The sequence below is a fragment of the Aegilops tauschii genome, chromosome 1 (genome assembly GCF_002575655.3).
Source record: "Aegilops tauschii subsp. strangulata cultivar AL8/78 chromosome 1, Aet v6.0, whole genome shotgun sequence".
NCBI lineage: Eukaryota > Viridiplantae > Streptophyta > Magnoliopsida > Poales > Poaceae > Aegilops > Aegilops tauschii.
The window spans coordinates 473,040,369-473,101,316 of record NC_053035.3 but is presented as its reverse complement, the minus strand read 5'-3'; the positions used below and the strand labels follow the sequence as shown (position 1 = coordinate 473,101,316).

The following is a 60,948-nucleotide window of genomic DNA, read 5'->3' as shown; positions in this document are numbered from 1 at the left end:
CCGGTGCGCTTCCTCTGGACGCATTGGCCATGATCCCTCGATCTCCTCTATTGATTCCCCAACGCTGCCAATGCTCTTTGCTTGAGCTGTTCTCTGTGACTAATTCCGGAATGGAATTTTGGTTGCAGGCGACCACCTCCGCTGCTGCCTCTGCTGGTACTCCTGTGAAATTACTTTCAATTCAGCAAGAAACAGTAGTGTGGATCAGCGAGAAAGACAGAAACAGTGGTGTGGATCAGTGAGAAAGGCAGAAAAAATAGTGCGGATCAGCAGTGGAAGGCAAAACAGAGAAAGCAATAGTGTGGATCAGTGAGATCATTCATTTTTCAGAATATCCTAGCTCTCTTCATGATATGCCAATATGATCTGAATTCTGAAATGGCATGTTGTTATATGCCAATAGGAGCACCGTCAAAATTCAGTGATCTTCACATTCACTAGGAGTACTTAATTTAAATGACAGGAGTAATTGAAAAAAAATACTGAACTTTGGAGTACCATGCATATGGTTAAAGGACCAGTGCACAACTTAATTTAATTATTACTCCTCCTACTACAGATGCTATATATACCAGCAGTTAAAATAGGTTCAGAGCAGACTTCACATGGAGTGGCAGAGAAGTGGCTGGAAACAGCTCTTTGTTTAACTTATTTGGCCTTCCTAAATGAGTGAATAAAAGTAAACCCAATCAAGAATTTGAGATCAGGATGCCATGATCCCTTGCAGTGGCAACTATAGATCTATCTGATTGATTTGCAACTAAATTCTAACCCCTCTGAATTATGAGCCTGAATGCACAGCAAAAAGTACAGCAGGAAGTAGCATCCATATGTTTAAAAAGCAATTCTGCTCTATTTCTGTGTGTATCCATATCCTCAAATCAGCTCTACTCCCGTCTCTAGATAAATAACAAAGGAGTAATTTGTGAGTACTGTTATTTCACAATACACTGCAAATTTTCAGCACCATATCGGAAAAATTATGTCAAACGATTATGGCAGGAATTGTGACAGTAAAACATGCAAACATGCCTAAAGGTTCAGTGTTTCACTACTGAACTGGGATTAAAGGTTCAGTTTTTTTTCCAGTGTATTGACATTCTCATTGCGGTTTCAGAAGAATAAAGGTTCAGTGTTCATGGCCTAAAGGTTCAGTAGATTGAAGTAGGTTCAGTGTTCAGCAAACAAATAAAGGTTCAGTGGTTCACTACAATTGTCATTTTGCAGTTAAAAAAAAACTCATGAAGTGGGCAATAGTTGAAACCCCCAGGCAACAATTCAAACAGAACATCAAACATTTTTTGCCCAAGAGGTTCATATCAAGCATAGGAGTACTTCAGTACAGTTGTGTTATAAATTCAGGTGTCAATTCAGTTAAGTGTTGTATAAATTCAGTTAAGTGTTACAAATTCAGTTAGTAGCATCAATTCAGTTAAGTGTTGTATAAATTCAGTTAATCGACTCTGCTTGTCACATCTTTTTCAGCAGGGAGATGATGCTACTGTCTGAACAGAGGCCACTGAACTTTGCCTAAAAGAGTTCCTGATTTAAAAGTCCTCTGGTTAATCGACTGCGAACCCAAAATTCGTACTCTGGTGGTTGAGACGCTGAATCTCACGGGAGAGGAAAGTCACCATGCCCCATTCTGTCCGGTTCTGCTTCTGAAAGCTAGTTGCTGTTTTTTTATGCATAATCTCTCAGTGTTTACCGACCACGCACACACATCGAATTGTCCAAAGACATTTCCAGCTGAACTCTTGGAGGTTCTCTGCCTTTCACATCTTTTGCAACAGCGACAAAGTAAGAAGAAAGAGGGGATGATGATCTAGCTCACCAGCTCTCCATGAGGACTTGGTCCTGGTTCATGACTCATGAGCGCCAGCGCTGACATGGAGAAGCCGTCCTCGTTGGGGGTGAGGAACTTGTACACGGGCGCAGCGTCGTACCGCCGGGAGAGGCGGCCGTCCTTGCCCTCCTCCACCGTGCACGACACCACGTCGTACGAGGCCAGCAGCCGGAGCATGCAGTCCACCATGTCCGCCGCTTCCAGATTCGCCGTGGACGGGAGCATGGCGGCTACCTCGGCAGGGGTCAACAACTTGCAGCCGGCAGCCATCAGGGTCTCATCAGGGTGTGCTACATGTCATTAAAATAAGAACAAATCAATAGAGCTATAACACCAAACTGATTATATGAACCATCCATGATACTATGACAGAGGTTTTTAAAAGCAAGCCAATAGCATGATGTCACCATGATGTAAGTTTTAAAAAGGCAAACCAAACTGATTACATGCTTCGTGATGTAAGTTTTCAGTTCTTTCCATTCCTCACCACGATTTGCGAAATAATACTTAATTGTGATGCATGAATCTGTGATATGGTCAAGCAGGTGGGGAAATCCAACTTCTACCAGCGGCAGGAGCAGTATCGCAAGCACGCTCGACGCCGGCAGCTCTGTCTGATACCAAATCCATGCTCCCAAGAATATAGATTATAGAAATCGTAGGCCTCGCCAGGTGAGTCAAATGTCAAACCCTATGCAGGTTCAACAACATGATCTCCTCGCTTTTCTGGATAACCCCTGATTGTTTTCTCAAGAGCTCCAATTCTATTAGGGCATGGTGTTCTATCAAGCGGTTGCTTACCTATCCGTACCCTGCAAGCCAGGAAATGACATTTCATTTATTGGCATTGGCAGGCACACAGGTAACATGCCAACAACAAAATGATTTTCACCACTTTAACTAAAATACGAGTAACACAGGTAACATGCCAACAACAAAAAGATTTTCACCATCTTAACCAAAATACAAGTAAGGACCACACATGCTTCAGCTCAGTACCACAGGACCTAATAAATTCAGGCATCCACATGGCATTATTAAAATTCTGTATGTCACAATTATTTAGCAGTACAGAACTCCCAACCAGAGGTAAATTATGCCTCATGGTGTGCTGCAGTACAGTACCCCAGGTCCTAACCAATTCAGTCATCTGCATGGCATCATCTAATTTCAGCATGTCACACTTATTTAGTTAATCTATGACAGTGAACTACTAATAAGAACCATTCATGGTATTGAGCCAGGACCATACAACAGACCAGCATCCTATTTATAATCACAGGATTATGAAGAAACCGTGAGCAAGCCAATAGCATGATCTCCAATTATACTAGTTATGATGGTCTAAACAAATTTCAGCAAAAATGATATGTCCAGCTGGTTTACGCCCATTTGCACCACTGGGAGGCATGTGCTTTACGGGTCATTACCTTTTAGTCCAGCCTGGAGCTTGAGGGTCGACCTTGCCTGTTGTCTGAACCGAAACTGCAAGCATCACTATCTTCATGGTCTTGAATCACTGCGCCCTGCTCGTCGGTTGCCCTCTTGAATCCTAGTCACAGTACTCCCAGTTCCTCATTGTCTGCTCGATCACCGAGATCCAGGGCCGCCGCCAACATTACTCTTGGCTGTGATGGCTGCCCCGACGAGGCTGAATCCAACCCAATCCTGGACCGCAAGCTGTCAGCAGTAAAATTTGAGCAGATCCTTGCAGGTAGCAGGCCTTTGCCCAACCTAGGCGCTTCATCTTGCAAATTCCAGCATTCATCAAAGCTTGGTCTCCTTCACCCATCTTAAGCCAGCAAAGGCTCCTAGTTGAGTACAGTGTTGCATCATCTAGGCAGCGGTCTGCTGCCTACATTAACAAACAAACAAAAAGTCACCACATTGGCTTATTAACTGCTATGACCCACATATACTACTGCACTGTTCTCAGGTACGTACACAAGAAAATTGCCAGGGCAGCTTACCACTAGACTAGAGTTAAGGTGGTAAACTGGGCACTGATTACCTGAGAAATCAAATAATTGATACACGTTAGGATGCTGAAATTAAGACCCATTCATCCAAACAAGAGCTTAATTTGCTCCTCTGTCCTCTCTATCCAACAATTAGTATAATAAGATAAACTATTGACAATTTTCTATAACAGATATACTATTTGATGGCTTTATGCCAGAGTTACAATTGAAATTTTGAAGCAAATCTACAGTGATGTCCTACTGGGTTTTCTGTTACTAATGCAGAAAACCTTAGTACCGTTGGTACTTAGTCACAGCAGAAATTGCTTTCTGTAATAGCCATGCAGGGGATTTGCATCAATAGACTTTCTAAACATAAATGCAATCCCTATAGAAAGAAAATTAAAACAGCAAAAGAAAAAATAAAGGACGCACATACACTTTGATGTTACTAAATTCTTACTAGAGATTCAAAATAATAGAAAGCACGTCAAATCTCAATTTAAAGCTTTGGTTATCACACAACAGCAAATTAAGTGTAGGCTAACTGGCTAAGATATGGTGCAAGTGCAATAATATACCATAGAGTAAAGTTTGACTGCAGTAGCATAATTGTTTCTCTTATTTGCCTTGCTTTCTTCTAACTTGAGATCAGCTGGATTCATGTTGTTCATGGAGTCATCCTGAAACAGCACACAAATCATTTGGCACAAGTAATGAGGGCGTGTGGTAAGGAGATAAGGCTTACATACTTACATGAGCTACATCAGAAGGGCATGAGAAAAAATTTAAAAGACAAAATATTTATGATCTGAACATTCTGTTGATCCAGTTCACTCATTTATATGACTGCACAATAAACTACTTATTTCACATACCACAGTAAACTTCACATCACATCCTCAGACAAGGATTGAGTACCTATTATTAAGTTAAGGGCATGCTGAAGAACCTATAGAAAGCAACTTATATTGGCAGTGATGTCTCAAGTTATACCTCCACCGATGGCTTTGATTTCACCAAACGAATTATCCATCAACACTCCAGTCCTGCGCATATGGAGTATGTGAAGTTACTCGAAGAAGGATCTCAACATCTTTCCGTCTATTGTTATATCCAGCAATTTCTATTGGAAGATGGCCAAACTGTTACAGTGAGCACTTGTAGAAGTCAGTTAAGCCATTGTGGCAGCAATTGTTAAGGGGGTTACAGTGCCAACACCCTTCACCTCAGCGCCAGCCTAACACAAAAAATGTTGCAAAGACACTTCTAAATAAGCATGACATCATTTATACTCCTTCCTTTTTCATGTGATACTTATCAAGAGTTCAAAAGATGTCAATGGAATGAGATGAATGCACCATGCCTTAATCAGAAGCTTCACACATTTCAGCGAGCCAACATTGAGAGCCACAATAAGAGGTGAATAGGCAGTGTTGAATACCTTGTTACACTGAGAAGAAATATTAAGAAAATCAATACCCTTACATGATGAAAGTTCGGGAACATGTTTGATCATCTTTTTATCATTGAAATAGAGATATCTTTGTTAATATGGGCAGTTGACAAAGAGAAAGTAGTACCAGACAAAACAATCATGAATTTACTAATGTGGATCCTGTTAACCTAAGAAGGAAGGGTACATAAACGAGTGACGTACATCTGCATGGTGGTCCAACAAAATCTTCATAGCACCAACCTGCTTACAGAAAGCAGCCATGTGCAGTGGTGTCCCAGTATCACACAATGAATCAACATTGGCCCCTTCTGAGAGCAAGGCTTTTACTATTTCACAATTTCCTGAATGAGAAATACAAAGCAGGTTATTAATTCATAACAATGTGGAAATCCAATGGGTTATTTGCATAATGCATAATATCCAACAGGTTATTTGGCATTGCTGCTGCTGCTGTTATTGTGACAGTACTTTTGTTAGTGAAAGCTTGTTAATATCATTTTATCATGGGCATATGCTGGAGACAGTTACCTTAGGGATCAAAGTTTCCAAAGCAATATGTACACTTAGCTAGTTGTATTGGAATACTACCTCCGTTCTCAAAGAAATGACATGCTAGAATGTGTGCAGTGAACTTAAAAAAAACACTTCATTTATACCACCAGCCTACATCAATGACATGTAGAACCAGACCCTACCTGTCATTGACACAACCTGGTTTTGTAGATGAAAGTTGCACCAGAAGTAATGGTATGGATGAATATAGTTACTCCACCTGCAGATTTATTAGGATTTTGCACATGAAAATGACCATGGATTTGTCATGAAAAATACTTTCATGTAACAAAACTTTTACTAACAAATTATTATTATGAAACCTAATGACCAAACATGTTTGACGGAGACCATGTCAATGTCCTCTAAATGGCAAGTAAAAATGAACAGAGACAATAATTAATGAGTATAAATTCTAAAATGTGTTTAAACAATATAGGAACCCACGTGGTACCGAATTGTCCAGAAAATAGGAGTGTATAGCCTCACAGTTCTTTGCTAGATATCTTTGCTATATGTAAACATTGAAATCTGCGGAAGACAATCTAGTGCGAACTACACCTCCAATGTTAAGAGGTTCATTTTATTATGTTTTTCATGCAACATAAGATCTGGATATGTATTCATTTACCTTAGGAAGTAACTGTGAAATAACTAGGTTGCAAACATCAGGAAAATTATTGCAATGAGAACCAAATAATCAAAGAAGGTACTATACGAATGTGACATCACTCACTTATAAATGTATAACCAGCAACAGTAACTGTAAATAGTGGCTATAAACAAGTTCATATTTGCTATCTTACAGCTGATAGAGACATAAACAAGGTAACTTCTGGATTTACATAATTGAATAGATGTCAGTGAAATACCCACAACAAGTATGAATAGTGGCTTGAGAGAAATTCATATTTTACTATTTTTTTCTGACACGCAATAAATTATATCACTTATGAATTTATCTATACTGAATTTATGTCAATGCAGCTCATCTTGAGACAAGGAATACATGATTCATGATACATACATACACGCACATTGATAAATGGCGTTTTTTAGACTTAAAAGATAGCAATTAATAAACAACTCATTTGCCACAGAAATATCTCTAAATGCTCAGATGCCACTGTCATATCTATGCACATGCACAACCAATTACGACATGGACATTTTCTACCTTCTTACTTATAATGCATACATGATCCATTTCAAGTTTCATTACATCACCCCAGAACACACAAACAAAGAATTTGAAGACACAGAGGAACAAGATAAGTACACATAGGGAGAGACCTCCTGAAGCAGACAAATGGAGAGGCGTAGACCCTTTTTCATCGGGCTTATCTGGATTAGCACCGTGATCAAGAAGATACTGGAAAGTGTCCACAGTGCCAGCAATAATGGCATGAGCCAGAGGTGTATCGCCTATCAGGAACATCAAAGAGAAGAAACTGAATAAGAGACTCGTCGACGAAACAACAAAAAATTACCCAAGAAATAGAAGAAAATCATGTAAAGGTTTTGCGATATAAACATGCATCTGTTTCCAGAATACACATACAAACTTTTTACATACAACAGTACATTCAGAAGTCAGAACTAGGAGGACAGAAATTTTAGGTTCCCTTTAAAAGTAATCATACATGGAAATATCTTGGCGCAAGGCACTGACACTTTTCATTTTTAATGATCCACAATAGAATGAATCACCAAAAGATTAAAAAAGGTTAGGCTATAAGCGCCCAAGTCATGTGTACATAATCAAACAAGTGTCATATGATTCCAGTTCAACATGTACATATTATGCAAGTGCCGTGATGCCAAGATACTTTGTTACACAATACAAAGATCAGATACTACAAGTCGTTTAAAAGCCAGAGTGTATTCATAAACAGCATTAAACAAAAAACAATGGAGGAGTTTGGAGTTCGTTGTTGATTCATCAAAATAAAAAAGTTCCTGTCCAAACTAAAGCCAGCTATTTTGTGGGGGTACAAGTGCAGAAAAAAAAGTGAAGCTAGAATCATTTTTCCTAGAAAGCAAACTGATGCATGGAGAAAAAAACAAGTTGATAGAATTTTCAGGGGTAAAACTGTAAAAGTGGATGGAAGCTAGCATCGATACTCTTTCTACTGAAACAACTCTGTCAAAACAGTATAAGCTGCGTCTGGAATAAATGAACTTCATGAGATTAATGCAAACAAAGGAGTTAGATGTATGTTTCAAAAACAGGGCCAATTGACGAGTTATAAGCCTTAGATTTCTCAACAAAACAAGCTAAATCCAGTCCCATTTTTGGCATAAATTAGTTCAATTCCCGTCCCACTTCAAGGCAAATGCCAGGTAAAAGGGGCATATACAAGCTGACTTTACATAAAAATTTCCCTCCAATTAAGGTAATCTACAAACCATTTTCTATGATAGTAGTTTGTAGACTGGCAAAACTAGAAAAATGAAACATGGAAACGACAGAAATAGAGGCATGGTTACACATGATTGATTACGCATCGTGCAGACCGCATGAAATTCAACCCAATCTGATAGCCATCCTCATGGTAAGTGATCAGTCCCTCCCATTGCTTGGTGTCAAGGAAGCAGGCAACCAAACAGCCAATCCATCACATCTGTCAAGAGGAGCTCAACGAAACCAACCTCCAGTCGTCTACTCTAGTCTAGGGGGGAAGAAAACAAGGGTCTTGCTTTCGTAAGAGGAGGGAGGGAGACCAAGTGCCCACCTGTCTCGTCGGTGGAGCTCCTCGACCAGACCAGGTACACGCACACCGGCATCCTCCCACGGCGCGTGGCCAAGTGCAGTGCCCCGGCGCCGCGGAGCTTCACGGCCTCCGCCGCATCCCTGAGGAGTCCCTTCCCGCCGTCCAGCGCGCTCGCGGCCCCTGCGTGGTGACACGGACCCATCAAAATTGGAAAAAATCTCCCAAAATCGGCGCTCGATCGAGCACCCAGAAACCAAAATAGCGGTATGCGAGCACGTACTCTTGAAGAGCCGGAGGCTGCCCTTCGGCCGCCGCTGCAGTGCACCGGGACTTGCGGGGGGGGGGGGGGGGGGGGGGGGGGGGGGGGGGGGGGGGTCGGGTGTTAGCGCTGGGGTTCATCCGCAGTTTATCAGGGGCCGGGCGTGGGTTTGGGGGAGGAGGTCGCTTACCGGAGGCGAGAGGCGGCGCCATGGCCGCTGCCGGAGAGTGTGTCGGCGGTGGATTGGTGGGAGTTGGTAAGATTTTGGAGCGGGCTGCCTAAGGCCGGGCCGGGCCGGGCTCGCAAAAAACCCACATTCAAACTCTAAGCCCGAGCCCAGCCCGAAGCCTGATACTTTCCAAGTCCGAGCCCAGCCCAAACACAGGCACGAAACCCAACCCCCGGCCTGAATGACACTTTTCATGCCTCCCGGGCATGCCCGGCCCAAAGCCGGATACTTTTTCAAGCCCAGCCCAAACATACTCCCGAAGCCCGAAAACCCAACCCGACTGACACTTTCCATGCCTTCGCGTGCACGCCCGGCCCAAACTATATTACGTGCTTGAAAATGAGGCCTGATCTCGTCCCAAATGTCAAGCCCAACTCAGCCCAGGTTTTTTGACCGGGCTCAGATCGGGTTGTCGAGCTATATTGTCTGTCCATCAGACACCTGGAAAAAAATTGACATCTGTAAAAAAAAAAAATCGTTACGTCCTAAATGATCTGCCATATCTCCTTCCTCTAGCTGTTTTCTATTGCACTGGCTGCCCTCCTCCCATCACCATCTTGGTCGTCGCCCCACCCATCCCTGTTGAAAGGATCGAAATGTACCTAGAGGGGGGTTAATAGGTACAATTACAAATTTTAATTATTACTTAGCAATTTTAGGCAATAGTGCAGAATATGAAAGTGAGCCTAACAATTGCAAGTGTGATGCTAAGAGCTAAGCAAGATAAACAAGTAACACAAGTATGTAAGTAAGCAAGCACAATATGATATAAGTAAGTGCTAAGAGACAAGTAACCACAAGTAGAGAGTTAGGGTTAGGAATAACCGCAACTCTGGGAGACGATGATGTATGCCGATGTTCACTTTCTTGGAGGGAAGCTACGTCACCGTTAGAGAGGTGGATGTTACCACGAAGGCACACCAATGCCACGAAGGCTCACCCTATTCTCCCTTTGAGACAACACCACGGAGGCGTTTCTCAACCACTAGTGGTAGACCTTGGTGTGGTCTCCAAACCCTCACAAACGTTTCCGGGGGTAATCACAATGGTCGATTCCTCTCCGAAAGACTCCTACCGCCTAGGAGTCTCCAACCTCCAAGAGTAATAAGAACGTTGGGAAATGCTCAAGAACTTGCTCAAATCACGAATTCCTTTGGTGAGAAGAAGGGGAAGGAGTGGATCTATCACTTGATTGGAGAACTTCTCTCAAATGTTCCCAAATCCTTTGGGGACCTAGAATTTGGTGGAGGGAATCAAGAGAGGGAGTGAGATGTGTTCTTAGAAAGCTCAAAGTGAATGGTCAACGATCTCCCGTGAGGGAGAAGGGCTATATATAGTGTGAGTGCAAAACAGACCGTTGAGCCACTTAGTGCATAGGGGCTGACGGACGTCCGGTGGGTAACGGACAACCGGTGACTCAGATTGGACCAGACGTCCGGTCGGACTCGCTGGAACACCTACCAGGCCACAGACAAGGCATGAGACACACAGCCAACGGACGTCCGGTGTGGACGGAAATCCGCCAGTTAACGTTCTGTTGAGGCAAACCCGGATATCCGGAGAGGAGCGGGCGTCCGGTGATCGGTCATCTGGTGAGACCGATTTCCGCTAATATAGCTTCTGTGAAGAGGCATCGGACATCCGGGAAGAGCCGGATGCCCGGTCGGCTGTGAGGGGTCGGACGTCCGGTGATAGCTGAACCTATTAGCTTAGAACCATACCAGAATTTGTGCAAACGTTAGAGGAAGAACTTGAGATGGCACAGAGATGATGTGAGGATATTTTTGTGGTTTTGAGCAAGTTCTTTCACGAAATCCGACGATCCCCTCTTAATAGTGCGGGATCCCTATACTCAAGAACGAATCGAAAAAGAGCCGAAGCTTTTTGTCTTTGTCTTGTATCTCTGCTCTTGAGTGATATATATATAGTCATGATCCACACACGACCCTTGAGACATAATCCTGAGATTTACTTGATAAACATGATTAGTCCCAAAATGCATGTTGTCATCAACATCAAAATACGATTAAGGGCATGATTGCACTTTCAATCTCCCCCTTTTTGGTAGTTGATGACAACATACACGCACTTCTTAATAAATAAATAAAACTTTGAATATCGAAAGGATTTGTTGTGGAGCTCCCCCAAAACATGTGCATACATAAAATAAGCATGAGGAGAGCTCCCCCTCAATTTATACCATCACAAACAAATCTCATAAACAAGATGACATAAAAACTGAATAGGCTCCATATAGGTTCATCACTCATGGCATAGAACATAAGTCGATAACAGACATAACATGAGTTCGATACAAGCTAATATCATAGCATCACATAGATAAGTGCCTACTCCCCCTTGGCATCAAATACTCAAAAGGGGTCATAACATCATCAAAGAGCATCATCATCATCATGAGCACCGCTGCCACCAGCCTCGTCAAAGAAGTCAGCCCACTCAGGACCCGAGGGAAAACCAAAGTCAGAAGGTGGTTCGTCAGGGAGACGTTCATCGTCACTCACATCGTAAACTCCGGAGTCTCTCAGACGAGCCTTCAGAGCATTCTTGGAAGTGACCATGCGAGTGACAATGTCGTGATTTTGGGAGCAATGAAAGGTAAACACCTTCATCATGGCAGAGTGAGCCTTCCCAAGAAAGCGAGCAATGCGCCCAAAGGATGCAGAACCGGAAGGAGTAGAACGAGTAGTAGGAGGAGGAACACTAGCTGCAGTGCGACGAGCAGGAGCAGAAGAGTCCTTGGGGACCCAATCATCCGCCATGTGAGGTGGAATGACCCACCACTCATGCAAGTGAGTGCGGGCAATGGCAAATGGAGCAACACTCTCGATAAAAGCCTGAAGAAAGGGGGCATGAGGAAAGGCCTGCTTGTGTTGAAAACAAGCGAGACGGGTCTCATGCCACAGAAAGTGAGGTACATTAATCTTCCCCTTTGGAGATGCATAGAGCCGATGCATGAGATCAATGCAGTAGCTGTTGCAAGACCCCTTGTCACCCATCTTGGGATAAATGGTGCGAATGACACACTGATAGATGATGTAGAAAGGTGAGCGCCAAATGAAGACTTGGTTCAGACCCTTTTGTTTCTCCTCATTAGTCATTTCTTCTATCGGTTTGAGAAGATCCGCACAGACATCAATGCCCTTGGGCCTATGGTTGGGGTCATCCATATGGATTTTGGAACCGGTGTCAGGAAACCCAAGGGCAGCAACAAATTGAGAATAAGACGTTGTGAGCACGGTGTCGGAGGTCATCCAAGTGACAGTGTTATTTGGACCAAAGTAACCTGCGGCATAGAATTGATGAATGGCAGCTTGGTTAAAATCATGTTGAAATGCAAATGGAGCAGCAAGATTAGATGACTCAATGAGCTCAATAGCCCCCGGATATTTTGCCGGATGAGCACGAATATGCTCCAAGTCAATGCATACATGGAGAGATAGACCCTTAGGAATGATGATGGTGGTAAAAATGTCTGCCTGGACATTAGTGCGAAAGCGAGCATCTTGTGAGTCGCTAACAACAGAGAATTGATCAATGTCGCGATGAAGCTTAAGATAAGAAGCTATGGGAACCTCATTGAACCTTTTAATTTTGCGGTCGAGAGGAAGTGGAGGTTCAAGAGAGATGAGACGGGCATCACCTTGAGGTTGCACCGGAGGAGGGGGAGGCTTGAAGGTGGGCCGACGAGTTCCCGGCTTGGGTGCGGAGGTGCGAACAACAACAAACTCGGGCTGCTCCAAATCTTCCAGTTCATCCTCATAGTCGGATTCCTCCGAAGAGGAGTTGCTAGTAGAGCTGTGAGGGTGGGCGGTATGCTTCCGAGGACAGGCCCGCTCCTGTGAACCATCGGAGCCACCACGACGAGACAGACGAGATGGCCCACCGGTGACCTGCTTGCGCGCGGAGTGCTAGGTCTTTGGCATCTCGACCTAGAGGAGGAGGAAGACCCAAATCACCTATCCACCGTCATAGATCGAGGGAGTTCGAGGGATGAGGGTGTTGGGAATCGTAGCATAATTTTAAAATTTTCCTACGCTCACCAAGATGCATCTATGGAGTATACTAGCAACGAGGGGAAAGGAGTGCATCTACATACCCTTGTAGATCGCGAGCGGAAGCGTTCCAATGAACGTGGATGACGAAGTCGTACTCGCCGTGATCCAAATCACCGATGACCGAGTGCCGAACGGACGGCACCTCCGCGTTCAACACACGTACGGTGCAGCGACGTCTCCTCCTTCTTGATCCAGCAAGGGGGAAGGAGAGGTTGATGGAGATCCAGCAGCACGATGGCGTGGTGGTGGATGCAGCGGGATGCCGGCAGGGCTTCGCCGAGCTTATACGAGAGAGAGAGGTGTTGCAGGGGAGGAGGGAGGCGCCCAAGGCAGTAGTCTTGCTGCCCTCCATCCCCCCCCCTTTATATAGGCCCCCTTGGGAGGGGGGGCGCCGGCCAAACCCATCTAGGGTGGGGGGCGGCGGCCAGGGGGGTGCCTTGCCCCCCAAGGCAAGTGGGAAGCCCCCCACCCTAGGGTTCCCAACCCTAGGCGCATGGGGGAGGCCCATGGGGGGGCGCCCAGCCCACTAGGGGCTGGTTCCCTTCCCACTTCAGCCCACGGGGCCCTCCGCGATAGGTGGCCCCACCCGGTGGACCCCCGGGACCCTTCCGGTGGTCCCGGTACAATACCGGTAACCCCCGAAACTTTCCCGGTGGCCGAAACTTGACTTCCTATATATAATTCTTTACCTCCGGACCATTCCGGAACTCCTCATGACGTCCGGGATCTCATCCGGGACTCTGAACAACTTTCGGGTTTCCGCATACATAAATCTCTACAACCCTAGCGTCACCGAACCTTAAGTGTGTAGACCCTACGGGTTCGGGAGACATGCAGACATGACCGAGACGCCTCTCCGGCCAATAACCAACAGCGGGATCTGGATACCCATGTTGGCTCCCACATGTTCCACGATGATCTCATCGGATGAACCACGGTGTCGAGGATTCAATCAATCCCATATGCAATTCCCTTTGTCAATCGGTATGTTACTTGAACCGAGATTCGATCGCCGGTATCCCAATACCTTGTTCAATCTCGTTACCGGCAAGTCTCTTTACTCGTACCGCAATGCATGATCCCGTGACTAACGCCTTAGTCACATAGAGCTCATTATGATGATGCATTACCGAGTGGGCCCAGAGATACCTCTCCGTCACACGGAGTGACAAATCCCAGTCTCGATCCGTGCCAACCCAACAGACACTTTCGGAGATACCCGTAGTGCACCTTTATAGTCACCCAGTTACGTTGTGACGTTTGGCACACCCAAAGAACTCCTACGGTATCCGGGAGTTGCACGATCTCATGGTCTAAGGAAAAGATACTTGACATTGGAAAAGCTCTAGCAAACGAAACTACACGATCTTTTAAGCTATGCTTAGGATTGGGTCTTGTCCATCACATCATTCTCCTAATGATGTGATCCCGTTATCAATGACATCCAATGTCCATAGTCAGGAAACCATGACTATCTGTTGATCAACGAGCTAGTCAACTAGAGGCTTACTAGGGACACGTTGTGGTCTATGTATTCACACATGTATTACGATTTCTGGACAATACAATTATAGCATGAATAATAGACAATTACCATGAACAAAGAAATATAATAATAACCATTTATTATTGCCTCTAGGGCATATTTCCAACAGTCTCCCACTTGCACTAGAGTCAATAATCTAGTTACATTGTGATGAATCGAACACCCATTGCGTCCTGATGTTGATCATGTTTTGCTCTAGGGAGAGGTTTAGTCAACGGATCTGCTACATTCAGGTCCGTATGTACTTTACAAATATCTATATCTCCATTTTGAACACTTTCACGAATGGAGTTGAAGCGACGCTTGATATGACTGGTCTTCCTGTGAAACCCGGGCTCCTTCGCAAGGGCAATAGCTCCAGTGTTGTCACAGAAGAGAGTCATCGGGCCCGACGCATTGGGAATCACCCCTAGGTCGGTAATGAACTCCTTCATCCAGACTGCTTCCTGTGCTGCCTCCGAGGCTGCCATGTACTCCGCTTCACATGTAGATCCCGCCACGACGCTTTGCTTGCAACTGCACCAGCTTACTGCTCCTCCATTCAAAATATACACGTATCCGGTTTGTGACTTCGAGTCATCCAGATCTGTGTCGAAGCTAGCGTCGACGTAACCCTTTACGACGAGCTCTTCGTCACCTCCATAAACGAGAAACATGTCCTTAGTCCTCTTCAGGTACTTCAGGATATTCTTGACCGCTGTCCAGTGTTCCATGCCGGGATTACTTTGGTACCTTCCTACCAAACTCACGGCAAGGTTTACATCAGGTCTGGTACACAGCATGGCATACATAATAGACCCTATGGCCGAGGCATAGGGGATGACACTCATCTTTTCTATATCTTCTGCCGTGGTCGGGCATTGAGCTGTGCTCAATTGCACACCTTGCAATACAGGCAAGAACCCCTTCTTGGACTGATCCATATTGAACTTCTTCAATATCTTGTCAAGGTATGTACTCTGTGAAAGACCAATGAGGCGTCTTGATCTATCTCTATAGATCTTGATGCCTAATATATAAGCAGCTTCTCCAAGGTCCTTCATTGAAAAACACTTATTCAAATAGGCCTTTATACTTTCCAAGAATTCTATATCATTTCCCATCAATAGTATGTCATCCACATATAATATGAGAAATGCTACAGAGCTCCCACTCACTTTCTTGTAAACACAGGCTTCTCCATAAGTCTGTGTAAACCCAAACGCTTTGATCATCTCATCAAAGCGAATGTTCCAACTCCGAGATGCTTGCACCAGCCCATAGATTGAGCGCTGGAGCTTGCATACTTTGTTAGCATTCTTAGGATCGACAAAACCTTCCGGCTGCATCATATACAACTCTTCCTTAAGGAAGCCATTAAGGAATGCCGTTTTGACGTCCATCTGCCATATCTCATAATCATAGTATGCGGCAATTGCTAACATGATTCGGACGGACTTCAGCTTCGCTACGGGTGAGAAAGTCTCATCGTAGTCAACCCCTTGAACTTGTCGATAACCCTTAGCGACAAGTCGAGCCTTATAGATGGTCACATTACCATCCGCGTCAGTCTTCTTCTTAAAGATCCATTTGTTTTCTATGGCTCGCCGATCATTGGGCAAGTCAGTCAAAGTCCATACTTTGTTTTCATACATGGATTCTATCTCGGATTTCATGGCTTCTAGCCATTTGTCGGAATCCGGGCCCGCCATCGCTTCTTCATAGCTCGAAGGTTCACCGTTGTCTAACAACATGATTTCTAGGACAGGGTTGCCGTACCACTCTGGTGCGGAACGTGTCCTTGTGGACCTACGAGGTTCAGTAGTAACTTGATCCGAAGCTTCATGATCATCATCATTAACTTCCTCTCCTGTCGGTGTAGGCACCACAGGAACATCTTCCCGCGCTGCGCTACTTTCCGGTTCGGAAGGGGTGACTATCACCTCATCAAGTTCCACTTTCCTCCCACTCAATTCTTTCGAGAGAAACTCCTTCTCTAGAAAGGACCCGTTCTTGGCAACGAAGATCTTGCCTTCGGATCTGAGGTAGAAGGTATACCCAATAGTTTCCTTGGGGTATCCTATGAAGACGCATTTTTCCGACTTGGGTTCGAGCTTTTCAGGTTGAAGTTTCTTGACATAAGCATCGCATCCCCAAACTTTTAGAAACGACAGCTTAGGTTTCTTTCCAAACCATAATTCATACGGTGTCGTCTCAACGGATTTTGACGGTGCCCTATTTAAAGTGAATGCGGCAGTCTCTAAAGCATAGCCCCAAAATGAGAGCGGTAAATCGGTAAGAGACATCATAGATCGCACCATATCCAATAGAGTGCGATTACGACGTTCGGACACACCGTTTCTCTGAGGTGTTCCAGGCGGCGTGAGTTGTGAAATTATTCCACATTTCCTTAAGTGTGTACCAAATTCGTGACTTAAATATTCTCCACCATGATCTGATCGTAAGAATTTTATTTTTCTGTCACGTTGATTCTCAACCTCACTCTGAAATTCCTTGAACTTTTCAAAGGTTTCAGACTTGTGTTTCATTAGGTAGACATACCCATATCTACTTAAGTCATCAGTGAGAGTGAGAACATAACGATATCCTCCGCGAGCCTCAACACTCATTGGACCGCACACATCGGTATGTATGATTTCCAATAAGTTGGTCGCTCGCTCCATTGCTCCGGAGAACGGAGTCTTGGTCATCTTACCCATGAGGCATGGTTCGCACGTGTCAAATGATTCGTAATCAAGAGACTCCAAAAGTCCATCTGCATGGAGCTTCTTCATGCGCTTGACACCAATGTGACCAAGGCGGCAGTGCCACAAGTATGTGGGACTATCATTATCAACTTTACATCTTTTGGTATTCACACTATGAATATGTGTAACATCACGTTCGAGATTCATCAAAAATAAACCATTGACCAGCGGGGCATGACCATAAAACATATCTCTCAAATAAATAGAACAATCATTATTCTCGGATTTAAATGAGTAGCCATCTCGAATTAAACGAGATCCAGATACAATGTTCATGCTCAAAGCTGGCACTAAATAACAATTATTGAGGTTTAAAACTAATCCCGTGGGTAGATGCAGAGGTAGCGTGCCGACGGCGATCACATCGACCTTGGAACCATTCCCGACGCGCATCGTCACCTCGTCCTTCGCCAGTCTCCGTTTATTCCGTAGTTCCTGTTTTGAGTTACAAATATGAGCAACCGCACCGGTATCAAATACCCAGGAGCTACTACGAGTACTGGTAAGGTACACATCAATTACATGTATATCACATATACCTTTGGTGTTGCCGGCCTTCTTCTTGTCCGCTAAGTATTTGGGGCAGTTCCGCTTCCAGTGACCACTTCCCTTGCAATAAAAGCACTCAGTCTCGGGCTTGGGTCCATTCTTCGACTTCTTCCCAGTAACTGGCTTACCGGGCGCGGCAACTCCCTAGCCGTCCTTCTTGAAGTTCTTCTTACCCTTGCCCTTCTTGAACTTAGTGGTTTTATTCACCATCAACACTTGATGTTCTTTTCTGATCTCCCCTCCCGCTGATTTCAGCATTGAATATACCTCAGGAATGGTCTTTTCCACCCCCTGCATATTGTAGTTCATCACAAAGCTCTTGTAGCTTGGTGGAAGCGACTGGAGGATTCTGTCAATGACCGCGTCATCCGGGAGATTAACTCCCAGCTGGGATAAGCGGTTGTGTAACCCAGACATTCTGAGTATATGCTCACTAACAGAACTATTCTCCTCCATTTTACATCTGAAGAACTTGTCGGAGACATCATATCTCTCGACCCGGGCATGAGCTTGAAAAACCAGTTTCAGCTCCTCGAACATCTCATATGCTCCATGTTTCTCAAAACGCTTTTGGAGACCCGGTTCTAAGCTGTAAAGCATGCCGCACTGAACGAGGGAGTAATCATCAGCACGTGATTGCCAAGCGTTCATAATGTCTTGGTTCTCAGGGATTGGTGCTTCACCTAGCGGTGCTTCTAAGACATAATCTTTCTTGGCTACTATGAGGATGATCCTCAGGTTCCGGACCCACTCCGTATAGTTGCTGCCATCATTCAGCTTGGTTTTCTCTAGGAACGCGTTGAAATTGAGGACAACGTTGGCCATTTGATCTACAGGACATAGTGTAAAGATTTTAGACTAAGTTCATGATAATTAAGTTCATCTAATCAAATTATTTAATGAACTCCCACTTAGATAGACATCCCTCTAGTCATCTAAGTGAAACATGATCCGAGTTAACTAGGCCGTGTCCGATCATCACGTGGGACGGACTAGTCAAGATCGGTGAACATCTTCATGTTGATCGTATCTTCTATACGACTCATGCTCGACCTTTCGGTCCTCCGTGTTCCGAGGCCATGTCTGTACATGCTAGGCTCGTCAAGTCAACCTAAGTGTATTGCGTGTGTTCCGAGGCCATGTCTGTACATGCTAGGCTCGTCAACACCCGTTGTATTCGAACGTTAGAATCTATCACACCCGATCATCACGTGGTGCTTCGAAACAAAGATCCTTCGCAACGGTGCACAGTTAGGGTGAACACTTTCTTGAAATTAATATAAGGGATCATCTTACTTACTACCGTCGTTCTAAGCAAATAAGATGCAAAAACATGATAAACATCACATGCAATCAAATAGTGACATGATATGGCCAATATCATTATGCTCCTTTGATCTCCATCTTCGGGGCACCATGATCATCTTCGTCACCGGCATGACACCATGATCTCCATCATCATGATCTCCATCATTGTGTCTTCATGAAGTCGTCACGCCAACGATTACTTCTACTTCTATGGCTAACGCGTTTAGCAACAAAGTAAAGTAAATTACATGGCGTTATTCAATGACACGCAGGTCATACAAAATAATAAAGACAACTCCTATGGCTCCTGCCGGTTGTCATACTCATCGACATGCAAGTCGTGATTCCTATTACAAGAATATGATCAATCTCATACATCACATATATCATTCATCACATCTTCTGGCCATATCACATTACATAGCACTTGCTGCAAAAACAAGTTAGACGTCCTCTAATTGTTGTTGCATGTTTTTACGTGGTTTGTAGGTTTCTAGCAAGAACGTTTTCTTACCTACGTATGACCACAACGTGATTTGCCAATTTCTATTTACCCTTCATAAGGACCCTTTTCATCGAATCCGTTCCGACTAAAGTAGGAGAGACAGACACCCGCTAGCCACCTTATGCAACTAGTGCATGTCAGTCGGTGGAACCTGTCTCACGTAAGCGTACGTGTAAGGTCGGTCCGGGCCGCTTCATCCTACAATGCCGCCGAAACAAGAAACGACTAGTAGCGGCAAGAAGAATTGGCAAACTCAACGCCCACAACTGCTTTGTGTTCTACTCGTGCATAGTAACTACGCATAGGCCTGGCTCATGATGCCACTGTTGGGAATCGTAGCATAATTTTAAAATTTTCCTACGCTCACCAAGATGCATCTATGGAGTATACTAGCAACGAGGGGAAAGGAGTGCATCTACATACCCTTGTAGATCGCGAGCGGAAGCGTTCCAATGAACGTGGATGACGGAGTCGTACTCGCCGTGATCCAAATCACCGATGACCGAGTGCCGAACGGACGGAACCTCCGCGTTCAACACACGTACGGTGCAGCGACGTCTCCTCCTTCTTGATCCAGCAAGGGGGAGGAGAGGTTGATGGAGATCCAGCAGCACGACGGCGTGGTGGTGGATGCAGCGGGATGCCGGCAGGGCTTCGCCGAGCTTATACGAGAGAGAGAGGTGTTGCAGGGGAGGAGGGAGGCGCCCAAGGCAGTAGTCTTGCTGCCCTCCCTCCCCCCCTTTATATAGGCCCCCTTGGGAGGGGGGGGGGCGCCGGCCAAACCCATCTAGGGTGGGGGGGCGGCGGCCAGGGGGGGTGACTTGCCCCCCAAGGCAAGTGGGAAGCCCCCCACCCTAGGGTTCCCAACCCTAGGCGCATGGGGGGGCGCCCAGCCCACTAGGGGCTGGTTCCCTTCCCACTTCAGCCCACGGGGCCCTCCGGGATAGGTGGCCCCACCCGGTGGATCCCCGGGACCCTTCCGGTGGTCCCGGTACAATACCGGTAACCCCCGAAACTTTCCCGGTGGCCGAAACTTGACTTCCTATATATAATTCTTTACCTCCGGACCATTCCGGAACTCCTCGTGACGTCCGGGATCTCATCCGGGACTCCGAACAACTTTTGGGTTTCCGCATACATAAATCTCTACAACCCTAGCGTCACCGAACCTTAAGTGTGTAGACCCTACGGGTTCGGGAGACATGCAGACATGACCGAGACGCCTCTCCGGCCAATAACCAACAGCGGGATCTGGATACCCATGTTGGCTCCCACATGTTCCACGATGATCTCATCGGATGAACCACGGTGTCGAGGATTCAATCAATCCCGTATGCAATTCCCTTTGTCAATCGGTATGTTACTTGAACCGATATTCGATCGCCGGTATCCCAATACCTTGTTCAATCTCGTTACCGGCAAGTCTCTTTACTCGTACCGCAATGCATGATCCCGTGACTAACGCCTTAGTCACATAGAGCTCATTATGATACCTCTCCGTCACACGGAGTGACAAATCCCAGTCTCAATCCGTGCCAACCCAACAGACACTTTCGGAGATACCCGTAGTGCACCTTTATAGTCACCCAGTTACGTTGTGACGTTTGGCACACCCAAAGAACTCCTACGGTATCCGGGAGTTGCACGATCTCATGGTCTAAGGAAAAGATACTTGACATTGGAAAAGCTCTAGCAAACGAAACTACACGATCTTTTAAGCTATGCTTAGGATTGGGTCTTGTCCATCACATCATTCTCCTAATGATGTGATCCCGTTATCAATGACATCCAATGTCCATAGTCAGGAAACCATGACTATCTGTTGATCAACGAGCTAGTCAACTAGAGGCTTACTAGGGACACGTTGTGGTCTATGTATTCACACATGTATTACGATTTCCGGACAATACAATTATAGCATGAATAATAGACAATTACCATGAACAAAGAAATATAATAATAACCATTTATTATTGCCTCTAGGGCATATTTCCAATAGAGGGGAGAATAATAGGAGGTTCTACCTCGGGAGGACGAACGAGACGGGGAGGAGGTGCGACGGGGACGAACGGGGCCCCGACGACGGCCGGGACGAGACGAGGGCGAACGGAGCCCCAACGGCGGTCGGGACGACCCCAGCCGCGCAAAGACGACGAGGAGCACGGCCGACGTGCACCCCCAACGAGGAGAGTGAGCGGCGGCGGCGGCGGTGAAGGGATGAGGAACGGGCGGATTTAGGGTTAGGAACTGCTCAATACGCACTCCGCTATATATACGCGGGCCAGGAATTGACCGGACGACCGGTGCGAAACAGACATCCGGGACCTGAGAAAACCTACCAGAGCGCCAGTTAGTGGACGACCGGAAACACCGGACATCCGACGGGACGGGACAGGGCAGAAATTAATGGAAGTCCGGTCTCACCGGACGTCCGGTATGAGGGCAACAGAAAGGATTTTACGGACGTCCGGTACATAGCGGACGTCCGGAAGTATATAGGAATTTTTTAGAAGAGTAGGGTGCAATAATTGGTGCTAATAACAATGATGGGGAGATGATGATTACAGTATGTAGTAAGATGAAAAGGCATAATATGTTAAGCAATGAGTATCTTATGCCAACAATAATAAAACACATACCGCTCAGCTATTGTTCTAATGACAAGAGCGGTGGCCAAAGCCACCATGTATGAGTATAAGTGGCATGGCTCCACAAAGATTGGAACTTTGGGTGCATAATCACTACTCCATCATTGAAAGCACCATAGTTAGAATAACATGGTAGCTTTGAGAGTGTTTGTTCTTTTTATGCATTTCATAGGGTGAGAGTACTCATGAGTTGAGTGTCTCCCCCTAAATATATGCCTACATCGAGACAAGACATTATGACAATGCATGCATGGGTACTAGTTTTCACATAATGTTGTCAAGCTCCAAGATACCAAGTTCACGCCTAAGTTGACAAAACCTTGCTTCATCCAATGGCTTCGTGAAAATATCTGCAAGTTGCATATCTGTGCCAACATGATCAATGTCAATATCACCCTTCTCCACATGATCTCACAAGATGTGATACCTAATATCAATGTGCTTGGTGCGGGTATGATCTTTGGGGTTCTCAGCAATATTGATGGCACTTTCATTATCACATAGAAGAGGCACATGTCTATAGGTGATACCGTAATCCTTCAAAGTTTGCCTCTCCATAGTAATTGAGTTGCACAACTGGCGGTTGCAATGTATTCATCTTCTACGGTGGAGAGGGCAACACAATTTTGTTTCTTCCAGGACCAACTTACCAAGGAGCGTCCAAGAAATTGACATGCACCGGAGGTGGACTTACGATCCAGTTTGTCTCCAGCCCAATCCGCATCCGTGTACCCAATGAGATCAAACTTAGCATCCTTGGGGTACCATAGACCTAACTTTGGGGTGTGAACAAGGTATCTAAGAATATGCTTAACCGCCTTATGATGACTATCCCTAGGGAAAGCTTGAAATCTAGCACACATGCATACGCTAAACATGATGTCTAGTCTAGATGCACAAAGATAAAGCAATGAACCAATCATAGAGCGGTAATATAGATGGGTCGAAACGAATACCATTTGTGTCTTCAGTGAGTACAATTTTGGTTGGCATGGGTGTCTTACATGGACTAGCATCAGACATGCCAAACTTCTCTAGGATATCCTTGAGGTATTTGCTTGAGACAAGAAAATTCCTTCTTGAAATTGTTGAACTTGAAATCCGAGGAAGAACTTCAAATCCGTATAGAGTGACATTCAAAATTCTTGGTCATGGAAGCCGCAAACTTCTTGCACAAATGAATGTTAGGAGAACCAAAAATGATATCATCTACATAGATTTGGCATAAGATCAAATCACCCTTGTCCCTCTTAGTAAAAAGAGTGGGATCGATCACCCCTCTCACAAAACCATCATTGAGTAAAAACTTCTTAAGATGATCATACCAAGCACGAGGTGCTTGTTTGAGGCCATACAAAGCCTTATGAATTTTATACACATAGTCTTTGTGATTGGGATCAACGAACCCAGGTGGTTGTGATACATATACTTCTTCTTGTAGAGGACCGTTAAGGAAATCACTCTTCACATCCATTTGATGTAATGTAAAACCATTGAAAGCAGCATAAGCAAGTAAGATGCGAATGGATTCAAGACGGGCAACGGGGGCAAAGGTCTCACCAAAGTCCAAACCTTCAACTTGTGAGTACCCTTGTGCCACTAACCTTGCCTTGTTACGGATGATTACACCATTCTCATCTTGCTTGTTCTTGAATATCCACTTTGTTCCAATGACGTTGTGCTTGGTAGTTGGCCTCTCGACTAATGACCACACTTGATTGCATTCAAAACTGTTCAACTCTTCTTGCATAAAAATGAGCCAATCATTGTCCATCAATGCATCTTGTACCTTGAGAGGCTCAAAACTAGACACAAACGAGAAGTGAGCACAAAAGTTTGTCAAATGTTTACGACTGACTCTACCTTCCGATATGCCGTTGAGAATTTTGTCAACACCAACACGGCCGGCCACTCGAGGCATGATGGAGGTAAGGGTTTCGCGGGGTTCAACTTCATGTCCATCATCCACGTCCTCAACATATGGATCATTAATGTGTGGTGGAAGATCTTCTTCTTCATGTTGCATTTGTTGAGGTTCATCATCAATGATTGCACTTTCTTGTTCTTGCCCTTGAGGATGATCTTGTTCTTGATGATTATCATGAAGAGGAACTTAATCATCATCTTGTACTTGGTCTACGGGCATTGGTTGAGCAATAGGAGCTTGTGGTGGTAAGGGTGTTGGAGTAGTTTGATGATGCGTGAAGCTTCCATCTTCTTCTTCTTCATCATGAGGTTCTTGTTCCATTGGAAGAAGTGCACCAACACCCATGGTCAAGATATCTTGAGAAGAATCTTCTTCACCTACATCACTTAGATCAACTTGCTCCCCATGGGAGTAATTAAATTCATCAAACACCACGTCACAAGTTTCTACAACACATCCATTGGATTTGTTGTAGACTCTATAGGCGTGAGAGTTTGATCCATAGCCAACAAATATGCCCTCAATGGTTTTGGATTGAAATTTTCCTAACCGTTCTCTTTTGTTGAGGATGAAACATTTGCACCCAAATACACGAAAGTACTTTCCATTCGTCTTGTTCCCAGTTAGGAGCTCATATGGAGTGTTTTCCAATATAGTGCAGAGGAAGAGCCGGTTTGATGCATGGCATGCGGTGTTGACAGCCTCGGCCAAAAAACTATGTGGTGAATTGTATTCATCCAACATGGACCTTGTAGGAGATATGCCCTAGAGGCAATAATAAATGTTATTGATTATCTCCCTGTTCATAATTATGTTTATGTTCCATGCTATAACTGTTGTGGTTCCCGAGCCCGTATATCCATAAAGGCTCTGGGGAGAACCCATATGCACGTGTGGAATAATAAACGATAAAATGTATTCCTAGTCATGCCTCTAAGACTAGCTCAAGTGTTGCATGATGATTATGTTTTCCCAATCATGGGCATGTCTATGCCAAGCAACTTTGAGGGCACAATGTCAGGAAGGACATTTGTGTTGAATCGACCCGAATTGATGTTATGCTATGAGATACATTCGTCACAAGTTAATGGTTTATAACACAGAGATAGTTAATGTTTGCATAATTCCTTAGACCATGAGAGTATCGAGTTTCTTCATGCTTGCTTCATGAACTTTGGGGTTTGTTAAACGTCATCCGTAACTGGATGGCTATTACGGCGGCTTACGGGTTCATGGGAAAGTATGTTAAGTAACTTGATAGCTCGAGATTGGGATTTGCTCCTCCGACGATGGAGAGATATACTCGGGCCCACTCGGTGTTACGGTGTCCATCATCGTCTGGCCAGACACTTTGTGATTTGATCACAGGGATGCCGGAACACGAAACGAGAAAAGAGAACAAAACCGGTAACGAGGTAACTTGCATAGTGGACAAAGTGTTGGCCCACGGGGATGCAATAAATCTCACCTCAGGTGTTTGTGATATATCGTGAAGCAACAGGAATAGCACACGGCAACTGGAGGTTCACTCGAATATTTATTCGTGTGGGTATAGGGGTCAATATGGGTGTCCACGGCTCCGATGTTGATCATTGATCGGAAGGGGTTCCGGGTCATGTCTATACTTCACCGAACCTATAGGGTCACACGCTTAAGGGTCATCTATCTGCTGAATACTAGACAGGGAGTCTGAGAGAAAATCACCGAAAAAGTTTCGGACACCGAAAAGTTTCGGACAGCGGAATCGTACCGCAGAGAGAGGTCATCGGATAAGTTTCGATGATACCGAAAAGTTGTTTCGGGATACACCATTAAGTCAAATTGGTTTCGGCACATGCCTGATAATTCTTGGAGGATGCCAGAATCATTCTGGAAGCTTTTTGGAATTTTCCGAGATAAAAACCGGAAATGTTCCGGAGCTGCCGGAGCCACTTCAGATGCGTTTCGCAGATGAAAATCACTAAAACCGGAATTGTTTCGGAATGCGTTGAAAATCATTTTAGTGGGTACTGGAAATGTTCTTAGCCCACATAAATATTTTCAGTTCGATCAGACGCTGAAAAATGTCGTCATGAATAGTGAAAATCAGCTTTATGGTTACTTTATGGAAAGCCACCTTTTGGGGCTTTGCTCCAAAAGATCTTGGGGATGACATGGATGGATAGGAGCCATTTTTGGGCCCCTCATGGGGGTGTGGCCGGCCACATGGGGTATCCCCCCTTGGGGACCCTCTTGTTCCTTGGTTTCACTCCTAGGTCCTTGTGGAAGGACTTCATTCATGTGCATTTTGGGTTTTTAGTGAAACTACCCTACCCCCTTGGGATTTCCTATAAATAGAGGTGGAGGGGCAACCCTCCACACTCATCCCTTGCTCTCATACACATGCCATGCATTATCTGGCTTCTTCTCTCCCTCCCACGAAAAGAGTTTCGTAGAGCCATAAGGCTGTCTGGGTTCCGGCAGGAACTAGTTCTGGACGGCGAAGCCCTGCCGGATAGATGACACCGTATGTGTGCAACTCTGTAGAGAGATCGTAGTTTCGGTCTTAGTTCGTGAGTGCCTCCCGAAGGGCTGTCCGTGTGACCGTCCGAGTTTCGAAGGTCCTCCCGAAGGGCTGTCCGAGTGACCGTTCGAGTTTCGAAGGTCCTCCCGAAGGGCTGTCCGCGACACCGTCCGGGGGACTGTTCGACCGCCTCCCGGAGGGCTGTCCGAGGAGCAGATGAGGGTATACATCCTCGCGGTTGGGAGGTTGTAAATCCTAGCTGCGGGGATCTGCACCGCCGATCATCATCGACTCTACTTCCCGCTGTGCTACGAGTCGGTAACGAAAAAGATCAAACCATGTATGCAGTCTCCATAGTGGTCCTGGGCTGGTGCGTAGGTCAGAAAATTTTTGTTTTCTGCTGCGTTCCCCTATAGTGGCATCAAGAGCCGTGCTATGCGTAGATGCAGGTTTCGATCTAGAATACATGGAGATGTATGGGTATTGCATAATATAATTAGGTAGTAGATGAGATCTATTGCTGAAAATTATTTATGCGGGTTACAGATGAAATCTGTTACCCGACGTTCTTGTTGCTTCCCTAGAATTTGCGTTTGCTCAATCTCGAGACAGCATGGTGGAATTTGACAAAGTTCTGGCAATCCGTGATCCTGATTGATCATGGAAGTGCTATCAGTTCTTTGGGTTCTGCCGTAGTCAAAAGAAAGATGAAATTCACAGATGAAAGGGCATTGCAGATATTATCTGCACGGGGGTCATGCGTATGACGAAGTTTAGTATGGGGCTCGAGATTTAATTATCTCGTGTTTCATACGCCCCGAGATGTTAATCTAGCAACTTGAATAATCATACTTGATGATAAAACGTTGGTAGCTGCGGTTTAAGTCAAAACCTTAGAAGCCACGTAAAATAAAATTTTGCATAAACCGATTAGAGGTGTCTAACTTGGTTTTGCAGGATGTGCATGTGATGTGGTATAGCAGTGCTCATACTAATTCGATTATGTATGAGATGACTATATGATGTAATTTGATTAACATGACCTGCGTGTCATGGTTCGGCATGATGGCTGGAGCCATATGATTGCACTTTAATGACCTGCGTGTCAACCTTAAGTAATGCATTAATTTTATACGCTATGGAGATAGCAATATTATCTGGTGCATCGACAAGGTGGTGGCAATCTTCGCGAAGGTGAACACCAACACGAATGCCGAAGACGAAGAAATGAAATACTTCTCCGTCAGAAAGGGCTATACCATATCATGCTATTATGAATTGCCTGAGATGTTTATCCCTTATGTTGCACCCTTCTTGATTGCGCGGTAGTCGCTTTTTATTAGGGTGATCTCTCACAAAAATACCAAGTAGTTAGTGTTCTCCCAAGTGTAGCACCGTCACGGCACCTATCTTTTCGGGGTGCGCCGTGTCACACGGGTACGAACGATTAGAGAAGTGTGAGGCGGGTGAGTTGAGACCTCGCAGCAAGATCACTTGGTTGTCTTGACGTTCAGGCATGACCGTCATGAGCTCGGAACACACGCATCGAAAGATGAACAAGAGTCACATAGAGATGTGATTGGCAAGATGGCCTACCGGTTGAGATTTTTCATCATCAGTGGTGTTACACCAATGGCGAACAATTGAAATGTGGGTCTTGTATCACTCACAATCAATTTTGAGAGATATTGATTTGAGTGGGAGCGCACTGTTGAATTAACATGTTTAATTCTCAGTGCAATTAATTATGAACACTGTCTAAGTGTTTCTTGCAAAATAGTTGTAGAATAATGGCTCGCGTTTCCACCTTCCCTATTAAAATTGAATAGCTGTTAAATATCTGGTTAAAACTTTACGATTGGTAACGTAATATGAGGACTGTCCTCAAAAGTGCCGAGAAGGACTTTGTCCTATCGCATGCTTTCCGTATCCTCCCGCTAATGCTATGGATCATGTGACTCTCGTCCTTCGATCCAAAAGCTATAATTCCGTTTCAGTCAAGTGCAATATGTTTGCTTCCATGAAACCCAAACTTCGAAAGTTGGGATAGTTATATGATATTCATGGAACTGGAAATTATTTTCAGATACAAACAAAGCAATGTTTGTTTGCAAGTATTAGTAAAAGTGTTTACTATGCATTTGACTGTTGGGAAAGGGATCCAGAAGAACGCCTGTCATATAATGAAAGGTGAATAAAACAACAACTTAAAGAGAAAGGAAGTGTCCAAAGGGTGTTAGTATGACTTACACGGCTAGGAAGTCCGGGGCTAACGCCACTCTTAAGTTGGGTGCTTCTTTTGCGAGTAGGAGAAATACTAAAAGTTAAACTGTTAGAAGAATAAAGGCAGAAAGAAAGATGACTGGAATATCCAGCTCATGTATGAATGTCATACAAGTTTTTGATGTATAGTAGGCTGGTCAAAAATATAGTTCTTGGGAATTATGTTTAAACATGTTAATCACTAATTCTTGGGTATTGTGAGTTAATCACAAAGATACCCGCTCGATTGCATTCAATTGCGAATCACTGTAAGAGCTACTATGGCCTAAAAAGACTAGCCAGAAATGAGGTTAAGGTATACACAGGGAACATAGTAAATACTACTATACCTTCCATCGGTGTATTGCCGTCTGTATTTATTTTCATAATTCATTTAGAGTTTTAAAAACTCTAGCCCATTGCATAAGGTATCTTGCAAGAAGGTTGTTCATAAGAGAACCTTTTATGTTCGATGTTATGAATAACACAAGGGCCATACTTTCATTATGAATGAGATGTATGTTATGAATATTGATAATAATACAATACCTCTGGGTTTACTTTCATAATTCATTTTAGAGTTTCATACACTCTAGCCCATTGCACAATGTTTGTTGCAAAAGAGTTGTTCATAAAAACAACAATTGTTGTTAAGTATTATGAATAACATGAAGGGCCATGCTTCCATCCAAGATGGGACGTATGTTATGAATATTGAGGGTAATATGATACATCCATAACACTGACGCTAAATGTCGCAAGACTAAAAGAATACCACACAAGTGTGGCACTACATTTGGTCACATTGGAGAAACCCGCATGGAAAATTCCATTATGATGGATTTTGAAGTCTTTTTGATTTTGAATCATCTGACACTTGCAACTTTCCTCCGAAAAGTGAAGTGACTAAAATACCGTTCACAGGCCATAAGGAACGAACAACAAACTTATTAGTGATCACACATTTGATGTGTGTAGTCCGATAAGTGTTGTTAGTGGTGGATTTATTTATCTTCAGAAATGACTCAAGTAGATATATGGATATTTACTTGATGAGACTTAAGTCTGGATCTTTTGAAATCATTCAAAAGGTTTTCAAAAATGAAGTAGAAGTTATTGTAACAAGAAAATTATGTTTCTGCAATTTGATTGCACAAAGGAATATTTGAGTTACATGTTTAGCGAATGTCTGATGAGTTGTGAAAGGGGTTTCATAACTTGCACCTCCCGGAACACCACTGCAAGTGAAAAGTCCGTGGAGATGTAAACTAACCATTTATGACATGGTAAGGTCAAAGATGACATAAATAAATTTGCCATTATCCTTTTTAAAGTGATGCTTTAGAGACTGCGGCTTTTACACTGAAAAGAGCTACATCGGGTCTGTTGAAATGAAGCCATGGTATGGTACGCCCAACCATGTTGTATCTTTTCTTAACATTTGGAATATGGGGCTTGTGTAAAAGGTTACAAACCTATTCCAAATCAGACAAGTGCTACTTTGTAGGTTATCCCAAGTCATTGGGTATTCCTCCCTCACTATACCGAGGCAAATAGGTTTGCCACAAAGAACGGTATGCTTTTAAAGAGAATGGTTCTTTCTAAAAGGTGAGTGGGAGAATAGTGCAACTCGACGAGATAAATAGTATCTTCATCAGATCAAAGGAAAGAGACCTTGGAAGTAATTCTAGAGTTTCCTACTGCGACTGATACGGAAGTCTCTACAATAAAATGTATGAACTTCGGTCGAACTTGCAGCTGAACCACGTAGGCAAGGCTCGTGCAAACCTCTCAGGTGCGCAAACGAGATATTGTTGTTAGACAACATTATACCTACGATACACAAGGAAGCGTTGATGGGCCCTGACTCCAGAATTGGCTAAATGCCAATACAACCCGAGTTAGTTTCCATATAAGTGATTCAAGATTAAAACCTTGATACACCTTTCGGAAGACTTAGAGTCTAACGAACATTTATGGAACTTAAAACTGATACGGATAAAAATGTTTTATCCATAAAGCTCGACTTGTTGAAATAACAAGTTCAAGAGTTGACTACGATGAGGTTGTTTTCATCGTAGCGATGCTTAAAGTCGGTTCGGGTTGAACTAGCAATTAATACATATTTCAATCATGAGATATGAAACATGGATGATAAAAGGATTTCCATCTGATGGAAATGAAAGCTAGGACTTGTATATGATACAGTCCAAAGTAATTTGTCGATCCAGAGGATGCTAGTAGGTATGCAAACTTCAGAGTTCCAGCAATGGACAGAAGAGAGCAAAATGGAGTTGGAATCTTCATGTTTTGATGAAATGGTCAAAGGGGTTTTGACTTCATCAATGGGTAACGAAGATGCTTGTAATTCAAGAAAGTAAGTGGGAGCGTAATAATATTTCTAAAAACCTTATGTGCTTGGCACATTGGTAATTGGAAATAAATTTCTTGACACAAATTAGGACTTCATTTGAAAATAGTTTTTCGATGAAGTGCTTAGGCTAAATAGCCTCAATATTAGGCATGATGATCTATGGAGATAGATTAACCTAATGGGGCTAAGCAATGAATACATATTGACAAGATGCTAAAACCTTTTAGCATTTAAAACGCCAAGGAGTGATTCTTGCCGAAGTCACATGGAAAGAGTTTTTGCAAGACTCGGTGTCCCAAAACACTGATGAGAATACATGATGCAGATTCCACACACTTTTGTGTTTGGATTAATCATGTATTCCATGGTATGTAAAACAACCAGATATGTCCGATACTCCCAAGGTGTTGCGAGTATGGATACCAAAGTGATCAAATTACTGATCATGGGACAACAGTGAAAGATGTCACAGAGTACTAGAGTAAGTACTGATGACATGGTTTTCTCGCAAGCAGAGATCATGAAGAGTTCGTTGTAAAATGTTACATCGATACAGTCTTCATCTTTTCTCCATGCGATTTTCGATTTAAATTAAGGGTTTTGTGTAACACACAATGTGGTGGCACAGTTAGTTGGAATTTGTTCAAACTAGTTACTGTGGCGAATTCTATAACAAGGGCTAAGTATGTTGACGCTTTAGAAGCGACAAAGAAGATGTTGAATCATATAGTTCATTCATGAACTTAGTATAGTTCCAAGATGGCTTTTGACAATGGGACACTACTGCAGGTAGTTGCTCCATAACTCAGTCTGAGGAATCCAGGTTCGACCTGTGATTCACATACATACAAAGCCAAGTCCACACAAAATATGAATTTTGTGAAGACGCGAGGACATGCAAAGATACACACGGAACTGAAGTCGTCAGATCCATTGGACATCAGGCTATACCACAAGCGAAGCATATTTACACCGGTGTGCCACAGGTGTGAAGTGCATTAGCATAAGCTAGATTATTGTCTCTAGTGCAAGTGGGAGTCTGTAGGAGATATGCCCTAGAGGCAATAATAAATGTTATTGATTATCTCCCTGTTCATAATTATGTTTATGTTCCATGCTATAACTGTTGTGGTTCCCGAGCCCGTATATCCATAAAGGCTCTGGGGAGAACCCATATGCATGTGTGGAATAATAAACGATAAAATGTATTCCTAGTCATGCCTCTAAGACTAGCTCAAGTGTTGCATGATGATTATGTTTTCCCAATCATGGGCATGTCTATGCCAAGCAACTTTGAGGGCACAATGTCAGGAAGGACATTTGTGTTGAATCGACCCGAATTGATGTTATGCTATGAGATACATTCGTCACAAGTTAATGGTTTATAACACAGAGATAGTTAATGTTTGCATAATTCCTTAGACCATGAGAGTATCGAGTTTCTTCATGCTTGCTTCATGAACTTTGGGGTTTGTTAAACGTCATCCGTAACTGGATGGCTATTACGGCGGCTTACGGGTTCATGGGAAAGTATGTTAAGTAACTTGATAGCTCGAGATTGGGATTTGCTCCTCCGACGATGGAGAGATATACTCGGGCCCACTCGGTGTTACGGTGTCCATCATCGTCTGGCCAGACACTTTGTGATTTGATCACGGGGATGCCGGAACACGAAACGAGAAAAGAGAACAAAACCGGTAACGAGGTAACTTGCATAGTGGACAAAGTGTTGGCCCACAGGGATGCAATAAATCTCACCTCAGGTGTTTGTGATATATCGTGAAGCAACAGGAATAGCACACGGCAACTGGAGGTTCACTCGAATATTTATTCGTGTGGGTATAGGGGTCAATATGGGTGTCCACGGCTCCGATGTTGATCATTGATCGGAAGGGGTTCCGGGTCATGTCTATACTTCACCGAACCTATAGGGTCACACGCTTAAGGGTCATCTATCTGCTGAATACTAGACAGGGAGTCTGAGAGAAAATCACCGAAAAAGTTTCGGACACCGAAAAGTTTCGGACAGCGGAATCGTACCGCAGAGAGAGGTCATCGGATAAGTTTCGATGATACCGAAAAGTTGTTTCGGGATACACCATTAAGTCAAATTGGTTTCAGCACATGCCTGATAATTCTTGGAGGATGCCAGAATCATTCTGGAAGCTTTTTGGAATTTTCCGATATAAAAACCGGAAATGTTCCGGAGCTGCCGGAGCCACTTCAGATGCGTTTCGCAGATGAAAATCACTAAAACCGGAATTGTTTTGGAATGCGTTGAAAATCATTTTAGTGGGTACTGGAAATGTTCTTAGCCCACATAAATATTTTCAGTTCGATCAGACGCTGAAAAATGTCGTCGTGAATAGTGAAAATCAGCTTTATGGTTACTTTATGGAAAGCCACCTTTTGGGGCTTTGCTCCAAAAGATCTTGGGGATGACATGGATGGATAGGAGTCATTTTTGGGCCCCTCATGGGGGTGTGGCCGGCCACATGGGGTATCCCCCCTTGGGGACCCTCTTGTTCCTTGGTTTCACTCCTAGGTCCTTGTGGAAGGACTTCATTCATGTGCATTTTGGGTTTTTTTGTGAAACTACCCTACCCCCTTGGGATTTCCTATAAATAGAGGTGGAGGGGCAGCCCTCCACACTCATCCCTTGCTCTCATACACATGCCATGCATTATCTGGATTCTTCTCTCCCTCCCACAAAAAGAGTTTCGTAGAGCCATAAGGCTGTCTGGGTTCCGGCAGGAACTAGTTCTGGACGGCGAAGCCCTGCCGGATAGATGACACCGTATGTGTGCAACTCTGTAGAGAGATCGTAGTTTCGGTCTTAGTTCGTGAGTGCCTCCCGAAGGGCTGTCCGTGTGACCGTCCGAGTTTCGAAGGTCCTCCCGAAGGGCTGTCCGAGTGACCGTTCGAGTTTCGAAGGTCCTCCCGAAGGGCTGTCTGCGACACCGTCCGGGGGACTGTTCGACCGCCTCCCGGAGGGCTATCCGAGGAGCAGATGAGGGTATACATCCTCGCGGTTGGGAGGTTGTAAATCCTAGCTGCGGGGATCTGCACCGCCGATCATCATCGACTCTACTTCCCGCTGTGCTACGAGTCGGTAACGAAAAAGATCAAACCATGTATGCAGTCTCCATAGTGGTCCTGGGCTGGTGCGTAGGTCAGAAATTTTTTGTTTTCTGCTGCGTTCCCCTACAGACCTTGCCATCTCCACAAGTGTGCGGTTCTTCCTTTTTGCTACACCATTTTGTTGGGGAGTGTATGGAGCTGAATATTGATGCTCAATCCCTTCATCACTAAGAAACTCTTCCAAGGTGTAGTTCTTAAACTCAGAGCCATTATCACTTCTTATTGCCAAGATTTCTTTGTCAAACTTGCGTTGTGCTTGCTTGGCAAAATCAATGAAGGTGATCTTCGTCTCGTCCTTGGATTTGAGGAAGAAGACCCATGTATATCTTGAGTAATCATCAACAATGACAGGCCCATACTTTTTCCCACCAAGACTATCCCATGAAGGAGGCACAAAAAGATCCACATGAAGGAGCTCCAAAGGCCTTGAAGTAGATACAATATTCTTGGGTGGGTGCTTTGATTGATGTTGCTTCCCGGCTATGCATGCACTACACACACGATCTTTCTCAAAAGAGACATTGGTTAGTCCAAGGATGTGATTACCCTTTAAGAGATTTTGAAGATTTCTCATGCCGACATGGGCTAGCCGGCGATGCCATAGCCACCCCTTGTCGGCCTTGGCCATTAGACAAGTTGCATGGAATGTGCTCTCTTTCGAGAAATCAACCGTGTAAAGGTTGCCATCCAACTCTCCAACAAAGGCCACTTCGAGAGTATCTCTCTTAAAGACTTTCACATCCGTTAGTCCAAAGAGTGTATCATAACCAACAGAAGCCAATTGGCGAACAGAAAGCAAATGGTATTTAAGGGATTGACAAGCATGACATTTGCAAGAGACATGTCATTTGTTATAGCCACCTTGCCCAACCCGAGTACCTATCCTTTTGATCCTCCACCAAACATAATGCTCATAAATGGTTAAATAGCTTCCATCAAATCGTAGAGCAATTTTCTATCTCCGGTCATATGATTGGTACATCCACTATCAATCACCCATTTTACTCCACCGGAACACACAATTATGACTTGGTTAGAGGCACCCATTTTGCAACGGGACCTCTCAAGTTAGTCACAAGGGTCTTAGGGACCCAAATAGCATAAAAACGGAATGCATTTTGAGGACCAACAAACTTTGCATAAACTTCTCCATCCTTAGTCTTACGAAGTACATAGGATGGAGGCATGAACTCTTTTGGATTGTTGAGAGTGGGCATGCCCCTTGTGGCCTTCCCACTAACAACCTTACCTTTCTCCTTGTGCCCTTCTCGTACAAAAGTTTCTTTTAGAGGGGTGGTGCACTTTTGAGAGGACGTCTTCTTCTTGCTTGTGCTTGGGTCAAACCCGAGTCCCTCTTTGGCAAACACCTCATTGTGTTGGCCCAATACCTCATTAAGGTTCTTTTGCCCTTCAGCACATGTCATGAGACCTTTCTCGATTTGAGCTTTGAGAAAGCGATTCTCCTCAACAATAGATGCTAGATAACTACTAGAGTTAGTAGTACAAGCATCAACATTGATAATAGGAGAAGAATAAGCCTTGGCTAGTCTTAAAACTCTTTGTAAGAAGGGTGAACTCTTCTTCCTTAGTCTCGAGGGACACAGATAGGAGCTCACAATCCTTAGAGAGAGAAGCATTATACTTCACAAGCTTACTTTTATCATTCATCAACTCTTCGCAAGAGTCAATAGCCTTTTTCAAGGAGGCAAGATCTTTAGTATGAACATCAATGTTTGCACCAATTTTCAAGCATAGTTCATCATTTCGTGCTTCCTCATATTGAACTTTCCGCTCAAGGATTTCATATTTTTCCTTTTCCTCGGTGCCGAGGGTTTCGAGTTCCTTAATGGTGATGGTGTGCTTACTCACCATCTCCATAAGCATACGAAACATAGTGAGCTTCTTTCCTTTGAGCGAGCACATGAACTTATTTAGTTTAACAAGCATAGGATCATCTATATCATCATCCTCATAACTATCCTCCTCATCAAGATACTTATTACTAGGAGTAGGAGGAGTGAAAAGAGGAGGGTTTGATCGTGCGGTTACCTTGACCTTGTCAGGAGAGCTTTGGTCCTCTCCATTTTCAACCACGGCCTTTGCCATTAGGAAATTGTGAGCGTTTCCCTTGTAGTCCTTCATATAGTTGTAAGTGACAACATCACCACTCTTGTTGACTAGCCTCAATGTGTTTTGAGAATCTTGAGCAACTCTGGCAACACCACTAACATCATCCGGATCGGATTCTTCATGTGCAACCATTGCTTTCCCATCCCTCTTTTTGAGCTTGGAGTTCAAAGGATTTGGCAACTTCTTCTTGGGAAAGGTCTTGGGGAACCTTGCTTTATCTTCTCTCTTCTCATAAGGGCACTCGTTGGAGAAGTGGTTGGTTTCTTCACAGTTGTAGCATTTTCTCACTTTCTTCTTCTGGAATCTGTTGGGGAACGTAGCAGAAATTCAAAATTTTCTACGCATAACCAAGATCAATCTATGGAGTAATCTAGCACCGAGGGGAAGGGGAGTGCATCTACATACCATTGTAGATCGCTATGCGGAAGCGTTGCAAGAACGCGGATGAAGGAGTCGTACTCGTAGCGATTCAGATCACGGTTGATTCCGATCTAAGCGCCGAACCACGGCGCCTCCGCGTTCAACACACGTGCAGCCCAGTGACGTCTCCCACGCCTTGATCCAGCAAGGAGAGAGGGAGAGGTTGGGGATGACTCCGTCCAGCAGCAGCACAATGGCGTGGTGGTGGTGGATGAGCGTGGCACTCCAGCAGGGCTTCGCCAAGCACCGCAAGAGACGAGGAGGGAGAGGGGTAGGGCTGCGCCATGAGGGAGATGTTCTCGTGTCTATGGCAGCCCCAAACCCCCACTATATATAGGGGAAAGGGAGGGGTGCGCCCCCACCTAGGTTTCCACCTCTAGGGGTGGCGGCCAGCCCTAGATGGGACTTGGAGGGGCGGCCAAGGGGGGAGAGAGGGGGGGGCGCACCACTAGGTGGGCCTTAGGCCCATCTGAGCCTAGGGTTTCCCCTTTTCCCTTCTCTCTTCGCCTTGGGCCTTGGTGGGGGGGCGCACCAGCTCACCTGGGGCTGGTCCCCTCCCACACTTGGCCCACGCAGCCCTCTGCGGCCGGTGGCCCCACCTGGTGGACCCCCGGGACCCTCCCGGTGGTCCCGGTATGTTACCGATAGCACCCGAAACTTTTCCGGTGACCAAAACAGGACTTCCCATATATAAATCTTTACCTCCGGACCATTCCGGAACTCCTCGTGACGTCCGGGATCTCATCCGGGACTCCGAACAACATTCGGTAACCACGTATATCTATTCCCTTTAACCCTAGCGTCATCGAACCTTAAGTGTGTAGACCCTACGGGTTCGGGAACCAGGCAGACATGACCGAGACGTTCTCCGGCCAATAACCAACAGCGGGATCTGGATACCCATGTTGGCTCCCACTGTTGGGGAACGTAGTAATTTCAAAAATTTCCTACGCACACGCAAGATCATGGTGATGCATAGCAACGAGAGGGGAGAGTGTTGTCCACGTACCCTCGTAGACCGAAAGCGGAAGCGTTAACACAACGCGGTTGATGTAGTCGTACGTCTTCACGATCCGACCGATCAAGTACCGAACGTACGGCACCTCCGAGTTCAGCACACGTTCAGCTTGATGACGTCCCTCGAACTCCGATCCAGCCGAGTGTTGAGGGAGAGTTTCGTCAGCACGACGGCGTGGTGACGATGATGATGTTCTACCGACGCAGGGCTTCGCCTAAGCTCCGCTATGATATTATCGAGGTGTAATATGGTGGAGAGGGGCACCGCACATGGCTAAAAGATCGTTGATCAATTGTGTGTCTAGAGGTGCCCCCTGCCCCTGTATATAAAGGTGCAAGGGGGAGGCTGCCGGCCTAGGAGGTAGAGGCGCGCCAGGAGGAGTCCTACTCCTACCGGGAGTAGGACTCCCCCCTTTCCATGTTGGACTAGGAGTGGAAGGGGGAAGAGGTGGAGGGGAGGAAGGAAGGGGGGGCGCCGCCCCCCTCTCCTTGTCCTATTCGGACTGGGGGGGAAGGGGGGCGCGGCCCTACCCTAGCCTCCTCTCCTCTCTTCCACCTAGGCCCAATAAGGCCCATTAAGTTACCGGGGGGTTCCGGTAACCTCCCGGTACTCCGGAAAAATCCCGATTTCATCCGGAACACTTCAGTTGTCCAAACATAGGCTTCCAATATATCAATCTTTATGTCTCGACCATTTCGAGACTCCTCGTCATGTCCGTGATCACATCCGGGACTCTGAACAACCTTCGGTACATCAAAACATATAAACTCATAATATAACTGTCATCGTAACGTTAAGCGTGCGGACCCTACGGGTTCGAGAACTATGTAGACATGACCGAGACACCTCTCCGGTCAATAACCAATAGCGGAACCTAGATGCTCATATTGGTTACCACATATTCTACGAAGATCTTTTATCGGTCAGACCGCATAACAACATACGTTGTTCCCTTTGTCATCGGTATGTTACTTGCCCGAGATTCGATCGTCGGTATCTCGATACCTAGTTCAATCTCGTTACCGGCAAGTCTCTTTACTCGTTCCGTAATACATCATCCCGCAACTAACTCATTAGTTACAATGCTTGCAAGGCTTATAGTGATGTGCATTAACGAGTGGGCCCAGAGATACCTCTCCGACAATCGGAGTGACAAATCCTAATCTCGAAATACGCCAACCCAACAAGTACCTTCGGAGACACCTGTAGAGCACCTTTATAATCACCCAGTTACATTGTGACGTTTGGTAGCACACAAAGTGTTCCTCCGGTAAATGGGAGTTGCATAATCTCATAGTCATAGGAACATGTATAAGTCATGAAGAAAGCAATAGCAACATACTAAACGATCGAGTGCTAAGCTAACGGAATGGGTCAAGTCAATCACATCATTCTCCTAATGAGGTGATTCCGTTAATCAAATGACAACTCATGTCTATGGCTAGGAAACATAACCATCTTTGATCAACGAGCTAATCAAGTAGAGGCATACTAGTGACACTCTGTTTGTCTATGTATTCACACATGTATTATGTTTCCGGTTAATACAATTCTAGCATGGATAATAAACATTTATCATGATATAAGGAAATAAATAATACTTTATTATTGCCTCTAGGGCATATTTCCTTCAGTCTCCCACTTGCACTAGAGTCAATAATCTAGTTCACATCGCCATGTGATTTAACATCAATAGTTCACATCACCATGTGATTAACACCCATAGTTCACATCGTCATGTGACCAACACCCGAAGGGTTTACTAGAGTCAGTAATCTAGTTCACATCGCTATGTGATTAACACCCAAAGCGTACTAAGGTGTGATCATGTTTTGCTTGTGAGATAATTTTAGTCAACGGGTCTGTCACATTCAGATCCGTAAGTATTTTGCAAATTTCTATGTCTACAATGCTCTGCACGGAGGTACTCTAGCTAATTGCTCCCACTTTCAATATGTATCTAGACCGAGACTTAGAGTCATCTAGATTAGTGTCAAAACTTGCATCGACGTAACCCTTTACGACGAACCTTTTGTCACTTCCATAATCGAGAAACATATCCTTATTCCAGTAAGGATAATTTTGACCGCTGTCCAGTGATCTACTCCTAGATCACTATTGTACCCCCTTGCCAAAATCAGTGTAGGGTATACAATAGATCTGGTACACAGCACGGCATACTTTATAGAACCTATGGCCAAGGCATAGGGAATGACTTTCATTCTCTTTCTATCTTCTGCCGTGGTCGGGCTTTGAGTCTTACTCAATTTCACACCTTGTAACACAGACAAGAACTCTTTCTTTGACTGTTCCATTTTGAACTACTTCAAAATTTTGTCAAGGTATGTACTCATTGAAAAAACTTATCAAGCATCTTGATCTATCTCTATAGATCTTGATGCTCAATATGTAAGCAGCTTCACCGAGGTCTTTCTTTGGAAAACTTCTTTCAAACACTCCTTTATGCTTTGCAGAATAATTCTACATTATTTCCGATCAACAATATGTCATTCACATATACTTATTGGAAATGCTGTAGTGCTCCCACTCACTTTCTTGTAAATACAGGCTTCACCGCAAGTCTGTATAAAACTATATCCTTTGATCAACTTATCAAAGCGTATATTCCAACTCCAAGATGCTTGCACCAGTCCATAGATGGATCGCTGGAGCTTGCATATTTTGTTAGCACCTTTAGGATTGACAAAACCTTCTGGTTGCATCATATACAACTCTTCTTTAATTAATCCATTACGGAATGCAGTTTTGTTTATCCATTTGCCAGATTTCATAAAATGCGGCAATTGTTAACATGATTCGGACAGACTTAAGCATAGATACGAGTGAGAAACTCTCATCGTAGTCAACACCTTAAACTTGTCGAAAACCTTTTGCGAAAATTCTAGCTTTGTAGATAGTAACACTACTATCAGCATCCGTCTTCCTCTTGAAGATCCATTTAATCTCAATGGCTCGCAGATCATTGGGCAAGTCAATCAAAGTCCATACTTTGTTCTCATACATGGATCTCATCTCAGATTTCATGGCCTCAAGCCATTTTGCGGAATCGGGGCTCACCATCGCTTCTTCATAGTTCGTAGGTTCGTCATGGTCTAGTAACATAACCTCCAGAACAGGATTACCGTACCACTCTGGTGCGGATCTTACTCTGGTTGACCTACGAGGTTCAGTAATAACTTGATCTGAAGTTCCATGATCATCATCATTAACTTCCTCACTAATTGGTATAGGCGTCACAGAAACTGGTTTCTGCGATGAACTACTTTCCAATAAGGGAGCAGGTACAATTACCTCATCAAGTTCTACTTTCCTCCCACTCACTTCTTTCGAGAGAAACTCCTTCTCTAGAAAGGATCCATACTTAGCAACGAATGTCTTGCCTTCGGATCTGTGACAGAAGTTGTACCCAACTGTCTCCTTTGGGTATCCTATGAAGACACATTTCTCTGATTTGGGTTTGAGCTTATCAGGATGAAACTTTTTCACATAAGCATCGCAACCCCAAACTTTAAGAAACGACAACTTTGGTTTCTTGCCAAACCACAGTTCATAAGATGTCGTCTCAACGGATTTAGATGGTACCCTATTTAACGTGAATGCAGCTGTCTCTAATGCATAACCCCAAAACGATAGTGGTAGATCGGTAAGAGACATCATATATCGCACCATATCTAATAAAGTACGGTTACGATGTTCGGACACACCATTACACCGTGGTGTTCCAGGTGGCGTGAGTAGTGAAACTATTTCACATTGTTTTAACTGAAGGCCAAACTCGTAACTCAAATACTCTTCTCCACGATCAGATCGTAGAAACTTTATTTTCTTGTTACAATGATTTTCCGCTTCACACTGAAATTATATGAACTTTTCAAATGTTTCAGACTTCTGTTTCATTAAGTAGATATACCCATATCTACTCAAATCATCTGTGAAGGTCAGAAAATAATGATACCTGCTACGAGCCTCAATATTCATCGGACCACATACATCTGTATGTATGATTTCCAACAAATCTGTTGCTCTCTCCATAGTTCCGGAGAACGGCGTTTTAGTCATCTTGCCCATGAGGCACGGTTCGCAAGCATCAAGTGATTCATAATCAAGTGATTCCAAAATCCCATCAGTATGGAGTTTCTTCATGCGCTCTACACCAATATGACCTAAACGGCAGTGCCACAAATAAGTTGCACTATCATTATTAACTTTGCATCTTTTGGCTTCATTATTATGAATATGTGTATCACTACGATCGAGATCCAACAAACCATTTTATTGGGTGTATGACCATAGAAGGTTTTATTCATGTAAACAGAACAACAATTATTCTCTAATTTAAATGAATAACCGTATTGCAAAAAACATGATCAAATCATATTCATGCTTAATGCAAACACCAAATAACACTTATTTAGTTTCAACACTAATCCCGAAAGTATAGGGAGTGTGCGATGATGATCATATCAATCTTGGAACTACTTCCAACACACATCGTCACCTCGCCTTTTACTAGTCTCTGTTTATTCTGCAACTCCCGTTTCGAGTTACTACTCTTAGCAACTGAACCAGTATCAAATACCGAGGGGTTGCTATAAACACTAGTAAAGTACACATCAATAACATGTATATCCAATATACCTTTGTTCACTTTTCCATCCTTCTTATCCACCAAATAGTTGGGGTAGTTCCGCTTCCATTGACCAGTCCCTTTGCTGTAGAAGCACTTAGTCTCAGGCTTAGGACCAGACTTAGGCTTCTTCACTTGAGCAGCAACTTGCTTGCCGTTCTTCTTGAAGTTCCCCTTCTTCCCTTTGCCCTTTTCTTGAAACTAGTGGTCTCGTCAACCATCAACACTTGATGTTTTTCTTGATTTCTACCTTCGTCGATTTCAGCATCACGAAGAGCTCGGGAATTACTTTCGTCATCCCTTGCATACTATAGTTCATCACGAAGTTCTACTAACTTGGTGATGGTGACTAGAGAATTCTATCAATCACTATTTTATCTGGAAGATTAACTCCCACTTGATTAAAGCGATTGTAGTACCCAGACAATCTGAGCACAAGCTCACTGCTTGAGCTATTCTCCTCCATCTTTTAGCTATAGAACTTGTTGGAGACTTCATATCTCTCAACTCGGGTATTTGCTTGAGATATTAACTTCAACTCCTGGAACATCTCATATGGTCCATGACGTTCAAAACGTCTTTGAAGTCCCGATTCTAAGCTGTTAAGCATAGTGCGCTAAACTATCAAGTAGGCATCATATTGAGCTAGACAAACGTTCATAACGTCTGCATCTGCTCCTGCAATAGGTCTGTCACCTAGCGGTGCATCAAGGACATAATTTTTTTGTGTAGTAATGAGGATAATCCTCAGATCACAGATCCAATCCGCATCTTTGCTACTAACATCTTTCAACATAATTTTTCTCTAGGAACATATCAAAAATAAACACAGGGAAGCAACAACGCGAGCTATTGATCTACAACATAATTTGCAAAAAACTATCAGGACTAAGTTCATGATAAATTCAAGTTCTATTAATCATATTACTTAAGAACTCCCACTTAGATAGACATCCCTCTAATCATCTAAGTGATTACGTGATCCAAATCAACTAAACCATAACCGATCATTACGTGAAATGGAGTAGTTTTCAATGGTGAACATCACTATGTTGATCATATCTACTATATGATTCACGCTCGACCTTTCGGTCTCCGTGTTCCGAGGCCAAATCTGCATATGCTAGGCTCGTCAAGTTTAACCTGAGTATTCTGCGTGTGCAAAACTGGCTTGCACCCGTTGTAGATGGACGTAGAGCTTATCACACCCGATCACGTGGTGTCTGGGCACGACGAACTTTGGCAACGGTGCATACTCAGGGAGAACACTTTTATCTTGAAATTTTAGTGAGAGATCATCTTATAATGCTACCGTCAAACAAAGCAAGATAAGATGCATAAGAGATAAACATCACATGCAATCAATATAGTGATATGATATGGCCATCATCATCTTGTGCTTGTGATCTCCATCTCCGAAGCACCGTCATGATCACCATCGTCACCGGCTCGACACCTTGATCTCCATCGTAGCATCGTTGTCGTCTCGCCAACTATTGCTTTTACGACTATCGCTACCGCTTAGTGATAAAGTAAAACAATTACATGGCGATTGCATTGCATACAATAAAGCGACAACCATATGGCTCCTGCCAGTTGCCGATAACTTGGTTACAAAACATGATCATCTCATACAATAAAATATAGCATCATGTCTTGACCATATCACATCACAACATTCCCTGCAAAAACAAGTTAGACGTCCTCTACTTTGTTGTTGCAAGTTTTACGTGGCTGCTACGGGCTTAGCAAGAACCGTTCTTACCTACGCATCAAAACCACAACGATAGTTTGTCAAGTTGGTGCTGTTTTAACCTTCGCAAGGACCGGGCATAGCCACACTCGGTTCAACTAAAGTGAGAGAGACAGACACCCGCGAGTCACCTTTAAGCAACGAGTGCTCGCAACGGTGAAACCAGTCTCGCGTAAGCGTACGCGTAATGTCGGTCCGGGCCGCTTCATCTCACAATGCCGCTGAACCAAAGTATGACATGCTGGTAAGCAGTATGACTTATATCGCCCACAACTCACTTGTGTTCTACTCGTGCATAACATCAACGCATAAAACCAGGCTCGGATACCACTGTTGGGGAACGTAGTAATTTCAAAAATTTCCTACGCACACGCAAGATCATGGTGATGCATAGCAACGAGAGGGGAGAGTGTTGTCCACGTACCCTCGTAGACCGAAAGCGGAAGCATTAACACAACGCGGTTGATGTAGTCGTACGTCTTCACGATCCGACCGATCAAGTACCAAACATACGGCACCTCCGAGTTCAGCACACGTTCAGCTCGATGACGTCCCTCGAACTCCGATCCAGCCGAGTGTTGAGGGAGAGTTTCGTCAGCACGACGGCGTGGTGACGATGATGATGTTCTACCGACGCAGGGCTTCGCCTAAGCTCCGCTACGATATTATCGAGGTGTAATATGGTGGGGGGGCACCGCACACGGCTAAAAGATCGTTGATCAATTGTGTGTCTAGAGGTGCCCCCTGCCCCCGTATATAAAGGTGCAAGGGGGAGGCCGCCGGCCTAGGAGGTAGAGGCGCGCCAGGAGGAGTCCTACTCCTACCGGGAGTAGGACTCCCCCCCTTTCCATGTTGGACTAGGAGTGGAAGGGGGAAGAGGTGGAGGGGAGGAAGGAAGGGGGGGCGCCGCCCCCCTCTCCTTGTCCTATTCGGACTGGGGGGGAAGGGGGGCGCGACCATGCCCTAGCCTCCTCTCCTCTCTTCCACCTAGGCCCAATAAGGCCCATTAAGTTACCGGGGGGTTCCGGTAACCTCCCGGTACTTCGGAAAAATCCCGATTTCATCTGGAACACTTCCGATGTCCAAACATAGGCTTCCAATATATCAATCTTTATGTCTCGACCATTTCGAGACTCCTCGTCATGTCCGTGATCACATCCGGGACTCCGAACAACCTTCGGTACATCAAAACATATAAACTCATAATATAACTGTCATCGTAACGTTAAGCGTGCGGACCCTACGGGTTCGAGAACTATGTAGACATGACCGAGACACCTCTCCGGTCAATAACCAATAGCGGAACCTGGATTCTCATATTGGTTCCCACATATTCTACGAAGATCTTTTATCGGTCAGACCGCATAACAACATACGTTGTTCCCTTTGTCATCGGTATGTTACTTGCCCGAGATTCGATCATCGGTATCTCGATACCTAGTTCAATCTCGTTACCGGCAAGTCTCTTTACTCGTTACGTAATACATCATCCCGCAACTAACTCATTAGTTACAATGCTTGCAAGGCTTATAGTGATGTGCATTAACGAGTGGGCCCAGAGATACCTCTCCGACAATCGGAGTGACAAATCCTAATCTCGAAATACACCAACCCAACAAGTACCTTCGGAGACACCTGTAGAGCACCTTTATAATCACCCAGTTACGTTGTGACGTTTGGTAGCACACAAAGTGTTCCTCCGGTAAACGGGAGTTGCATAATCTCATAGTCATAGGAACATGTATAAGTCATGAAGAAAGCAATAGCAACATACTAAATGATCGAGTGCTAAGCTAACGGAATGGGTCAAGTCAATCACGTCATTCTCCTAATGAAGTGATCCCGTTAATCAAATGACAACTCATGTCTATGGCTAGGAAACATAACCATCTTTGATCAACGAGCTAGTCAAGTAGAGGCATACTAGTGACACTCTGTTTGTCTATGTATTCACACATGTATTATGTTTCCGGTTAATACAATTCTAGCATGAATAATAAACATTTATCATGATATAAGGAAATAAATAATACTTTATTATTGCCTCTAGGGCATATTTCCTTCACCCACATGTTCCACGATGATCTCATCGGATGAACCACGATGTCAAGGATTCAATCAACCCCGTATACAATTCCCTTTGTCTACCGGTATAGTACTTGCCCGAGATTCGATCGTCGGTATCCCGATACCTTGTTCAATCTCGTTACTGGCAAGTCTCTTTACTCGTTCCGTAACACATCATTCCGTGATCAACTCCTTGGTCACATTGTGCACATTATGATGATGTCCTACCGAGTGGGCCCAGAGATACCTCTCCGTTTACACGGAGTGACAAATCCCAGTCTCGATTCGTGCCAACCCAACAGACACTTTCGGAGATGCCTGTAGTGCACCTTTATAGCCACCCAGTTACGTTGTGACGTTTGGTACACCCAAAGCATTCCTACGGTATCCGGGAGTTGCACAATCTCATGGTCTAAGGAAATGATACTTGACATTAGAAAAGCTCTTAGCAAACGAACTACACGATCTTGTGCTAGGCTTAGGATTGGGTCTTGTCCATCACATCATTCTCCTAATGATGTGATCCCGTTATCAACGACATCCAATGTCCATGGTCAGGAAACCGTAACCATCTATTGATCAACGAGCTAGTCAACTAGAGGCTTACTAGGGACATGGTGTTGTCTATGTATCCACACGTGTATCTGAGTTTCCTATCAATACAATTTTAGCATGGATAATAAATGATTATCATGAACAAGGAAATATAATAATAACCAATTTATTATTGCCTCTAGGGCATATTTCTAACAGTCTCCCACTTGCACTAGAGTCAATAATCTAGTTCACATTGCCATGTGATTAATACCCAAGAGTTTACTAGAGTCAATAGTCTAGTTCACATCACCATGTGATTGTAATGAATCCAACACCCATGGGGTTTGTTCATATCTCGCTTGTGAGAGAGGTTATTAGTCAACGGGTCTGAACCTTTCAGATCCGTGTGTGCTTTACGAATATCTATGTCATCTTGTAGATGCAGCTACCACGCGCTACTTGGAGCTATTCCAAATAACTGCTCTACTATACGAATCCGGTTTACTACTCAGAGTCATCCAGATTAGTGTCAAAGTTTGCATCGACGTAACCCTTTACGACGAACTCCTTTTCCACCTCCATAATCAAGAAAATTCCTTAGTCCACTAGATACTAAGGATAAGTTCGACCGCTGTCATGTGATCCATTCCCGGATCACTATTGTACCCCTTGACTAACTCATGGCAAGGCACACTTCATGTGCGGTATACAGCATAGCATACTGTAGAGCCTACGTCTAAAGCATAGGGGACGACCTTCGTCCTTTCTCTCTCTTCTGCTGTGGTCAGGTCTTGAGTCTTACTCAATACTCACACCTTGTAACACAACCAAGAACTCCTTCTTTGCTGATCTATTTTGAACTCCTTCAAAAACTTGTCACGGTATGTATTCATTTGAAAGTACTATTAAGCCTTTTTGATCTATCCTTATAGATCTTGATGCTCAATGTTCAAGTAGCTTAATCCAGGTTTTCCATTGAAAAACACTTTTCAAATAACCCTGTATGCTTTCCAGAAATTCTACATCATCTCTGATCAACAATATGTCAACAACATATACTCATCAGAAATTCTATAGTGCTCCCACTCACTTCTTTGGAAATACAAGTTTCTCATAAACTTTGTATAAACCCAAAATCTTTGATCATCTCATCAAAGTGTACATTCCAACTTCGAGATGCTTACTCCAGTCCTTAGAAGGATTGCTGAAGCATTGCATACTTGTTAGCATCTTTCAGGATTGACAAAACCTTCTGGTTGTATCACATACAACCTTTCCTCTAGAAAATCGTCGAGGAAACAGTGTTTTGACATCCTATCTGCAAGATTTCATAAATAATGCAGTAACTGCTAATACAATTCCAACAGACTCTTAGCATCGCTACGAGTGAGAAAAATCTCATCGTAGTCAACTCCTTGAACTTGTTGGAAAACATCTTAACGACAAGTCGAGCTTTCTTAATGGTGACACTTACCATTATTGTCTGTCTTCCTTTTAAATCCATCTGCACCCAACAGCCTTACGACCATCAAGTAGTTCTTCCAAAGTCTATACCTTGTTTTATACATGGATCCTCTCTCGGATTTTATGGCCTCGAGCCATTCGTTGGAATCCGGGCCCACCATCGCTTCTCCATAGCTCGTAGGTTCATTGTTGTCTAGCAACATGACTTCCAAGACAGGATTACGTACCACTCGAAGTAGTACACATCCTTATTGACCTACGAGGTTTGGTAGTGACTTGATCCGAAGTTTCATGATCACTATCATAAGCTTCCACTTCAATTGGTGTAGGTGCCACAGGAACAACTTCCTGTGCCCTGCTACACACTAGTTGAAGTCATGGTTCAATAACCTCATCAAGTCTCCACCATCCTCCCACTCAATTCTTTCGAGAGAAACTTTTTCTCGAGAAAGGACCTGTTTACTTCCAGATCTGAAACAGGAGGTATACCCAACTGTTTTGGGTATTCTATGAAGATGCATTTATCCGCTTTGGGTTCGAGCTTATCAGCCTGAAACTTTTTCACATAAGCATCGCAGCCACAAACTTTTAAGAAACGACAACTTAGGTTTCTCTAAACGGTGTCGTCTCAACGGAATTGCGTGATGCCCTATTTAAAGTGAATGTGGTTGTCTCTAATGCCTAACCCATAAACGATAGTGGTAAAGAGACATCATGGTATGCACCATATCCAATAGGGTGCAGTTATGATGTTCGGACACACCATCACATTGTGGTGTTCCAGGCGGTATTAATTGTGAAACACTTTCCACAATGTCTTAATTGTGTGCCAAACTCGTAACTCAGATATCTCTATGATCATATCATAGACATTTTATCCTCTTGTCACGATGATCTTCAACTTCACTCTGAAATTACTTGAACCTTTCAATAATTCAGACTTGTGTTTCATCAAGTAAATATTCTCAGCATCTACTCAAATCATCTGTGAAGTAAGAACATATCGATATCCACTGCGTTCCTCAGCACTCATTGGACTGCACACATCAAATGTATTACTTCCAAATAGTTGCTCTCTTGTTCCATCTTACTGAAAACAAGGCCTTTCAGTCATCTTGCCCATGTGGTATGATTTGCATGTCTCAAGTGATTCAAAATCAAGTGAGTCCAAACGATCCATCTGCATGGAGTTTCTTCATGCATATATACCAATAGACATGGTTTGCATGTCTCAATCTTTTCAAAAACGAGTGAGTCCAAAGAGCCATCTACATGGAGCTTCTTCATGCGTTCTATACCAATATGACTCAGATGGCAGTGCCACAAGTATGTGGTACTATCATTACCATTTTATATCTTTTGGCACGAACATGTGTATCATTGCGATCGAGATTCATTTTAGGTGCAAGACCATTGAAGGTATTATTCAAATAAACAGAGTAACCATTATTCTCCTTAAATGAATAACCGTATTGCAATAAACATAATCCAATCATGTTTATGCTCAACGCAAACACCAAATAACAATTATTTAGGTTTAACACCAATCTCGATGGTAGAGGGAGCATGCGATGCTTGATCACATCAACCTTGGAAACACTTCCAACACATATCGTCATCTCACCTTTAGCTAGTCTCCGTTTATTCTGCAGCTTTTATTTCGAGTTACTAACACTTAGCAACCGAACCGGTATCTAATACACTGGTGCTGCTAGGAGTACTAGTAAAGTACACATTCATATAATGTATATCCAATATACTTCTGTCGACCTTGCCTGCCTTCTCATCTACCAAGTATCTAGGGTAGTTCTGCTTCAGTGACCGTTCCCCTCATTACAGAAGCACTTAGTCTCGGGTTTGGGTTCAACCTTGGGATTCTTCACTAGAGCAGCAAATGATTTGCTGTTTCATGAAGTATCCCTTTTGCCCTTGCCCTTCTAGAAACTAGTGGTTTTACTAACCATCAACAATTGATGCTCCTTCTTGATTTCTACTTTCGCGGTGTCAAACATCGCGAGTTGCTCAAGGATCATCATGTCTATCTCTGATATGTTATAGTTCATCACGAAGCTCTAATAGCTTGGTGGCAGTGACTATGGAGAACCATCACTCTCATCTGGAAGATTAACTCCCACTCGGTTCAAGTGATTGTAGTACTCAGACAATCTGAGCACATGCTCAACGATTGAGCTTTTCTCCCTTAGTTTGCAGGCTTAAGAAACTTGTCAGAGGTCTCATACCTCTTGACGTGGGCATTAGTCTGAAATCCCAATTTCAGTCTTTGGAACATCTCATATGTTCTGCGATGTTTCAAAACCATCTTGTCGCCACAATTTTAAACCGTTAGCATCACACACTGAACTATCACGTAGTCATCAAAACGTGTATGTCAGATGTTTCGTAACATCTACAGACGACGCTCGAGGTTCAGCACACCGAGCGGTGCATTAAGGACATAAGCCTTCTGTGCAGCAATGAGGACAATCCTCAGTTTACGGACCCAGTCCGCATAATTGCTACTATCAACTTTCAACTAAATTTTCTCTAGGAACATATCTTAAACAGTAGAACTAAAGCGTAAGCTATGACATAATTTGCAAAGACCTTTTGACTATGTTCATGATAATTAAGTTCATCTAATTATTTAATGAACTCCCACTCAGATAGACATCCCTCTAGTCATCTAAGTGATACATGATCCGAGTCAAACTAGGCTGTGTCCGATCATCACGTGAGACGGACTAGTCATCATCGGTGAACATCTCCATGTTGATCACATCTACTATACGACTCATGTTCGACCTTTCGATCTCTTGTGTTCCGAGGCCATGTCTGTACATGCTAGGCTCGTCAAGTCAACCTAAGTGTTTCGCATGTGTTCCGAGGCCATGTCTGTACATGCTAGGCTCGTCAACACCCGTTGTATTCGAACGTTAGAATCTATCACACCCGATCATCACGTGGTGCTCCGAAACAACGAACCTTCGCAACGGTGCACAGTTAGGGGGAACACGTCTCTTGAAATTTTAGTGAGGGATCATCTTATTTATGCTACCGTCGTTCTAAGCAAATAAGATGTAAACATGACAAACATCACATGCAAATCATAAAGTGACGTGATATGGCCAATATCATCTTGCGCCTTTGATCTCCATCTTCGAGGCACGGCATGATCACCTTCATCACCGGCATGACACCATGATCTCCATCATCGTGTCTTCATGAAGTTGTCTCGCCAACTATTACTTCTACTACTATGGCTAACGGTTAGCAATAAAGTACATTAATTACATGGCGTTTTCATTGACACGCAGGTCATACAATAAATGAAGACAACTCCTATGTCTCCTGCCGGTTGTCATACTCATCGAAATGCAAGTCGTGATTCCTATTACAAGAACATGATCAATCTCATACATCACATATATCATTCATCACATCCTTTTGGCCATATCACATCACATAGCATACCCTGCAAAAACAAGTTAGACGTCCTCTAATTGCATGTTTTACGTGGCTGCTATGGGATTCTAGCAAGAACGTTTCTTACCTACGCAAAAGCCACAACGTGATATGCCAATTTCTATTTACCCTTCATAAGGACCCTTTTCATCGAATCCGATCTGACTAAAGTGGGAGAGACAGACACCCGCTAGCCACCTTATGCAACTAGTGCATGTCAGTCGGTGGAACCTGTCTCACGTAAGTGTACGTGTAAGGTCGGTCCGGGCCGCTTCATCCCACGATGCCGCCGAATCAAGATAAGACTAGTAACGTCAAGTAAATTGACAAAATCGACGCCCACAACTACTTTGTGTTCTACTCGTGCATAGAAACTACGCATAGACCTAGCTCATGATGCCACTTTTGGGGAATATAGCAGAAATTCAAAATTTTCTACGCATCACCAAGATCAATCTATGGAGTAATCTAGCACCGAGGGGAAGGGGAGTGCATCTACATACCATTGTAGATCGCTATGCGGAAGTGTTGCAAGAACGCGGATGAAGGAGTCGTACTCGTAGCGATTCAGATCGCGGTTGATTCCGATCTAAGCGCCGAACCACGGCGCCTCCGCGTTCAACACACGTGCAGCCCGGTGACGTCTCCCACGCCTTGATCCAGCAAGGAGAGAGGGAGAGGTTGGGGAAGACTCCGTCCAGCAGCAGCACAATGGCGTGGTGGTGGTGGAGGAGCGTGGCACTCCAGCAGGGCTTCGCCAAGCACCGCAAGAGATGAGGAGGGAGAGGGGTAGGGCTGCGCCATGAGGGAGATGTTCTCGTGTCTATGGCAGCCCCAAACCCCCACTATATATAGGGGAAAGGGAGGGGTGCGCCCCCACCTAGGTTTCCACCTCTAGGGGTGGCGGCCAGCCCTAGATGGGACTTGGAGGGGCGGCCAAGGGGGGAGAGAGGAGGGGCGCACCACTAGGTGGGCCTTAGGCCCATCTGAGCCTAGGGTTTCCCCTTTTCCCTTCTCTCTTCGCCTTGGGCCTTGGTGGGGGGGGGGGCGCACCAGCTCACCTGGGGCTGGTCCCCTCCCACACTTGGCCCACGCAGCCCTCTGGGGCCGGTGGCCCCACCTGGTGGACCCCCGGGACCCTCCCGGTGGTCCCGGTATGTTACCGATAGCACCCGAAACTTTTTCGGTGACCAAAACAGGACTTCCCATATATAAATCTTTACCTCCGGACCATTCCGGAACTCCCCGTGACGTCTGGGATCTCATCCGGGACTCCGAACAACATTCGGTAACCACGTATATCTATTCCCTTTAACCCTAGCGTCATCGAACCTTAAGTGTGTAGACCCTACGGGTTCGGGAACCATGCAGACATGACCGAGACGTTCTCCGGCCAATAACCAACAGCGGGATCTGGATACCCATGTTGGCTCCCACATGTTCCACGATGATCTCATCGGATGAACCACGATGTCAAGGATTCAATCAATCCCGTATACAATTCCCTTCTACCGGTATAGTACTTGCCCGAGATTCGATCGTCGGTATCCCGATACCTTGTTCAATCTCGTTACCGGCAAGTCTCTTTACTCGTTCCGTAACTCGTCATCCCGTGATCAACTCCTTGGTCACATTGTGCACATTATGATGATGTCCTACCGAGTGGGCCCAGAGTTACCTCTCCGTTTACATGGAGTGACAAATCCCAGTCTCGATTCGTGCCAACCCAACAGACACTTTCGGAGATACCTGTAGTGCACCTTTATAGCCACCAAGTTACGTTGTGACGTTTGGTACACCCAAAGCATTCCTAGGGTATCCGGGAGTTGCACAATCTCATGGTCTAAGGAAATGATACTTGACATTAGAAAAGCTCTTAGCAAACGAACTACACGATCTTGTGCTAGGCTTAGGATTGGGTCTTGTCCATCACATCATTCTCCTAATGATGTGATCCCGTTATCAACGACATCCAATGTCCATGGTCAGGAAACCGTAACCATCTATTGATCAACGAGCTAGTCAACTAGAGGCTTACTAGGGACATGGTGTTGTCTATGTATCCACACGTGTATCTGAGTTTCCTATCAATACAATTTTAGCATGGATAATAAACGATTATCATGAACAAGGAAATATAATAATAACCAATTTATTATTGCCTCTAGGGCATATTTCCAACAGAATCTTCCCTTGAATTTTCCTGCGCTAAACTTCTTGACAAAGAGAGCAATGTCTTCATATGACGGGCTCTAATCTGAGTCAACCTCATCACCATCCTCATCATCATCATCTTCTTCTTCTTCACTTTGCTCTTCTTCACATACATGCTTGGCCTTCAATGCAAGATTGATCTTTGATGTGGAGGTACCATGCATGGCAAGATGTTTTGTAGCATTTGCCTTTGACTCTTCAAATAGTTGGAAGGTGGATATGAAGTCATCTGGAGTCATTTCCTTGAATCCATGGTGTTGTCTTATGTCCCACACCATTTGGTGATGATACGGAGCAAGAGCGTGAAGCAACTTATCCATGAGAAATCGCTTAGTCAAGTTGAATCCATCTTGTGTCTTGTCACATTCACATGACTCGATGTTGGCGGTGAGAGTCATGAGACGCTCAAGAAGTTGCTTGGGAGATTCACCTTTCTCCATACAAAAGTTTTGCAATTGCCCCTTGGCAATTTCATATTGAGCAAGCCGGAGAGTGGAGGTATCGGTCCTCGTTCTCACAATGGTATCCCATAATTCCTTGGCACTTGTGATATCACTACAAAAAAAGACACATCCGTGACATTTTGGGCCGAACGAAAAAAATTTCTGTCATACTTATGACACTTCTATGACGATAATTGTGACAAAACCCGGTATCATCATAGATGTGGTGGGGTCCTACTTCTATGACAAAAAATCATGACAGACAATGGGCTTTTCGTCCTGGGCGGGCCGGAGACGCAGCTGCATGACATTCTTTGGGCCGTCCATGATGGAAAAAACCATGGTAGAAGCGAGGGCGAGGAAAATATCGGGGTGTTCCCGGTTACGGTGGGTGGTCAAGGCCGAGCGATGCGCGTTTCTCTCGTACACGCACGCGCATGGGTGCGAGGCGTTGGGCTCTAACTGAACCCGAGCGATTGCACTGCAGGCTACGCGTTACTGAACCCGAGCGATCGATCGATGGCTATTAACTGAACCCGATCGAGCGATTCCTTCGCTACTGCTGCTAACTGAAGCCGATCAATGCTGCCTCTGGATGAACAGTGAGCGTTGCTGGGGGGTTTGGATGAACAGTTCCCGGTGGGGGTGGATGAACAGGACCCCGTGGCGTTGCCTCTGGATGAACAGGACCCCAATCGTTCGAGCCGGTTGGGGCTGGATGAACAGGACCCCGTGGAGGGCAGGATGAACAGGACCATCCCGTGGAGGGCAGGATGAACAATAGACGGTGGAGGGCTGGATGAACAGTAGCCCGTGGAGGGGTGGTTGAACAGGAGCCTGTGGAGAGGGCTGGTTGAACAGTAGCCGGTGGAGTAGTGCGCGGTGGAGGCTGGATGAACAGGAGCCCGTGGATGAACAGTCGCAGGTGGAGGCTGGAGGAGGTCGACGGTGGATGAACAGTATCCCGTGGAGGCTGGAGGGGGTCGACGGTGGAGATGAACAGTATCCCGTGGAGTCCCGTTTTGCGGTACGCCACACCCCTCCTGATGAACAGGACCCCAGTGTTCGACCATAGCGCTCCAACACAAGTCTGTTTCCTCCGTTTTGCGGTACGCCACACCCCTCCCGATCAACAGGACCCCCGTTTTGACCGTATGAGGTCCGTTTCCTCCATTTTGCGGTACGCCAGACCCCTCCCGATGAACAGGATCCCGTTTCGAATGTGGCTGGTCGAACACAAGGCCATTTCCTCCGTTCTGCTACGCCAGGCCTCGTTTCCATCGGTTGTTCCGTCCAAGCCCTCCCGATGAACACGACGACGTATTCCGTTCCGACCCAGGCGGTTGGCTCCCCATGAACACGATGACGACGCAGTTTCTCCGTTCCGACCCAGCCATGTACACGAGCCCTGGCCGTACGTATGCGCGAGTAGGCGTTCGAGACCCTGCCCGTATGTACGTACGTGGCCGTATTTTATTTCTTGCACACTGGCCGTTGTACGTACGTGTACATGCTACGTGCGCGCCTCTAATACGACACGTGCGCGCCTCTAGATCGACCAGTATGTACATACACGTTCGTGAACAGAATGACAACGCTACGTATGCTTCGACCAGGTGGGTCCCGACTGTCAGGCACTTCCTTGCATGCGAAGATGTACCTGGTGGGTCCCAGCAGTCAGGGGGCGAATCGGTTTTTTTGCCCGGACGCACTTCCTTGCGTGCGAAGATGTAGCTGGTGGGTCCCCGCAGTCAGGGGGAAACGTTTTTTTCACGAAATACGGTGGCCTGTCCGGTGGGTCCCCGCTGTCAGGTGGAGGAATAATTATTTTGCACGTAATAAGGAGGCACTTCCTTGCTGCGGCCGTGGACCCAGCTGTCAGCCTCTCCACATACAGTCCACGTCCGATGGAAGCCGTTCCTTGACCACGTTGACCATGCCGCGCCGAGAGCACCAGGGTGGTGGACGACGGCGAGGCCTAGGAAGGGGACGATGCGGAGCCGGGGAAGACGCGGCAGTGGAAGCCCGCGCGGAGAGGACTATGAGGGTTCACTGGTTCGGCTGCGGTGTGAGGCTGTCGTCGCCGCGGAATAACAGGGGGGTGGGTGAGTAGAGGGATGGCCTGGCCAGCGGTGGCAGTAGTAGGGGGCGGTGAGGCCTCCGCGGCATCACAGCCGGCCACGGGAGGCAGGAGCACGCGGCACGACCGGCGCTGCTTTGGGCGGCTGGAGCAAGAAGACCAGAGGTTGAAGAAGCACTACGGCCGTTGGATGGACATCGTACGGTCACTGCAGCTAGAATCGTTTATATTGACTAAGTTGACAAAGCCCTTGGTACGCGTCAACTTAGTAGGCCCACAGGTCAGCCTCCGAAATGGTGCGCCCCAGATGTCAGGGGGAGGAATCATTTTTTGGGCGGCAGAAGCAAGAATATCCGAGATTGAAGAACAAGCACGACATCCGTTGGATGGACATCCAACGGCCACAGCTGCCAGAACCATGTGTTGTTGACAAAGCCTTGCATACGCATCAACTTAGTTTTTTTTAGGGGACGCGTCAACTTAGAAGGCCCACAAGTGTGTGGCAGAGAACATATAGCCCATTTGCGATTTGTAAGAATGTATAGCCCATTTTTTAATTCTAATGGAATTTACTACAACCCATTTACAGTTTGTTAAAAGTACATCCCATTTTCTAGTTAGGACAACGATTAATAATTTCAACCAACCACTCAAAAAAGAATTCAAAAAAAAATTCCCACATTTTTATGGGATCCCAAATATTTTTATCCGAAATTTCTAGTCAGATTAAATATAATTTCAAAATAAAGTTGTATTACGTTAAAATCCAACGAAATATTGCGCGTGCAACAAGTAATGAAATTAAAATTTTCAAATTCCAAAAATAATATATTTTTTGAACTAATTACGCGTTTGGTGCATCTTTTTATAGTTACTGCCCAGTTATTATAATTACATCCCATTTATTATTTTTTAAAGTCCATTTTCTTGTTAAGCTTAATGCATACCTCCTAGGAAAATTTGCAGCCCTGCGGTTGTGGAGAATAACAAGTTGACCCGGATATTGTGTACAACTGTCGGCCCAGTTGCATTGCTGATGTTGAAAAAAAAGGCCTGTGTAGTACAGTACAACCTAACATGGCTACTCAGCCCACATTCAGTGACGCCGGAAAGGCCCAAACAAGGCTTCCGTACAACTTTTTGAAGTCACTGAGCTCAATTAATAACTTAAGAAAAAAGTTAGATTACAGTGGAACCTAATTAAAAGCTGTCACGAGCAAAGAAATAATTCAACGGGTCCCACTTGTGCGTGTGTGTGGGTGTGTGTGTGAGAGAGAGAGAGACCCATCGGTCGATGCTCGTAAATACATCTTTTAGCCATATGCATTTCTGATGCTCAGTAAAAACTTATATAGTTGACACAATCATATAGAATATCATAGCACACTTAACTTGCATATAAAATTTTTACGCAGGCGGCACAATCAGGATGGAAGCAGTGGATCGCTACGGGTAGGGCTATGTTGAAACCAACGAACTCGTACATAACGGTTCATCTTCTTTATCAATGACAGGGAAATATCTTGAATGTTGTGCAAAGAAGACAGACAGACAACACAATAAGTTCTGCTAGCACATTAAGTTGACGTACAACCCTTTCTAAAAAAAGTTCAGGTACAAAATTAGAACAGGTCACAATCAAATGTACTGGCACATCAGTGCTTCACAACCATAGCTCGGATTTAACTAGTATCTGACAAGATTCAGTTGTTACCTAAAATTAGAGCACATCCAGGCAGGCAGCCCTGCCTCTTCTCCCAAAGAAGTAGTGGCCTCCGCCGGGCGATGGAGTAGGCCCTGTGCCATCCATCGTTCCGAGCAACACGGGGAAAGTCTGACGTTGACTCCTGTAATATACATCGTTGACGGACCCTGGCACCAGCAGTGGCGGCAGGACTTCGATTGATGGATTGACCACTTCTTCGACATGCACGAACACTCGATACAGGTACATCCCTAACATGGTCCGCGGCGGCCTTGGTGGCGACGAATAGTACAACCCCGGTTCCTGCACCGGTATCTCAACACCAATCACCTTCGGTATGGTGGACGGCTTCTTCATCCATGCCATAACCGTTAGAGCCCAGCTGTCTGGAGGAACAAACATACTTATGAGCTCACCTCCAAGGTCGTTCATAAGCTCATTTATGGACTCGCTGTTCCAAGCATGTCGAGGCATGCCGTGGAAGGTAAGCTTTGTTAAAAACTCAAGCTCAGAGGGCACCGAGCCCCATCCTGGGTGCCACCGATCAAAGCTCACCAGCACGCCATCGCAGAACAAACGCCGGGAAGATTCGAACACACGACTGTAGTCGAAAGTTGTCCGGAACCTGACGAAGAAATCAGCCGGTGGCGGACAGACTTCGACGAGCAAGTCACTTATTTGGATGCCGTGAGCAATGCCAAGAGCTTTGACAAGGTCGTCCGGTGAGACGGGAGGCCGGTCGCCGTTGATGGTTACCATCAGCACTTTGCCGGCAAACTGGTCGTCAAGCGCCGCCATGCCACTGTTGAGTGACAGCATGCAGCGACCGAAGGCAGGACGGACCTCAGGATCTCCGGCTCGGAGGTCCGCGTTGACCGGCGACATGATAGTGAGCTTGAGTACAGGGAGTACAAGAGGGGGATTTGGGGGAACTGGAGTAGGAATCGAGATTCCAGAGGTGGGGGAGGGGCAGGAGATTGGGGATGAAAAGGTAGCTTGAATTTTGAACACGCGCCAATATGCTCTCGGCGCGCAAGCGCACGAAAACACCGGTGGCGCCCACATGCCGGCCTAAGAGTCCTTATTCTTTCTTTTTTGGAGAGCCCGGCCTTTTTTTAGGATCTTTTGAGAGCCCGGCCTGAGAGTCATAATTGACTTGTTTGGCATTGCGTTACTACTCGACCCATATTCAACGACACCTCACTGGCCCAAACAAGTGTACATCATCGAAAAGACACTGAGCTCAAATTATATAACTTGAAAAAAGGAGATACACTCTGAACACTAGAGAATGGTGATGCCCTCATTTAGCCCACCAGTAGTTCGAGACAATAAACAGTTCAAAACAACAATATATACAACATTCAAACACTGACTAGTGACTACTACTGACATAAACAGCAAGACATGATAGTTCATAAGAAGTCTTGCTACACCACCAAAACGCACCCATCTGCAGCGCTCAGACTCTCGTGATCCAGACGAGAATGACATTCTAAACAGAGCCAACTATTACATAGTAAGAGTGACATAGACGAGGATGACCAAATGACAAGGAATATGCATAACAAAAGAAAGAACTACCCATCCAGAACAAGCAACAAAGACAACAAAGTCATTCGAAGAGATGATCCAACACCATCATAATTTGCAGCCCCGCTTCAGCGACCAATGATCCGGAGACACCAGTACTCCACCCTTTCGACATAACAGCCCAATTACCTATTAACCTGAAGGCTTGAACCACATCACCTCCTGTCGTAATTGAGACATCCAAGGATCAAAGTTAATCCGGATGCCTTTGTCATTCTCACCTTCTTTTGGCTGCGGGCTGTATCGTTGACAATCAGGGGAGTTTGCTCCCGAACTCCTAGGGCTCGCCATGTAGACACAGTTTTCCATAGCAAACAGAGCCTCTCTGCCATCAAGGTCCTTGCCAACGGTGATCTCCTGGTTAATCGGATAATTGAGTCCGAGAAACAGAGAGTGTGAACCAATGATGTTTACCCGCCTCCAACTAAAAAATCCTGAAGGCCCCAACAAGCTGGTATCCTGCTCATAGACATAACAACCAATGTCCGGATACTCACGTATTTCACGGTGCTTGTATACAGTGGGGTTTTTGCAATATAACTTTTCTGGCTCATGTGTCCGAATGATCATCAGTCTTTTGCCGTCGTCTGATCGAGCGAGGAACCAGTTGTGCTTCCCTGTTTTTGGCAAAGGTGGTGTGATTACAAAGGGCAGTAACTGTAGGGACACTGCATCATATCAAAAAGGACAGGCATTGTTAATGTAAGATCAGCATTGTTCAGAGTATGAGTAGGATAATGCAAGAAACAACATTGATATGTCCCTGTTGGAACTGGGAGGAAAATACAGGGAAATGTATACTGGGTTC

General features: G+C 44.8%; 1 protein-coding gene and 1 pseudogene across 1 annotated transcript; both read right to left on the bottom strand.

Annotated features, from left to right (window-relative positions):
* Window positions 1–1,825: 1,825 nt before the first annotated feature.
* On the bottom strand, window positions 1,826–3,353 carry LOC141020599 (flavone O-methyltransferase 1-like). The gene is made up of 3 exons (XM_073506449.1): window positions 3,277–3,353; window positions 2,648–2,658; window positions 1,826–2,136 (listed from the first exon to the last, which is right to left on the bottom strand). The coding sequence occupies exons 1-3, from the start codon at window positions 3,351–3,353 to the stop codon at window positions 1,826–1,828; spliced, it is 399 nt and encodes a 132-aa protein (XP_073362550.1).
* On the bottom strand, window positions 1,856–36,868 carry LOC109771561 (uncharacterized; annotated as a pseudogene).
* Between the last annotated feature and the right edge of the window lie 24,080 nt (window positions 36,869–60,948).

What these genes read in the sequence shown, in the direction of transcription:
- LOC141020599 (XM_073506449.1), bottom strand. Translation starts at nt 3,353, where the DNA reads ATGAAGATAGTGATGCTTGCAGTTTCGGTTCAGACAACAGGCAAGGTC.